The following is a 72089-nucleotide window of genomic DNA, read 5'->3' on the forward strand; positions in this document are numbered from 1 at the left end:
GAACACCACTGTCATCCTAACGAATGTTCACGAAAAGAAATAATCAAAGAATGCCACGAATCGTCAGTCGGCGGTCATCAAGGTGTCACTAAAATATATAACCGCATTAGACAAAAGTATTTTTGGCCCCGTATGAAAGAACAAATCCAAGATTCCATAAGAACTTGCGAGAGTTGCCGAAGAAAAAAATTGATCACAGTAAAAACCGAATTGCCAATGATGATAACGGACACGCCTGCCTATGCATTCGACAAAGTGGCATGAGATATTATTGGACCTCTACCCCTTACTAAATCGAACAACAAATATCTCTTGACGATACAATGCAATTTGACAAAATTCCTGGACGCTATCCCTTTACCTGATGCCACCGCCAAAACGATAGGCGCAGCATTCGCAAAAGAATACATTACACGTTACGGTGCTCCTCGAGCAACACTTACAGACCAAGGACAGAATTTTATGAGCACAGGGATCAAACAACTTTGAAAACTTTCCAAAATTAAGCAAATACGAATCACAGCTTCCCGCCCACAGTCTAACGGATCGCTAGAACGCAGTTACCTTGTTCTCACTGAGCACATCAAACACTACACTGATGCTGGTCAAGACTGGGACGATTAGATCCGCTTTGCAAATTTTTGTTATCACACCGCGAAGCACGAAGGTACTAACTTCACCCCCCACCAACTAATTTTTGGCTCTCAAGCCAGACTCCCAACAGATGCGAACCCTGCCAGCGCGTTTACTCGTTCCTACGATTCCTTTCTTCTAGACTTAATCGCTAATCTATCCAGCATAAGAAAACACGCCGCGTCCAACCTACAACAAGCAAAGCATCGTTCCAAGACGTATTACGACCGTAATGTCAACAGCCAAAATTTCGGAGCAGGTCAAAAGGTCTACCTACTGAATGAAACCCGATCCAAATTCGACGACCACCATAAAGAAGTGTATACGATTAAACGTATAATTGACAATATTAACGCTGAAATTTGGATTACCCCCCGAAAAACTAAAATCGTCCATTTCAATAAATTGAAATTGGCACACTAAACCGACTAATTGACCTGGACCGACGCTTGAACGAATACGAACTTGACCTGACCAGCTTAGTAGACGCTATCCCCTTCGGGCAAAAAGGTATCGTCTATCCTAAAATTCTATCATCAGAACAAATTATTTCCAGCCTTAAACATATCCCTCACCCGCGATATACAAAACCCCAAATTCCTACGCGCCATGCCATCCACCACCCACACCTAGAAATAATACCATTTCCTGATGACCCGCCTGCTCGCTCTTCGTCGCTGTTCCGGACCCAATCGGAAATTGAAACGGCGGAACTAGGCATACCCAAGCCGCGTAAATTGCTCCCCGAGCAAAGCCTCAACGATAGCTCCGAACCACTCGAAGTCTGGCGCTAAGCCCTCCGCTATTAACAATCATATTCTTTCATTGCCTTATTCTGCCCGTAATAATCTGCAGCCATATTATAATCATCAGCATGTTGCATAAGTTTCGTTTATAATATACACAATATCTATCATGTGTACCACTACATTTATAAGACATCATTCAGAGAAACTTTGTTCAAATGTATACTAACCCACTTAAACGCGCACTAACATCTAGGCGCTATATTTTAAGACTGTTCTCTGTAATATTCTGTAAGTGAGTCACTACGTTTCATGGCATTTCACTTGTTTCTGAACATCCTATTCCGTACCCTCACCGAATGTTCTTCCCCAAGGGGGGGGGCATGTCACGTCCTCCAGACTTCTTATTCCTTTTCCACACTCTTAGTTACCTTACACTCTGTGGTCCACTCTTATCGTCCGTGAGTCAGCAGATTCTTCTGTAACTCGCGGCTAGCTTGCCTGCTACATCCCGCAAAACCAGGCAGATCCATCCCAGCGCTCAAGCAAGACGCCTGTCCCTCTAAACCAAGACCATACCTTTTTCTCTTGACCGACTACGTTGCATTGACCACTAATAAACAATCATATACTTTAAATCGTTTACCTTCCCTTAATACCGATTCTTTTCTATTCCATTCCCTTCCTGCATTGGGAGTAGTAGCACGCGAGTGCATAGTCGACGTGTACGGACCCTACAATAGCCAAATAACACCTTGGCTGGGCGTGGAGTAAGCTCCGATTACCGCTCATCGGAGCCTACGCAATCTACATCGTAACAATACCTTGGAATGGCGGGAATGAAGTAAGATTTTTACCGTTGATCAACGGTAGCTGAAGGCGGTAGTGAATTCAAGTTTTCACGATAGATGGACGAAGTTAAATTTTTGCGATAGATGAACGATAGCTAAAAACGGTAGTGAAGTCGAGTTTTTGATATGTTAAACGGTAGCTAAAAACGGTAATAAATTTACATGATGTTAAAGGAATTGAAAGTCGAAATAGAATTTTGAATAAGGTAGGCTAAAATATAGTTTGGAAAATTTTTTCATGACATTAAAGCTTTTAGTTAGTATCTAGTTAGAGCTCAGGTCTGTGGGTCCGTGCGCTTGCGGCGGTGGCATGTACCGGCCGGGAAATTATTGTTCACTTTGCGGGGCCCAACGTGGTGACGCTCGAGAAAATCTAGTGCCCATCCGGCGCGGTACCTGGGGCATTCGGCCTTGGTGTAGCCAGGCTGCTTACACCCGAAGCAAAACTTCCTCCTGAGTGTATCGCATTGCTTCGCGAGATACCTCACTTCGTCGCAATTGCAGCATGCCATGGGGTAGCGTCTAGCTAGTTCCTGCGTTGGCGCCGGTGTTTGCGGTGCAGGTCGTTGCGCGGCGGTCGCCCTTCGGTCTGACGGGCCGGCCTTTGCGACGAACGAGAAGTCCGGTGAAATTGATCGAAGTGGTACCGGCCTTGGGGTACGTTCACTCGTCACCATCGGTTCGTGGAACGTGACCGTGCGCCGTGGTTCCCTTTTGGTCCCTGTGTGTTTGGGGGAGGAAGTCCCCCGCAGGGTCTCGTGTAACAGACTCTCGTCCAGATCGTCAATGACCTTGATCGAGGATATTAAGGAGGATGTCGAGGAGTCCAGGAGCGGGGTAGGTTTGAGAGGAAGGGTAGAATCGGGAGAGGATAAGGCGGTAGCGAAGGTGGAGAGGGGCGAGACCAGTGGGATGGTCACGGTGGACTCTGGGTCGGTAGAAGTGCCTTGGCAGCAACAGCAGCACAGCAGACACTTGGAAGGGGTCTCAGCTAGTGTCTCAACCACCGGAGTTGAAGACGGCGGGATCTGCGGGGCCCGTTCATGTGACTCGGGTATTTCCTTCATCGTCCCGCGCGCCGCCTGGACCGATTAGAAGGCACAATAATCTTCTCCGGCCTCTATGTGAGCGAGACGTATCTCGTTGGCGAGGTCCTGATAGATTGCTGGTAGTAGCTGAATTAATCCAGCGAATCGCTCCAGCCGGCGCCAACCACGTCGGACATAGGCGTGGGGTGGCACTTCCTCTCCCATGATCTAGTATGTTAAATTACAATGCCTGAGATTGATAGAGCTTTGGGTCTTTCACATGCACCTTTCCCACTACGTTGTTCCCGTCTACTTGTTGCAGTTCAACCACCACCGTGGAGAGAAAACGAGAGAACTGGTAGGGTCCACTGAATCTTGGTGCCAATTTAGCAGCAACATGTTGAGTAGCAGATGACAGTGTGTTTGTCGTTTTAACACTAGTTCGTCTGTAGCGAAAGTTTGGTCTCGTAGTCAGAGGTCATAATATCGCGCCTGTCTACTAAAGGCGTCGTCGAGGTTTTCCGTGACCCAGTCCCGAAGTAGTTGAATATGTGTCATTTGTTCTGCCCATAATTTTGGGGGTGTAGATTGGAAAACTTTCGAAAACGAAGAAATAGTTAGTCAATTTTTAATTTTTTCGAAAGCTAAAGATTGCGATTCAGTCCAAGTCCACAATTGAGTTTTTCGCAAAAGTCGCGTCAGTGGTTCGATTATCGAAGCAAGGTTCGGAATAAACTTCCGGTACCAAGAAGCCATTCCTAAAAATTGACGTAATTGTTTTACTGTACGCGGGACTGGATAATTCATAGCGTGAGCTATTTTATATGGATCTATTTGTAATCCATATTCGTTAACCAGAAATCCAAGATATTTAACTTGAGAGCAGCAAAATTCGCATTTCTTGGGGTTGACCGTGAGGTTCGCGTGTCGGATAATTCGTACAACGCGTTGTAGCCACTCGAGGTGTTCGTCAAATATTTTTGCGGCGATGATAATATCATCCAAATAGATGAAAGCGTATGGATCCATATCTGGTCCAATTGAGCGATCTGACAACCTTTGGAATGTAGCCGATGCTCCATTTAATCCGTACGGTATCCGCGTGAAATGAAAAAGACTTTCACCGGGAACAATGAAGGCGGTTTCTTCGCGACTCGCCTGAATTAGAGGAATCTGGAAATACGCCTGACTTAGGTCGATAGTTGAAATATATCGGGCGGATCGGAGTTCATCCAGAATACTGTCCATTCGTGGTAGCGGATGCGCATCCTTTTTGAACGCCTGATTCTTTTGCCGGAAGTCAATACAAACCGGTAGGAGCCATTTGGTTTTTTAACCATTGCAATCGGTCTTGCCGATTTCAGTAGCGAGCATTTTGTCAACTTCCTCATCGATAGCTTCTTGTATTTTTGGCGATACTCGATATACCCGTTGCCTAATCGTGGGATGGTCACCTACGTCCATGCGGTGGGTGTCCAAATTAGTCGTACCTATTTTGTCGGACGCTGAGGCTACCTCTGATTTTAGTAAGTTCCGTAATTTGATGTTTTGCTCGTCGCTCAATGCTACAATTGCGTTACATTGTGCCTCGGGAGTGAATCGGGAGTACGTTTGAAATTCAAAAGTTACAAGAGAATTATCTTCGAATGACCAGTTACGTTCGGTAAAATTTACTATTATATTGTAACGTTCTATGACGTTGCAAAAATAAATGAGGATTCGTGAGCTTATTTAATGCGACAAATCAAAGGCGTAAATGAAATGTTGGGAGAAAGCTTCAATAGAAGGGAACGTGTTTCTAGTTTAAAGTCTGAAAAAAGACTGTTATTACAAATAATGACGCAGCAAGCTTGTTCTTTTTGAAGACATAGGAGGTTTATGAACTTCTTTTATATATGATGACTACTAGTTCATTGAAAGGGGCGAAACGGGTGATCTTACCCTTTGTAACACTACTACACCCCCCCCCCCCCCCCCCCCCCCGAGCAAACGAGTCGTCTCGACTCGGGATAGACAAAACAATTGTAAAAGTAATCTAGTAGTCAATGCTCGAAGGTGAGTTGGAGCTGTGGCTCTAAAAAATTAGAAGACTTCCTTTTTACTATCTGGCATTCACCCACAGTCTCAAGGTGAACCACAAAAAACCTTGAGCAAATAGTTAAGCATTAAATAGAATTTCCAAAATTTCATGTGCCTTGTTTCATAAAGGTAAGTGTTTTTTAGTGTTACGTGTCTTAATGAATTTGAAGACATCAAAATCATCCGGATCGACGTCGAAAAGGAAACCCATTCCTCCTTAAGAAAGATAGACCGGTCGAAACAGACACGGACGAGTACGTCGAGGCGGGAAACCGTAACCGAGAAAACTCTGGGACCAGGCAAGGTGAAGGCTGATTCCTTTTGAGAATTGGCACAGAAGATAGGAAAAGAATGGGTGACTGGATCCAAGATATCGTCCAGAAACAGCACACCCTACAGTTTGGGAGGACAAATGTGAGAGGTGGCAGATCAATCCAAATTTGCTAAGCGAATTTGGGAAAAGCATGAATAAGTTGAATTAAATATTCATTTCAGAAAGGAAAGTAACGATCTTATCTGAATCATTTTCATGTGGTTCTTGAAAACCAAGGCCACCAATCATCCTCAGGAATCGAGAAAGGTCGGAAGGAAAAGGCTGTGTGTCAAATAACCTAAAAAAGTGCTCACAAAAACTGACACTTGGGGTTAGTAAAATGTGTAAATCAAGCAATCGCTCATCGACCTCGACAAATAATCGTGGCTCCATTCACATTATAAAAGAAACCAAAGCCTATCCGACACACAATGGGATTCAAAAAAAGAAAACTTCTAGAAGGAAATAAAGAAGAAAACAAATTTCGAATTGATTAGCAACTCGGGAATAACAAATCATTGTAAGAAAAATTTCATCGAAGAAAGCTATACGTTTGAAAAGATGCCTATTGTAAATACACCTTCAGCTTCCGATTTAATAAACGGGGGTATAATAATCTCCAAATGTTTGTGGGAGAAACCCAAGCAAATGACTAAGCAAGAATTTAAACATCATTTTGAAGAACAATGGAAAAATCTGAAATGTGGCCGTAGTGAGACCATTCGAGAAAAGCATAAAATGGGACAATTATGTATCAATTGTATGGTTACCCGGTAAGTTTTTTATTTGAAAATTGAAAAATTCTTTTTTTTTTTGTAATCGAATTCTATTTGTGAAAATTCTTAACCTCACCATCTCTTTTCTTTTTATTCGAGTTCTTGTATTTAAGATAAATTTAAATTCTCTGTGTCTCATATGTTTTACCGCTGACAAGGATGATTGTTTTAAAAATAAAAAAAACACATTCAACATTCGCGGGAGAAGGTCCAGCATGTCACAAATGCAAGAAACCCTTATTTATAACAAGAACCACCAAAGTATTCAAAGAGTGCGAGAAACTAGAGAAGGCCTTCAAAATTATTACAGAGAAAATTTTTAAAACATAACTTTTATATTATCTTATGTTTCTCTGTTTATGATGTTCCAATGAAGAGAATTAATTTCACTTTTTGTTTTTTTTTCGCTTAATTAAGTTTATTCCTTATGAAACCAAGTATAGGTTATCCTGCGCACGTCGAGGAAGTGCAAAAATCTCGAAAAACTTGATCGGCTGTGGATTCTGCTTTAATAACCAAGACGGGGGCTGATAATGAAGAAAAGGTTTGTTTCATCAACCAATCTTCATGAACATCATGAATAGTTCTGAGTAACTCTAAAGAAATATTTGATTCTTTCTCACGAGAACGGGAACAGACCCGGGCGAAACAAGTCTCTGGCGAAACTCGCAGATAATTAAATCTACTCTGAACTCAGACGAGCGAATGAGAAGAGAGAATTTTTCCAATAATCAATGAGATTCAAAGTCGCGAAAGTTTTCCGATCTTCGGCGAGCTCCTATGGAACAATTGCTACTAAATATTGATCTCTCCATTACCTTTACAGATAACGAAGTTGTCTGAAGATGCCTGTCTAACATAACCATTTGAGCGTAATGCTGAAAATGAAAGCAATACCGGTCAGGCTCCTGATACATTAAATCTAAAAGATTAATACCTGCGACGTCTGGATATTCTTCAAGAGGTTCTAGAAGTGTGAAGATCTGGCGGTCGGCTACAAACCTTTTAGTAAATGTTGATTTTCCGTAACCGATATTCCTTTCAATAATAATTGTAACTGGTCGAGTTTCATTCAATTGAATTCCATAAGAAAAATTCTTCTTCCAGTCAATGACCGACTGTAAAGAAGGTTAAGTCGATCATAGTTGACAAGAGTGTACTTCTGAAGATGTAACCTCGGAAGATGTTCCAGGTCTTGGGGAGTTTGTTTCGGGTTGATCTTCTTCAAATGGAGCAAGACGGTCCAGGTGTACTACTTTTGCCTTGGAGTAAAGGTTTTTTTGGATCCTGCAAACGACATCATTGATCCGGTTAACCACTAAGTAAGGGCCTTCCCAGGTTCTTTGTAGTTTCGGACATCGTCCCTTCAGTCTTCAAGGATGAAAGAGCCGGACAGAATCTCCGGAATTGAATTTCCAATTCCTGGCTCGAATATCATAACGAGTTTTTAATTTATCCTGAACCATAGAAATTCTATTTCTAGCAAAGCTGTGAATATCTTCTAAGCGTTGTTCTGAAAGAGAGGCATAATATGTTTGGTGCTGTTTTTGCACAGGAACAGGGCTTTTTTCTGAATCTGACGGAAGTCGAATATTTCTTCCTGTGAGCATGAGGGCTGGCGTCTGTTTTGTCGTCTCATGAATCGCAGGCCTGTAGGATGAGAGGAAAAACGGGATTCAGGAGTACCGGTCTTCTTGATTCTGCTCTACGATGGACGACAAATATTGTAGTAAGGTTAGATTCAGACGCTTTATCATGCCGTCAGATTGAGGATTCAAAGGAGTCGTACGAGTCTTTCTAACCCCTAAGATCAGGGTAACCTCTTTCATTAAGGTTGACTCAAAATTTCGGCCCTGATCAGTATGCAGTTCTAGAGGAACTCCGTGTCTACAGGTGAACCCTCTAACAAACACTTGAGCTACAGTACAGGCTTCTTGATTGGCAAGTAAAACCACTTCGGGCCACTTGGTAAAATAATCGGCAATAACCAGAGCATATTTATTTCCTGAATAGGTTGTTGGAAAAGGTTCGAGAATGTCCATTGCTATTCTCTCAAAAGGAGCTCCTACGTTGTAAACTTGAAGAGAGCTATGTCCTTTAGCTCGAGGCCCTTTCGTTTCCGTGCCGATTCGACATCTTCGGTACCAATTTTCAACGTCCGTGCGGCAACGCGGCCTAAAGTAGAAGTTGCGTATCCTACCTCGAGTTTTGTTCGAGGCGAAGTGTCCGCCTGTAGGAGAATTATGGTGAAGAGCAAGAATCTCTGAAATTCGAGTCCCAGGAACCAAAAGTTGTCACCTGATTTCCTTCAAGTCTGCAGATTCCCATTGACGGTATAGAATTCCGTCAAATAAAAGGATAGAGTCCCATTGAGCCCAAAAAATTTTCAAGTCTGGCTTAGCCGAAGATATATCTTGCCAGTCCGGGCGGATCTCTGTTTTCTGATAGGACTTAATTCGAGTTAGTATGTTGTCCTCTTGTTGAGATTTTCTTCATTTCTGTAGGTCTTTTACGAGAGAAACCTTCCGTAATGAAGGAGGGGGGTTTCGATTCTTCTCTAGACGTGCACATTGTTTACATTCTGGCATTTCTTTGCAGGTTCTTCGGGAGAGAGCATCAGCGTTTTCGTGTTTTATTCCTGCTCGATGACGAATATCAAAGTCGTACTGTCCGAGCCTCTCTAACCATCTAGCTACCTGAACTTCGGGGGATTTGAACGCAAGTAACCACCTAAGGGAAGCATGATCCGTTCGTATCAAAAATCTCCTGCCGTACAGATAATGATGAAAATAGACCGTCATCTTTACAACAGCTAATAGTTCACTACGAGTGACACAATAATTTCTCTCGGTTTTACTCAGGATCCTATTGAAATAACTAATCACTCTTTCCCGACCTCCCTGAAATTGTGACAGAACCCCACCTATTCCCGAAAGAGAGGCATCTGTATCCAAAATAAATGGAAGTTCGACCTCTGGATAAGCTAAAACCGTCGAAAAAATAAGATTATTCTCTAATTTCTTAAAAACTTCTTCGCATCCCGGGGTACGGTCGAAAGGAATCTTGATTACAGTTAAGTAGTGGAGAGGTTTGGCTATGCTAGCGAAACCTTTCACAAATCTTATGTAATGAGTACATAGACATAAAAGCTTTGTACTTGCTTTTTATTTTTAGGTGTCGGCCAAGAAGAAACCTTCTCGATTTCAGACGGTTCGGTCTTCACACCTTGAGCTGAGACGATGTGTCTAAGGAAGTCCACTTCTCTTTGGAATAAACGGCATTTTTTCAGCCTCATTTTTAGGCCTGCTTGCTTCAGCCTGGTATAAACTTGTTTGAGATTGGGAACTTCTTCCTGAAAGTTCTTGCCAAAGACGATTATATTGTCTAAATAAACTAAGCATATTTTGCCAGTGAGCCCATGAAGAACAGCCTCCATCATTTGTTCAAAGGTAGCCGGGGCATTACTTTAACCAAACGGCATAACCTTGAACTGCCACAATCCTCCTAATCCCGTGACTAAAGCTGTTTTTTCTTTATCTAGAATATCCATTTCGCCCTGCCAGTATCCACTCTGTAGATCTATGGTACTGAACCAAGTGGCTCCAACTATCGGGTCGAGTGTCTCGTCTATTCTGGGTAGAGGGTAAGAATCTTTCTTTGTTATGTCATTCAACTTCCTGTAATCGATACAAAATCGTTTGAATCCGTCTTTCTTGTTAACAAGGACGATTGGTGAGGCCCAGGGGCTAGACCATGGTTCGATTACGTCATTCGCCAGCATGTCTTCCACGAGCTTCTTCACCTCTTCCCGAGCGTTGAGAGCGAGTCGCCGAGAAGCCTGTTTTATTGGTGAATTTTTTCCAACGTCGATCTTTTGCTTGACGGAAGTACATCGGCCTTTATCACCACTATTTTTGGCAAGAGAATCTATGAACTCTAGCAAAAGAGATCTGAACGATTCAATCTGAGCTAGTTTCAACGAAATCGAAGATTTCTCAACAAGGCTCTATAAATGTAAAGGAAAATGGTGTTGAAAATCGCCTTCAGAAAGTTATACTTCTCGAATTCTAGGAGGAGTCCAATAAATTCCATTCCTATTCGCACAAAGAGTGATTTCGCGATTGTTTAAAGTTAGTGAATTTCTTTTGGTCGAGATAACACAGTTATGAGCTGTAAGAAAGTACATTCCCAAAATACCTTCATCCTCTATATCTGCTATGAAAACCTTATGTGGAGAGTCGATACAACCAAAAATGTTAATTTGAACAGTCACCTGTCTCAAAACTGGGAACATCTCTCCAGTGGCTGTTCGCCGGGATAAAGAGGGAACAATCTGGTCATCGGATTCAAAGAGATCCGATCGAACCACGGTCACTTCCGCGCCGGTGTCTATTACCCAGAGACAATCGACGCCATTCACGGTACCGCGAGGGTAAAGACCAGACTGTCTTAGATTTCTAATCGAAGACTGTTTACTCAGTTGGCTTTCACTTTTGACAATTCGCGATGATTTTCGCCCTGGAAAATCATCCGAAACTAATTTTTTGTACCAGTTTCAGCTGAAGAGCTAGATTGAGGATTTCCTTCCCTAATTTCTATTTTTCTCCTCCGCCAATTTTGGGAATTCAAATTCGAGTTCTGTATCATTTCTCTATTATTCTGTTTAGGTAAAAACCATGATTGGCATCATGTCCAATTTTATTACAAAACAAACAAATCCAGACAGTTTGATCTGTCGTAACCGCGCTTTTAATTTCGCGTTCGGTATTTCGATTTTGAAAAGAACCACAATTTTAACGTTCATAGTTATTATTATTATTCTTATTTCTAAAATTCTGAAGCTCAGTCTTTTCCGAGCGCTCATGTTCTCGTCTTTTTGAGGTGTCTTTAGTTACCTTAATCTGACGGAGTTTGCCTGACCGGAAATATTGTTTCGTATGGCCTCCACCTTGAGGGCTTTGGCCGTTGCCTCTCGTAGAGAAGTTAGACCTGATGTTCCAACAGCCATTTAAGTTTCAGGATCACTAATAGCTTTAAGAAAAGCCCGACTCGCTAATAAATTACGGGACGGTTCGTGATCTGGTAAAGCTACTCGAGAAAGTCGTTCAATATCTTGACCAAGTGACGCAAGGTCCTCGACTCGTCCTTGTCTCCTTGTCTGCAATTGAGCTGTATATAATTTTGTCCAATGGTCATTACTGTATCTCAATTTAAGCGCGGAGCTGAGTTTATCATAATCGGAAATTTCTTCCTCTGCCAATGCTGTCAAAACATTTAAAGCAGGAGTCAAAAGACAAGAGGCAAGGCTGTGGGCCTTCTTGGCGGGGTCCCACTGATTATGATTTGCAGTGGTATTAAATTGTCTTCCATACTTATCCCATGAAATTGTCCCATCAAAAACGGGTGGTTTTAGAGAACAAATAGCTTTCTCGAATATTTGAGAAGAAACCCCAGGAATTCTTGAATTATTCAATTGACTCTAAGGAGAATAACGTGGCTGAACGTGAGACGGAGGCTCGGAAAAGCCTACCTCATTTTCTACCCTTGTTCTACAAATTGGGAAATTGTCTATTTATCTAATAAAAGGAACAGATCTTGTGTTGTGAATATCTCGGGAACGTCCTGGATATTGGACTTCCTAAACAGCTGGAGAAGGAACAGGAGAAGGATGCAGAGTAGCAACTTCAGAAACTCGAGGAGTGACGGCCGTTTCTCCAGAGCCGCTCGTCTGTTGAACCGACTGAAGAGCCACAACATTTGTCCGGAACAGTTCATGTAGGCTGGTCCCCGAATGTTCTTGAGCCTCTCTGTCCAGTCTCCGCTGTTCGTGTTGGTCTTTAAGTAGTTGAACCAGTTGTTGTTGGTGACGTTCGGCGGCTTCTTGTTGCTGGTTCATAATTCTTAGTAGGTCAATCTGAGTAAGAGAGACCGCCGAAAGTACTGGAAGAGGGTCCACTGAAGATGCTGATACTGCTTCACGGACTCGCGGATTTTCCGTGATAATAGGGTTATCTCTGCAACTCTTCCTCCGCCGAGAGCGTGTCAAATGACCATTGCTCATGATTAATTCACGCATTGAATTGACTCAAGAAAAACTCAAGATCCCACTTCTGACAGCAGTGCACCGTTCTATTACGTTGCAAAAATAAATAAGGTTTCGCGAGCTTATTTAATGAGACAAATTAACGGCGTAAATAAAATGTTGTGAAAAAGCTTTAATAGCAGGGAACGTGTTCCTAGTTTAAAGTCTGAAATAAGACTGTTTTTACAATAATGTTGGTTGATGCAGCAACCTTATTCTTTTCAAAGACATAAGAGGTTTACAAGCTTCTTTTATCTATGATGACTACTAGATCATTGAAAGGGGCAAGACGGGTGATTTCAATCTTTGTAACAATATCAAATTTGTGAAGGAAATCTGGACCTATTATGCAATCGAAGCTGAGGAAGGGTATAACGCGAGCTTGGATATCGCAGATAGTCCGTTCTAGTTCTATCGGCACGATTATTTTACCAGTGACGTCAGCCTTTCGGCCGGCGGCCGTTACGACTACTCCTAAATGAGATTTGTGAATAAGGAAGCCTCGCGGTTCGATCAATACCGAAGTTTTTGAATTCACAAAGGTTCGGGATGAACCGCAGTCAAATAAAGCCCATACCCTTAAGTCACGTATTTTGAGAGCCAAGAATAATAGTGGTTTCCGTGAAGTGGGTAAACCGGACTACAGAATTCAGTTTGCTCGGTAGGTGAAACGGTAGTAGTATTAATTTCTGTAGTACCAATAAGTTTAGTAGTAGTAATAATTTCGGTAGTATTAATAATTTCGGTAGTATTATTCATTTCGGTAGTATTATTAATTTCGGTGGTATTATCAATTTCAGTAGTATTATTAATTTCGGTATATTATTAATTTCGGTAGTATTATTAATTGCGGTAGTATCATTAATTTCGGTAGTATTATTGGTTTCGATAGTATTAATATTTTAGGTAGCTAAAGAACAAGGTCTGACAATCTGTTCGAGCGAAGTATCGGGCTCTATTGTGGGTGTGTGTTCCGAGGTTGCCCTTGCGCGCGGTTTCCCTGAAAGTTTCCCGCACACCAGGTACATGTAGCTTTGGTGTACCCTGTCAGCACGCACGTGAAGCTATTCTTTGTACGGGGCGCGGTGCACTGTCGGTGATAATGTCCGTAGCCCAGTCGAATTAGGATTTGACATCTGGAAAATTGCCAGTATCAATTTTCCTTCGGAAATCGTTGGGGCGGGAGGGGTCTCTGGCAGTCTACATTTTGGTTTTCGGGGTCCGCAAGGTGTTGCATTTTCCGCCATCTTGAATTTAAGGGTGAATTTTGTTTCTTGAATAACTTGTTTATTTTCACTTTTACACGAAAAATGTTCGTAACCAAAGTTAATTTGAATAAAATTTCCTACAATTTTGGTCCTCATCAACCTTTTCGTAGGGTCGATATTTTGTTATTTAGACCCAAAAAGAAGAGGTGAAACTTTGTTATTCAATTACCACCTTTATTTTCCATTTTACACGAAAAAAGGTTATTACCAAAGTTGTTTGGAATAAGATTTCCTACAATTTTGGTATTCATCAATTTTTTTGTAGGATCGATATTTTTCTATTCATACCCGAAAAGAGGTGCAAGTGAAATTGTATTATGGACTGATTCATCGGTTTTTCCAGTAATAAAACATCTGCGTGCTAAGAGTTAATAAATTCTTTTTCGATTTAGGATTAAAACCTTGAAGCCCCTTTGAAAATACCCCCTTTGAAATTGCAATAATGCAATTTCACCCGCACTTCTTTTCGGGTCTGAATCGAAAAATATCGATCCTACGAAAAAATGGATAGGGACCAAAATTGTAAGAAATATTATTCCGAACAACTTTGTTAATAACCATTTTTCGGGTAAAATTGAAAATAAAGGTGATAATTGAATAACAGAATTTCACCTCCTCTTTTCGGGTCTGAATGAAAAAATATCGATCCTACGAAAAAATTGATAAGGACCAAAATTGTAGGAAATTTTATTCAAATCAACTTTGGAAATTTTATTCAAATCAACTCCAATAAATCTATTGGTATATTTATTATATAGAAATACGTTAGGTTAATATTCGAATATTCGGGACAACACCTGACATTCGTGGCGCTTTGTCTGCGATCTTGTTTTTGACTCAGTGTACAGAAAAAACAACACTCTTGCTTCTCACACACTCACTCGGTATTAGAATACAGACGTGTAGGTCAGATTCGGTTTCCTCAATGTCAGTATACATTACAGAGTGTAGATATATGTGTGTACAATATAAATGTATAGTACATACATCAACACGCCTCCTTACATTTGTATTGTACACTTGATCATTTTCATTTTAACTTATACGATATTCATCATTATTCTAAACCTTTCAAATTTTTTCCTACCTAAAGCCTTTGTGAATATATCCGCTATGTTTTTATTAGAATCGATCTTACATACTTCGATCAGTCCTTCTTTTACGCTCTTTTGTACATAATGGTAATGAATTTCTATGTACTTCGAATTTTTTGTAAAGTTCCCATAATTTGCAATATTTATCGCGCCAGTGTTATCCTCAAAAATCTTTATCGCTTCAGACATTTTAACATTAAAGAAATTTAACAATTCTTTGACAAACTTTATCTCGCTCACCGCCTCTGAAATAGCTATATACTCAGCATATGTTGACGCTTTCGTTACACCTTTTTGCTTTCTCGATTTCCAGTCGATCACATTTCCAAACAGTCTAATAACATACGCGGAAGTGGACTTTCTGTCAATAATATCCCCAGCCAAATCCGCATCTACGAAGCAATCAATTATTTCACTATTCTTATTTCTATTATAGTTCAGTTTTAGGTTTTTAGTCAGGTACAAGTATTTCAGTACACGCATTGCATACTTCCAATGTGTTTCGTTATATTCATTCTGATACCTGCTTAAATAATTTACACTGTAGCATCGGGTCTTGTTTTCGTACTTATGTGAGACAACTCACCTATTAAATTTCTATATTTGATGTGTGGTTCACAATCATTAGCCTTTTCTAATTTCAAATTGGTTTCCATAGGAGTGCTGTATAGTCTGCTGCCTTCTAGCTGATATTTACATGCCAATGACTCAATATACTTTTCCTGACTTAGTTTCATATCACCTCTTTTATAATCGTACACTATGTTTATACCAAGATACTCTTTGACTTCTCCCAAATCCTTCATTTTAAATCTTTCTGACAGCAATACTTTTGTTTTTTTTTTAATTTACTCTCGGTATTACAACAAATCAGTAAATCATCAACATAAACTAACACATACATAATATTTTCACCCACTCCATGACTGTACAAGCAATCATCAATTTCACTCCTTTTAAAGTTTAACTTTGTCAAATACTCATCCAGGCATTCGTACCAAGCTCTTGGACTTTCACGTAGTCCATACAGTGCTTTAATCAGTTTACATATTCTTTTTGTACCATCTTCATAACCTCTAGGTTGACGTACATATATCTCTGAGCTTACCAAGCCGTTAAGGAAAGCAGCAGCTACATCTAATTGTTCAATTATTAATCCATATTGGCAACAAAAGGAAAATAAAATCTTCATAGTTGAGCTTTCGCTACAGGTGCATATATATCGTCAATTACATTTGTTTGTTGATATCCTAATACAACCAATCTTGCTTTATACGAACCATTAGATTTCCTCGTATAAACCCATTTTACATCTAAAATTTTCATATCCTTTTTTTTCGTTTACCAGGACCCATGTTCCATTTTCATCTAGACTTTCTATCTCTTTGTTCATAGCTTCAACCCACGACTCCTTTTCTTCACTATTAACCGCCTCCTCAAATGTGTGAGGTATATCGACTCTACAAGAATTTACTTGAATGCTATGTGCACTATTTAAAGGATATCTTACCGGAATATTTCTTTCACGCGCAGGTCTAAGTGGAAGTTGTAATTCTAGCAAGTTTCCTTTTCTGGGCTTTCCACTATAGTTTTATTCAACTCATTTTCATCCTTCAACATGTCATCATCTGAGTTCTCACCCTCGTTAGTATCATACTTATTATTCAGATCATTATCATCATAGTCAATTCCTATACATTTTACATCCTTTTCAATTACATCGACATTTCTAGCAACTATTATTCTGTTATTGAGTAGGACTCGATAGCCAACATCACTGTAACCTAATAATACACCCATTTCGGCCTTCTTATCAAATTTTGAATCCCTACATTGTTCAGGCCTTTTCACAAAAACTTTACTCCCGTATACCCTCAAGTTCTCTATATTTGGTTTTTTTTTAAAGAATATTTCATACGGTGTTTTTCTTTCGACTGTGTTTGTCAAGGTACGATTTTTTAAGTACGTTGCTGCCATAATGATTTCAGGCCAAAATCTTTTATGTACATTTGCTTCTGTTAACAGACAACGTGCCATATTCATTATTGTCCTGTTAAATCTCTCAGCCGTACCGTTTAGTTCATGCACGTACGGTGGGCAATTATTTAGTGTTATTCCCTTTTCTCTTGCATAGCTATAAAATCTGTTATTTAGGTATTCTTTGCCATTATCGCATCTCAAAATTTTTACTCTCTTTCCTGTTATGTTCTCGACTTCATTAATGTATTGAACTAGACAATCAAACACTTCACTCTTGGTTTTAATGCAATACACTTTAGCTACTTTACTGTAGTCATCAATGAAGGAAACAAAATATTTTTCTCCGTACAAACCCGCTGTTTTGAAACTACCACAAACATCAGTGTGGATAATTTCTAATACGTCTTTAGCCTTAGTTCTATTGTTATTAAAAGGTAAACAGTGCATTTTACTCTCAATACAGGTTTTGCATTTCATGTATTCGGATTCCAACTCACAAGGGATACCTGTTACCAATTGTTCTTTACTTAATGTGTTCAGATACCCAAAATTAACATGGCCTAACCTCCTGTGCCATTTCTCTTTTAAACTCATTTTATATGTATTATTGCATTCGATATTGTTAACATTACCCATTTTATTTTTTAATGTACCTTTTAGTTTCAGAATTTTATTCTCTTTGAACCCTACTGCAATTACTTTATTATTACTATCAATAATCTCCGACGTATTACCCTTTGAGACAATTACGTTTTTTTCCATTATTTTTCCATAGCTAATTAAATTTCCATGCATTTTTTCCGCGAGAAATACATTTTTCATATTCACTTCATTTTTTGTTCCATACGCATTAAAATAACACACTACGTTCCCTATCTTCGTTGCTTTTATTGATCTATTATCCCCCAAGAAGATATCAATCGGTTTCTTTAGTTTTATACTCTTTTCAAAATATTTCTCATCGTTGACAATGTGATCGCTACATCCGCTATCTAGTAGCCACAAAATTTCATTGTTACATAACTTTGCGCCCTGCGCCGCATACGCCGTCGCTACCCATGCGCTTGCGCCCGAATCGTTGCTGTGATGTTGTTGTTGACCTATGTTGGCTCCCTGCCGATGAGAGTTTCCGTGCCCTCTGCCATAGCTTCCTCTTCCTGCTCTGCCTCTGGTCCGACCACGTAGCGAGCCTCTCCAACTGCCGTTGCTTCGTCCAGAGCTGACGCCATATTGTCCCGCATATCAATCGCGTGCGAAATGCCCAAATTTTCCGCACTTGAAACAACCTTCCCTTTTTTCCTTTTTGGCGGCAAATACATTCGATTTTCTTTCTCCTAGATCATTTTTATTCTTCATTTCTGCTATTTGAATTTTTTTCTTCACGTAAGCTGCTGTCTGATCTTCTTCTTTCAGTGCATCGATCAAGTCACCGATGTAACTGTACTGACTTGGTAGCGTATTCAACATGTAATTCAATTTTTCTCTTTCATTTACGTTTGCGCCCGCACTTTTCAATTCGTTCATGCATTTTTCAAATTCACTAAAAAATGTCGCCGAGTCTTCATATTGCTCAAGTTTCATTTTTTCTAGTTTATTTCTATAAGCAATTTGTAGCGCCGTAGATTCTTTCAAGTATATTTCATCAAACTTTTTTATAATTCCGTGAGCCGACGTCTCGTTGCACACGATCTCCAACTGCTTGTTTGAAATTGCACTGTAAATATAGTTGATCGCTTTTAGATCGTTTTCGTCCCATTCTTCTTTATCTGTACTTGTTTTTTTTCTTTTTATCACCTCATAACACTTTTTCATTCTTAGGAACACCATTACTCTTTTCTTCCACATGTTATAGTCTTCCCCGTCAAACACTGGTATGGTGGTCCTTTTTTCCTCCATCTTGGATCTTCTCCAACGTTCTCGAATGTTCCTTCGTGTTCGAATTTTCTGCGTTTCACATACGCGCACTTTCTCGTTTTACTTTACTTCAGGCCAAGAAGGAACCAGGCTCTGCTACCATGTTAGAATGGTTGGGAAAAAACGAGACTCCAATAAATCTATTGGTATATTTATTATATAGAAATACGTTAGGTTAATATTCGATTTCCTCAATGTCAGTATACATTACAGAGTGTAGATATATGTGTGTACAATATAAATGTATAGTACATACATCAACACGCCTCCTTACATTTGTATTGTACACTTGATCATTTTCATTTTAACTTATACGATATTCATCATTATTCTAAACCTTTCAAAGTTACAATCATTTTTCGTGTAAAATTGAAAATAAACAAGTTATTCAAGAAACAAAAATTCACCCTCAAATTCAAGATGGCGGAAAATGCAACACCTTGCGGACCCCGAAAACCAAAATGTAGACTGCCAGTGACCCCCTCCCCGGCCCAACGATTTCCGAAGGAAAATTGCTACCGGCAATTTTCAAGATGTCGACCCCTTATTTGATCCAATTCGACTGGGCTACGGGTTGCTGGCAATTGTAACATACAAATCTAGGAGATGTGCGTGCAGTTGTTCACTCGGGAGTCGGTATAAATGGATTGGAATCGGTAGATGGGGCGGTAGAAGTTACGGGAGAGTTAATGTTACTCGGATTTTCACTCTGACTATAATTATTCCAGTTGCCGGTATTATTCCTAGGCGATATTTGGTTATTACGGAAGTCGGGTCTAGAATCAGAATGCTTTCTATTAGCGTTAGGATTCGAGCAATTTTCTTGGCCAGACGTTTGATACGCAGCATTAACGTTATCTGTTGGCTCATCCTCTAGACATAGATTGGCTAACGCGGGTCGCGGTTGACGGAAGTTAGAGCATCGTCCGCGATATGCTAGTTCCGGTAGCAGTGAGTTTTCGCGACTCTGTGGCGCTTGGTATTTGCTATTTGCCGCAAAACTTATCTCCAATCGTCGGGCGATATCCTCTAAATCGTCAAGATCTTCAAGATCTTCCCGTCTTATCAGCACTTGAAAACGCGGTAGCCGGTTTCGATAGCCATAGTCCATCTCCTCATCATGGGAGAGTCCGGGGCTTAGCCGAATGGAAAAAGCACGCATATACGTGAGGTAATCGGCGCCTGTGTAGAAATTGAAACATGGTACAGGTCGGGTTCTCGATAGCTCGCCAGATTACAAATCGGGCCCAGATCCGGCTGAACTGTGGCAGCCCGTTAGGGTCCTGGCTAAATATTCCCGTTTTAGGTACTGTGCCCGATCGAGGACCAATTAGGCTAGCTACTATCGTACCCTACTTGCGCCACAATTTCTGCCAGGACCATGCCCGAAATGCCTATATTCTGTAAGTCGGGGTGTTTTGGATATACATACACACAATTAAAATATTCCATTTTTAGAAACTGGAGTTATTTATTACTTAACAATATCAATATTATCACAATATATATAGAAAATTAACAAGTATCACTTTTTTTTAATATCAAAATACATTATTTCTAAAATCTTTCATAAACTAAAAATCAAAAGAAATAATAAGGTTCGTAAGTATTAGGCTGGTTCTTATTTGGATCATGTCACGCTCACCTCCAAAAAGTAACCACGTTATATACAAAATAAAATCAAGCTAAATACAAAAAAATTTGCGAAAAGTTTAACACACCCCACCAAGCAATCGAACTTTTGTAAGAAAAAATTTATTAATTTGAAATTTTTCCAGAAAACGGTTTATCACTTTGAAACTATATATTAGAGAAAAAATTTCATCCGGCTATTTTATAGTAAGGCTTTCGTGAATCTAATATTTATTACGTTATCAGCGATCATTTTTTCCGTGATAAATATTCGATTTATTGAAATTCTACACAAGATCTGTTTGAGAGAGGATTCAACTTCTTGAAAAATAGTGACTAGAAATATTTCGATGATATATAGTTTCAAAGTAATAAACAATTAGCTAAAAAAAATTGCAAATGCATGCATAAATTTTACTGCTTGGCGAGGCGTCTTAGAGTCATCTGAAAATTTTTTGGATTGAACCTGACTTTTTTCCATATAAAATGATTACTTTTTGGCGGTGAGCGCGAAGACATTCAAAAATAACCCGAATGAGAATCAAATCCGCCCAAAAATTATTATACGACTAACAGAGATCGAAAACTAATTTGACTCAATATAAAGGACTAGAAAAATATCAACTATTATAATAACTATGTATTTATTATTTGAACAAATATAAACAGATTTATAAGATAGGTATACTTACGGCACGTCACCATGACGTTACTGTATTTTTCGGCAAAATTATTTTATTTTAATTGTAATTATTTTGCTTTTGTTATATGAAAAGTGCTGTATATGTATATTAATTTTGAGTAAGAATTTCTTCTCTGCATGCACGATGTAAGGAGACTGTAGTGTGTAGATGTTTATGTTTACCATTTTCAATCCTTTGCTTCCGATGAGAAGCCCGTAAGACGGCAATGCCGTCTAATAAATGAGATGCGGGTGTGCAAATCATTAATCTACGAGAGAATTTTGTTGAGAATATGTAAATTTGAACAACTGGTAAATTTGAAAAATTAACGACGGAGCCAGGAATCGAACCTGGAATCTAGCGATGCTTTACCGGAGACTTACTCCACTAGACCACCTAGCCGCCCTGACTCTGTTGTCATTAATTTCTCTCATAACCAGTGTTCAGTGCCTGAGCGTCGTTTTGTGCCCGTGTCATTGCGATCTCGAGTGCGAGCCGCGCTCGAGCGATTCGTCTCCGCAGGGATGCCAAATCTCGCGTAGATGAGGAGGCGAGCGCGCATCACGCATTTTTTAAAACAGTCGAGTTACGTCGTCCGTCTAGTGACGATCGTGAGTGACGCCGTGCGTTCTCTCGTACTACGACCAAAAGACGAGAGGCCCAAATATACTCTCGTATACGTTCGCTCTACGGAGTGAGATAGATGAGTACGGCCCGAGTGTCTCTCATTCTACACGGGACCGAGTGCCCATACACGCATACCAAGGGTCTTGCACCCTTTCATCATACAACGAGCCCGAGCGCTCTTGGTGTACTACCAACACCAATCATACTCTCATACACGTTCGCTCCTCGGAGTAAGGCAAACGCAAATCATACGAAATTCGATCGAATCGAATAAAACAAAAATCGCAATACGAAACGCACACGAGATCGCGGTGGCACGAGCCAAACGAGCTGTAATCGGCATATACACATTCATATACACAATCGACACATACTTTTATACGTTTACAAATACACGTTCATACTTCGTGGGTTTTTATGCCGCAAGGCTTTTCCCACAAGAGCCAATAAACATTCATAATTCGATGGCTCAAACGCGAGAGTTTTTTATTCAAGAAAACCTCAACCTCTATCCTTCACCCTAATAAAAAGGGTTCAATTCAAAACTACGAGGCAACTTCGCCTATGAAGAAGCTTCGACTATACAACCAGTGAGTTCAAATTTGTTTTTATGTGCCCGATTTGTATGAGTAAGAATTTCTTCTCTGCATGCACGATGTAAGGAGACTGTAGTATGTAGATGTTTATGTTTACCCTTTTCAATCCTTTGCTTCCGATGAGAAGCCGTAAGAAGAAGAAGTAATAAAATAGTAGTTTTAGAATCTTAGTTCAATAGCTTGTTGTAAGCGCGCGATACTGGTATAGCTACAGTTGGAGCAATAAAAATAATAGCAACTTTGAGGAAAGAAATTCAGCAGTATATCAAAACAGCCTTGCTCCACGTTCATCATTTCTCATGATCTTGTATATCTATATCACTCATGGGCCATTCCTTCTCGGATCTTTTCCTCCCTCCTGGCTGTTTTTTTTTTTCACTCTTTCTATTCGAGCTCCATCCCAGTCGTTAGAATTGGCAATTGCTTGACCCAAGCAATAGAAATAGTACATTACGATACTATTTTTCCTATTAAGTTGCGCAAAGTTCGACCACTACAAATATTTTGAATAATTGAAACGTATAGAACGGTGGCGTTGGGGCGCTGGGATAGGGGGTTCGGGGGGGTGAAGCCCCCCGCCCAAAAAAACAAATAGAACTATTATAAATTTCTTAAATTAAGAAAAATCTGATTCATTTATTATTTTCAATTATTATTAATATTTATCGTAATGTGACAATTTACAAAATGACACGGTATATTTTTTCCTTCGCTGCAGCGAGCATTTCAGCTGGCACATCATTAGACACATGCTCACCCTCGCTATCCGTATCACTTTGTACATTATTCATAGTTATTCAGTCTCACTTTATTTGTTCTTTCTAAAGAGCGGATGCGAAACGACTGATACTTTGACGTTCGTTGTCCGTATTAAAAAAACGGCAAAATACAAAACACAGAACGCACGTTTTGACAGGTCCATTCCAGACGACAAAGATGTAAACAAACCGGCGCGCTCAACTTACATCTTTCAAACGTGCGTTCTGTGTTTTTTATTCTGCCGTTTTCTTAATACGGACAACGAACGTCAAAGTATCGCTTGCAGGTATTCATGCGAAGAGAGTGCCGCAGAGATGGCGCGCGCGTATATGCCTTGGAATCGCTCGTATACTCTTATACATTCCCGCACGCTCACCACAATCCCGCACGCTCGGCTACATCCCGGTTCGCTCAGTTGCATTCCCGCACGCTCTCGTCAACGTGTGGGAAAGTGGTACTGTGCGAACGCAAATGCATGCGCAAAATCGAACTTTGCGCACGATAATAGGAAAAAATATTTTTCCGAAATCTGCTTTCCTTGATTGTCCGTATGATGATCCGCAATAACTTCTGTGAGAATACGATCAAATTTTTCAGATATCTATGTGTTGTATTGTGAATTGTGCTAAAAAGTGGTTCCTTAAGGTATATTTTGTGAACATACCAAACATCACATTAGAAAATTTGGTATCTTTAAAAACCTCTTTCGTCCCTATCTGTTTACAGCTGTAAAATGCATGCAGACGTTTTGATGAGGATGTGGATCAATACAGGTTAAATGATAAGATAATATTTGTGATTAATTATTATATTGTAATAGTAGTCATACATTACATTAGAAAGTATACGCGTCTACACACTGGGCAGTGCCTTACTCGACTGACCCACTCATACAGTACAATGTATAGTTACGCGCTGAGTCCATGTATATTTTGTGGCGCTTGAAGCTTTGCACTTTCTCACTAACTCTTACATATATTCGACACATTTCGACCAATATATTCTTAAAATATTGTTGTTACACTCTTTGTGACGTGATTTTCACGATCAATGTAGAATAGTAACAAAGCAGCCTGGAAAAATAAACGCTTATTGTAAAGCAGTAATATTTTTTTTTTTTTTTTACTTATCAAGAAAATTTACTATTATACAACAACTACTGTGCAAGAGACTTGAAATATATTACAGTATATCTTTTTATCAATGAGAATTTTCAATAGAATTTACACAGTGCTGTCTATACTCAGGATCCTTCAGTTTATTGTCAAAATTTTTGAAATCTTCAAGCGTTTTGAAAGGCAATTCAAAATCAATCCCTGAGAATGCTTTTGGCTTGAAGCTGGTGTCAACAGTAGCTTTACCGTTATTAATTGCTGCACACAAGTTATTGATGGCATTGGTATTTCCATCAAGGTCGGTGCTAAGTCCTCTCAAGGTGGACAATATCAAAAAAGTATCTAAAATTAACAGCCATTGTTTTAGAAGCAGTTGGTGACTGAATTATTTTTGAATACCTTCGGTATAGTTCTTCTTTCCTGTCTTTAGCAGTGTATCAGAAATTTTCGAAAGACTTTGCTCAAAGCTCAAAGACCTGAGTAAGCCATGGACTGCCTTTTCTGGATTTTTGTTTTCAGGAAGCTCTGCAAATTAGGGATACATAGAATTATGGATGGTTTTATCAATCAGTAAAAAATATTTTCCGAACCATGTTCGTTAGCGGAACTGGAAATTTGATTGGTTAATGTGGCTTCAATTGAAAGTAGACTCATACATACTCTGCGTGTTATGAAAGGAACCTGAACCATTCTTCGTCGAGCTTTGCTGTTTATCCAGTTGTAAGTCAATTTCGAGATCTCCTGATTCTTAAAAAATTACCCAAAATCTATTGAATAGGCAATGTGCTCTAATCTGAAGATATAAAAAAAAAAAACTAATCAAAACTCCTTAAATACCTTGTACGATGTAAGCGCCTTCAAGGAATTTTTTTTCGATAGCTGCTGCGTTGTGTACAACAAGATCTGAAGCATCAAATGAGGCTGTGGAAAAACTTGCAAGTTGCATCACAGGTTCTTGTGATTCTTTTGCAGCTGCCATTTATAATGACTTGCATGCTAAAATTGAAAATTATTTATCATTTTAAAGCAATTACCAGAATAATACAAAGAATTGAAACATTGCGATCACAACTGAAATATTTGTATAATCTAAGTCACTTCTGTTTTTGTCAGATTTTAAAGAACCAGAATCTATATCTTTGGATTTGAAAACTTTCTTTTTTTCTTTTTCTTCCTTCTGAAACTGCGTCACAGGTTTTTGTGATTCTTTTGCAGCCGCCATCTTTAATGACTTTGATACTAAAATTTAAAATGATGTATCATTCGAACGCAATTATTAGAATAATACAAAGGATTCAAACAGTGCGATCATAACTGAAATATTTGTATAATCTAAGTTATCTCTGTTTTTGTCGGATCTTGAAGAACCCAAATCCGCACTTTTAGACTTCAAGTTGTTCTTTTGTATAGATGTTCTATTCTTGTTCAAAGTTTTTTTTTTTTTTTCTTGAGTGATCGCCTTGTTCGGCATTCTTCGCTGCTCGAACCACTGTTTTGGTGACTAATTGAATAATCCGCTACAAATATGAAAACAATAGTGTCGAGGTAACACATGAAATAAACATCGCAAACTAAAATACTCACATTCAACTGAATCCTTATACTCAATTTCAAGTACTTCCATTATTTTTCGTAAGCTCTGCTTTTTCAGTTCTTCTGCAATTTTTAAAACTTTTTTCTCTGGTACGGTATCAGATTCTCATGTGTGCGCATAAAGTTGTATTTCCAATGTTTCTAACCTTGTAATAGCATCCTTATATGTATCCCAGACGGGAAAATCGATGTTATTTCCATCCAGTGGTAAAAATTTTTCTAAGGTTTAATTTAACGAATGATCAAGTACATACCGGCATGTCCAACCAATTCTACTGGGTATTCTGGCCAACTTAGCAATGCACTGCTTTCGGTTTTTATTAGTTCTTCCAGTAAAACCTGTTGACGTTTAGACGTATATTGTGGTGTGGAAACTTTGTTAATATTTGGCCCTTGTCAACATCATATCTGACCCAGTGACGTGGAACACGATCAATGTTCAAGAGAGGGGCATCATTTTTTGGGTCTCCAATGAATTTCAGTAATTGATATGTCCGTATTATATTTTTCCGTTCTGACACCTGAATCGTAAATTATAATACACTTTACGTAATCTAGAATACACGCAAAATCCAAACATAGCGGCTAACGAACCTTTTGTTTAGGTTATTTTACAAACATATCTGAATTGCATAAGATTCCAGGTGTTTTTTAAGTGTTGTGACGTGGTATTTCGTACCCCGTCACTTTATTTAATTATCGCATTCCCCTAGGTACAAATATCGCTAAAAATAACGAAAGCACGTCTGAGGCCAATACTCCAAAAATGAACGACTAATTATCTTTAAGTTGATTTCCCTTTACTAAGCTAATTGTATGCTATTTTCTAATTCTGTAATGCTCTTCGAGAACCATCCGCGAGACCTTCACGTCAAGGTACCAGTACACTTCCTGACAGGGGTCAAGTACCAGCTCAACATCAACACCACCGACTACAGACGAACGAATACCGCTGAAACCACTCCCGATGGATGCCTATCTAGTTGTCGAAAAGGGTCGTGCGTGATGCACAACAGCACCTCCAACTATTTGAGACTTATCGGCCAGGAGCCGAACCACGAACGAATGTTTCTACCGCTCGGATGCATCGTCAGGCGGCGTACAGGGCTGTGCGTCAAAAACACAATGAAGCCTCCCGTCGACGATACTTATCAGCCTGGAGCTGAACCGACCCTAATATCTACTAAGTCGTTGACTATACAATAGAAGACGGTTTTCTCTTAACGAACCGTCTTATCGAAGGACTGCGGCGTGGAATAGGCTAATGATATGCTGACCACGTGGATCTGGTGGATCTAGTGTGGGGATCCGGGTTGAGGGCCATCACCACCAGATCGTTCCGGCATGAGGGCTTCCATGAGCGAGGGCCGGGATGCAGCGCCGACGAAATAGCTACAACGGGGAGTACCAGTAAAACAAGGAGTGAGTTACAGTCTGTCGCAAGTCCAGGAGACCGGTGACGTAACATTGCCGCACACATCAATATCGCAATACCTGAGCAGTACGACCCCACCCCCTTCTCACCAACGATACCGCATAGCTGCAGGAAAACATCTCTAACCACCTTCCGACGTCCTGATACCTCGATACCCGTCGTCGAGGGAAAAGAACATCAAACGGCGAGGGATTATCGCCGCCTATCCGTGGACCAGGCCACGGGACCAGCTGGTCCAATTAAGATACCGCAAATTTTGGGAAGAATCACGTGACACCAGCTCGATGAAAATCAGGATCATCGCTCATCTCATTACTCTACGTTCAGTTGTCAATTAAGAAAGACGTGTTCTCGATATCTGTAATAGAGTTTTTTTTTGGCTATCATTGTATTAAGTTTATCGCTAGTGTACCGCATCCTGTAGTATCTACTATATCTTCTTTTACGTAAGTGAGGTTCCTTTTCTATTTTGTGAAGCCACGAGATTACTTGCAATATATCGTACCTTTACCTTTATCTCTTTCTCTCTTTACCTTGCAGTTGGTCTGCTTGAGCCAATTGGGCTCGTATCTTTTCTCTTTACCTTGCAGTTGGTCTGCTTGAGCCACCTGGGCTCGTACCTTATTATCTCTTATCTTGTCCCTTTCTCTGTCTTATTGCAAGTAACTTCGCGACGGGTTGATTATTACTTACGCATTGTAGTGACTATCGCTTTATCTTATTATCTTTCTCTTTTAGAATATTTGAATGTCTAATATCGCTGTCTAGCAGCGCGTTCCGTTAAAGGATCAATTTTTATCTTAGCTACTGAGCATTACTATTTTGTTATATTTTCTCTGATTAGTTTCTATCTGTCTCTTTATCTATTATCGTTGATTATCGCATCTTAGTGAGAGTACCGCGGGAGCGATCTTATATCGCTGCGCGGTCCCGTTCGTCGTTCATTTGACATTGGAGTATTGTGCCATATCGCATAACATCTTTTTCACTATTTTCTTCGCTTATATCGCTGATCGTAGTTGTCCGTAGTCTATTGGGTTTGCCGTACGTGGCATATTAATTACCTTGAATATTGTTTGCCTTATCTTGAATTACCTTTTATCGTACCGATTATTATCTTTCTTTCTCTCGCACTTACCGCAAACCAGAGACTACGTATTATCTTTTATTCTCTATATTTTATAATAATTTTCTATTTGACCTATCGCTTGAATTTACCTTGTAATTCATAATTCCCTGTCTGCCTATTTCTGATCATTCTGGTAATGTGATAACTATTTCAATTGTTGTATTTCGCATGAGTTATAATCGCTTCTCACATTTTATGATTTATTTGCTTACCGCTTAATTTAAGTACAGTGTATCTCTTCTGTTCTGCCTACCTGTCATAAAACCGTGTTAATCATTACCTTTAATATCGCGAGCTTGCTCATATTTCCCGCTTATTCGGAAAACGTTCCGTTAATTGTTAACTCTCTCGCTTAACCTTTCTCTGGCTGTAACTATTGTTAATTATCGCATATATCGTATTTGTATCGCAAACTCTTCCGCTACTTGCTTGTCAGTAAACTTATCGCTTCTTGTTTAATATATTTGATATTATTCCTGCTTCACCTGTTTCTTATTTTATCTATTGGATTCGACTCCACCCCTCTACCATTATCTTGTCTCTCTGAGCGAACTGTGCAAAACCGTCGTAGAACCTGACCTTACCTTTATCTATTACCTTTATCTTTATCGTTGTCTTTTTCTCTAATTATCTATTTTTGACGCATGTGCGTCTGGCGCCCAACAATTGTATCTTTCTCCCTTAGTATCTATCTCTATCTAATTATTTAGGTTAGCGACTGCGCCGTAGGGTAACCAATTATCGTTATATTGTTTATACCCTCAAATATAAAAATATCTGGTTACAGTGTATGTATGTAATATTTATTGCTCCCCTTGGGGTTACAAGGACTTCCCTTTTCCTCTTCCTTTACAATATTTTACATGTTTTCTTAACCTATTCTTACCCTATTCTTACTTCCTACCTTATCCTTACTTAATTTCTAATTGCCTGTGCCTTGTGCCATTGCCTTGCCATTTCCTTACTTTCCCTCCTATCCTTTTCTTATTTTTTATCCTTATCTTTACTTAACCTTATCCTATTTTACCTTATTCTATTCCCTAAATCGTCCTTATCCTAATCGACTTCCATTTCCCATTCATCTCTCAATCTTTCATTCTCTTGTACATCCCTGATCCTTTCTAATTCTCTCATCCAGACTTCTCCCACCCCCTCCTCACCTAACATCTCCCTCACCACCTCCTGCCAGCTTTCCTCCCTTCTATCCCAGCCTACGCACCTTTCCCATACGTGCTCCCATGTTTCCTCCTCCCCCCCGCACACCCTACACCTTCTCTTTTCCTCTTCTTCCCAGTACCTTGCCTCCTTCATCTCGCTTCCTAATCTAAATCTTGCCACCCTTATCCACCTGCTTTCTCCCCATCCCTTTCCCAGATATCCTGGTATCCCTTCTCCTTTCACTAGCCTGTACCATCTGTTGTACCTCGATTCCCTTATTTTCTCCCACCTGTCTTTTCTCTGTTCTTCCCTCTCTCTTTCCTCTATTTCCCTAAACTCCATCTCGCCCCTCTCCCTTCTCGCGACTACCTCTTTACTCTCTGCTCCCCTTTCCGCAAAGAAACTTTCCCTTTCTCTTTCCCACCTCGATCCCTGCCTCCCAGCTTCTGCCTTGTCCCTTATCTCTTCCCAGCATCTCCTAGCTAACTCGCTACCCTCCCCTCTCTCCAGCTTCCTTTCAAAATTCCATGCCCTTCTCCCTGCCCTAATCCTTAGCTTCTCCCTCTGTAGTTCCTCCCTTACTAGATATCCCGGTGTTCTCCCATCCACTACTAATGTCCATCTCAAAAATCTATCCTGTACCGCCTCAACCGCCCTCCACTCCCTCCACCACCATATCTCCGATGCATACTCTATTACCGTCCATACTAGCCTGTCAAATAACCAAATCTTTTTTTCCCAATCCCTCCCAAACCTTCTTTTTCCTATTCCCCATACCTGCCTCATTACTACCCCTGCCTTCCGTACTCTCTCTTTCACCTGTGATTCCTGTCCCCCATTGCACTTTACTCTATACCCTAGATAGCTGAACTCTTTCACCTCCTCTATCCTTTTCCCTTTCCATCTCCAATCTATGTTTTTCCTTCTACCGCCTCCTTTCCTAAATCTCATAATCTTTGATTTCCCTACATTTACCGTCAGCCTTTCCTATCCATATACCTTTCTAACTTCCTAATCATTACCTCCATTTCCTCTTCACTTTCCGCTAGTAATACTATATCATCCGCATAAGCTAACGTGCATACCCTGCCACCGGCTAACTCCACCCCCAACCCTTCTCCCTCTCCCCATTTCCTCTTTTAAGTCCGCCAGCAGCAGGTTGAACACATGCGGACTGAGCGGACATCCCTGCCTTACCCCCCTCGCTGTCCAGAACGCCTCTCCTACCTTTCCCCCGCTCCTCACTCGACTCTTTGTTTCCTTGTAAATTTCCTCTATCCTTACCCTTAGCCCTTCCCTCACCCCTCTCCTTTCCATAGTCTCCCACAGCACCTTCCTGTTCACTGAATCGAAAGCCGCTTTCAGGTCCACAAAGAACGCCACCATCTTTCCCTTATCCTTTCCCACCTGCCTATTGCTTGAATAATTAAGTACATATATATTGTCAATTGTACCCATGCCTTTTCTGAAACCCGTTTGGTTTTGCGATATCAAGCCCTTTTCCTCTACCTCTCTTTCTAACCTCTACGCTAATGCCATCGCATACACTTTATATAGAGTTGGCATCAAAGTCACCCCCCTATACTCTTCTTCCCTTTTCCCCTCCCCCTTCTCAACTATCGGCGCTATCAATCCCTTCCTCCAATCCTCTGGCCAGCCCTCCCCCACCCAAACTCTGTTACATGTTTTCCATATCCACTGCTTCATTTCTTCCCCCCCATACCTCCATACCTTGCTAACTATTCCATCCCCCCCTGGTGCCTTTCCATCCCTCAGCTTTCCTATCACCTTTTTAATCTCTTCCCTCTGCAGCTCCCCTTCCTATTTACCGTCTCCCCGCCTTCTGTTACCTTGCTTTCTACCCCGCCTAATAATCCCATGAAATACTCCCTCCACTCCTGATCTCCTATTTCTTCATTCACCCTCTTCCACTTCTTTCTTTCCCTATTAACTATCTCCCATACCTTGCTTTCTGTCCTTGCTTCCGCTGCTTCTTTTATGAATCCCTCATTTTCTTTCTTTTTCCTCTCCTTGCATAGCCTATTATACTCCCTTCTTTCCTTTCTATACGCGTCCCCTTCCCCCTCCCCCTTTCGCCATTTCCTTAGACTCTGCCTAACTTCCGCTTTTTTCGCCTACATTCCTCATCCCACCATCCCTTTTTCGCTTCCCTCCCCCTCCCTCCTACATCTAAGACTCGTCTAAACTCCCTTATTCTTTTCCCTATCTCTTTACCTACATCCACTTCTCCTATCCCCTCCCATTTGACTTCTGTTCTAAACCTCATCCTACCCTCCTCCGTCCAGTCTCCTCTACTAGTTCCCCCTACTCTTTTTCCCTTCCTTGTCCTAGCCACTGCCCCCCTCAACCACACTATTATCGGGTGATGATCCGAGTCAACCCTATCCCCAATCTCTATCCTTCTGACCCTATCCCTTACCTCGATGTCTCCTATAGCATAGTCTATCACCGTCACCCCCGCCCCTCCTACATACGTGAATTCCCCCTCCTCATCCCCCTCTATGTTCCCGTTCATTATTGCCCATCCTGTCTCATCTAAAAATTGCACCAGCTGCCTACCTTCCGAGTTTATTTTCCTGTCCTTTGATTTCCTACTCCTACTCTCCTCCTCCTCTTCTCCCCAGCATCCTCCCCCCTTCTGCCCTGTCCTGGCATTAAAATCACCCCCCACTAGCACTTTAACCCCTCCCTCTATATCTTCTGCCCGCTCCTTCAATTCCCCTATCTTCTCTTTTAGATCCCCATTTATGTATATTCCTACTACTACCCATTTTTCCCCCCCTACACTTATTTTCCTTGTTACCATGCCCTCTTTTACCTCTTCCCTCCCTCCCTCCCACTTACTATCTCCCTTCTTACCCCTGACAGCATTCCGCCTATTGCTCTTCCCTTCCTATTTTTTCGAACCGCATACTGCACTTCCCATTTATACCCTACTGGCAACTTATATCTAATCCTTTCCCACCCTTTCTTTTCTATCCATGTCTCCATTAGAAATATTACATCCCACTCCCCTAGCCCCCTCCAGAAATCTTCATCCTTTCTCGCGAGCCCCGCCACATTCCAAAACGCTACTTTCCACCCCTCCCTTTCTGTCTCGCCTACTTCCCTCTCTCTCCTCCTTATCCCCCCCCCCCCCCCCGCCTGCCTCTGTCCCCCCCAACTACCCATTCCCCCGACTGCCTTTCCCTACGTACCCTTCCCTGTGCTTCTATACTTCCCTCTTGTCTTTCCTCGCTTGCTGACCTTTCCCTATCGCTTTCCCCTACTTTTCCCCTCCCCTCCCTTTGCCCCTCTTCCCTCGCTCTCCCTGTACCGTCCCCAAGCACCGCTCCTATCTCATCCCACTTCCACATTTTCCCTTCGATTCAGATCTTTGCATACCCTATTCTTACTCTGTTTCCCCTTCTCTCCTCAATAGCTGCTATCTCCCTCAACTTCCATTTCATTCTCCTCTCTGCCCAGGTGAGATCCTCGTCTATTCTCTCCTCCCTTCCTTTGAAGAGGCTTTTTCTTTCCATTACCTGCCTCTTTTGCTCCCTATTTCCTAGTCTTGCTATCCATATCCCCTTTTCTCCCCCTTTTTTCGCGCCTACCTCCCACATATCCTTTACCTCGACCTCTACCCCTATCAGCTGCAAAATCTTTTTCAACCCTTCCTTTTCTCTTCCCTTCTCTAGTCTCGCTCCTCTCACTACTATATTTCCCCTTATTTCTTTCCTCTCTATGGCCCACTCTATCTCTTTCAGCCTATCTATTGATACCTGCGCCACTTCCGCGTTCCCCTGTCCCTGCCTTTTCCCCCCGCCTTCTACACACTTCTTTTCTAATTCTGCCAGCCTTTCCTCTACCCTTTCCCTCTCACTCCCTCTCCTCTCTTATACCTCTTCTAGTCTTTTACCTAGATCCCTTATCATTTCCTCCATCTCCCCCCTCTCTACTTCCCACTGCTCTTCCCTTCTAGTCACTTCGCCTTTCATCTTTTCCATTTCTTCCCTGATCCCCCTTCCCTGCCCTTTGACCTCCTCCAGACCTATCTTTAGCTCTTCCCTAATCAACCTTAGCATATCCTGTATACCCCCTCCCTCTGCCTTCCCTTCCTCCCCTGTCTTACCCTCCGGCGACCAGTGCACTTTCCTGCTTTTCCCAAATACTCTTTCTCTTTCCTGCATCTCGTCTACATCCTCCTTCCCTTTTTCCCCTTTCTTCTCCCGCTTTCTCTTCCATAAGTCTAGCACCGTCGCCGTCGATCCCAGGCTATGCCTCCTATCCCTCCCTAACGCTGCTACTGCCCCCGGCCTACCTTTCTTTTTCTCCTCCTCTTCCCTGTTCGCCCCTTCTTTTTGGCCACCCGTGTTACTCATATTCTTTCTTTCCGTCACCGCTCCCTACCTTATCTATCCGCAGTCTACCTGTCTCTACTCTATCCCCCTTCTTACTCCCTAGATGTCACCGCCTCTTCTTATCTTATCCGAATCGTTGCCGTCCGCCGGCTCTTTCTGCCTCACCTCAAAACTCTCCCCCTTCTTTCTTTTTTAACTGCCCTTTCCTCCTATTCCTGCCTCCCTATTCCCTTCACCCGACCTCCCGTGTATGTCTTCCCCGCTCCTTCTCTGTACTATTTCCTTTTCTCCTCACCTTTGCTATCCTGCTAAATTCTCGCCTTTCCACTCACACTTTTTCGCACACCTACCACTCACATTCAAAACGGAAACGGAAGTCCCGTGTTTTTCAAGTGATTTTGGATTTCCAGCTTGTTTTTATCCGTTAATTTCAAATGAAATTGTTGAAATCCACTTACTTCTACGAAAACCGACTTTTTTTGGTTGGTCTTCTCTCCCAATATTCAACACGTGGCGCGTGGTGTCGAGTCGCCGGTAACAACACGTTTCGCACCTGACCGCGTTTTCCAACAGACTAACTCAACCTCCAAACTGGGTTGCGATCGATGATCGGGCGCGAAATTAAGTGATGATAAATTTATGATTATAAAATACATGACAATTCACTAAAGACAAAATAAACAATAGTTTCTGATTTATGACAACTATTCTTAGTTTCAAGATGTAGTATATCTGAAATTTAGCCGAAAATGGTGAGGTATTAAAAAACAGAAGGAGCAAGGAAACTTACCATCGATGTAGAAGCGACAGCGCATACACTCTTTTTACACCATTTGGTTGAAGGGATAGCGACAATTTCATCATTTTGGCGACTATAGAATTCAGATGATAAGTTCCCATTACTGACGACGTCTTACTGTGCAGCTCCCACGCTCTTATGTGTTTCGAATCGCTAGGATATGTATACAGAGGATTCTTTTTTTCCATTCCTTGCCTTCGATTTGAATCAGGATTTCTTGATACAACAATCATTCTATTGATTTGCACAATCGTTGAATCTTCGAGAAGAATTACATGTCAATTGGAGGATCTATATCCAATAAGAGACCGATTCCATCATGGTGGTTTGCATCATCCAAGTTCCGAAAAGATTCGTTTGTTCTAAGTGGCCTATCAACCTCAGGATAGACTGCACAGAAGCCTCTGGTTTCTCGAACACGCTTTCCATGAACGGTACATTTCTCACATGCACTGTAGCCCCCGTGGCATTTAACATTCTTCAGTAGTACTCGAGCTCGACCATTGCAAATAAAATATTTTATGGTCACTTTGTATGTCTTTCCATTTATGATAATCCCACGTCTCTGGAGTTCATTGATTTCATCAATGAAGTCTTGGAAATAATTTGACATGTCATGAGGCTTAGCATCTCCGCAGTAACATGCTACGACAAATGGTTGGTAGATATCATACTGTGGGCGGTGCACTCTGCAGAGTATGGGCCAGAATTGTTTCGTACTTGATTGAAAAACTGGTATTCCATCGACATTAAATTGTAGAAAAATTTCACTTTCGGAATGCAATACTTCAACTACACAAGCCTGAAGCCCATTTTCTAGGCCAAAATAAACAAATTGAACATTTTGTGTGTCATTTACGATATAGGGGCAAGAATCCGTTTTCGAAAAAGTTTTGGCCGATTTTGGTAAATTAGGTAGTAGTCTTCTGCGTAAGATGGCTAGCAATTTGTCTATGTTTTTTTTGTGCAACATTGGATTCGATAGTCCACTGCCTCAGTTCATCATACTCATTTGCTTCTTTCTCTTCCTCCGCAGACTCACTATCGCCAGATCCTCTCTGCTCTTGCTCCTCTGCAGCCTCCGATTCATTACTTGTGTCCTCTTGTTCATCTGCATTTGATTCAGCTGTTATATCAGCTTCTCTTTCCTCTTCATTTTACTCTGTTAAATCTTCATTCGAATTATCACTGTCTTCTTCCACGTGTGCTTTAAGATCGTTTCTTTCTTGTTGCACGCCTACAACTGGGCATTCTGGAACTGGTGGTTTAGGACCATCTGCCATTATGATAAAATATTTATATTGATTTGATGAAGATTTTCAGTTGATTATAAATTAAGGGGGGACTCCGGTGAAATTTCGATAATAACGAGTTTTTCATCTTTAAAACGACTAAAACAGATGTTCAAAAACTCTCTAACAAAATTAAGGTTACGGTAGTATGTGTACTGAAAAAAAATTTCAACTTTCTGCGATGAAAGTGTATGCGCAAAGAACTTTTGGCAGAAGATATCCAGCGCATTGCTACTAAAAGTTCCTTGCGCATACACTTCTATTGCAGAAAAATGAAATTTTTTTGCAGTACACATATATATATAACCTAAATTTCGTTGAAAAGAATTTTTGATCATATTTGTTTTTTTCATTTGAAAAATAAAAAACTTCATATTACCGAAATTGCACTGGAATCCTTCCTTGACCCATTAAAGCCCAGGAAAAAACTGAACCAGATAGCATCTAACTAACTATTCCATTCGTAGCAAAATAAAAAAATTAATTACACGTATTTTTTGTTATATAACTATTGCAATTATTAATAAAAAAAATTGTTCAAATATTTTAAATACAGTCCGACCTCCAAATAAGAAACCCGGCAATAAGAAACTTTCCCCAGTTCCTTACTCGAGCGCTTCCCCCACTCCGACTTGAACTCCGAGCTCGAGATTTTTGTGCGCGAAACCTCTGGTTAAGAAACTAGCCCGAAAGGGAATATTTTGGCGAAATAGAGTGAACGCTGTGGTGTCAATTGATGTGTGGATGCGTACGTGAGTATGTGTGTATGCGTGTGTGAATGTAACACAAAATTTAAAAGTTTATTTGAAACTTTTTGTATTTGTTTCACAGATATATGTGGGCGTTGACAAGATTTCATGGAACATAAAAACAGAGAGTAGGGCATTTAAAGATTTTCGTATAAAACAGCAAAAGATTCCGAGACGTAATGAAAATCGTTTTCGTCTTGTTGAGTATCATTTTGTTCCACAACGCACTCAGCTGACGGTCGAATATTTTCGAGGCAATCGAACTCTGCCATCGAAGATGAATCCTCAGAAATATCGACTGTTTCTTCTTTTAGATTAATGGGATAAAATAATATGGACATAAAATTAAACGTTTATACTCACAAGACGATGGCATAACGAGCATAGCTCATGGCCAATTTTAAAGAAGAAACAAAAAAAAATAATACGTCACGTTTTTCGGTTTTTTGAATACAATTTAATACCGTTGTTGCGTCTACCTCTTCATATCCGTCGACTTTTTTCATGAGATTCAATAGCTCGGTTACGTCTCGATCGTCTGCAGTTAGTGATTTAAAGGTGACGTCAGTGCCCACAGACATATCGAGATTATCGATAATAAAAGAGTCCTCGTCCGTTTGAGTCGACGCATCTCTGATTTCTTTGGGCCATAAGTTTTTCCAGCATTTCTGGATCGTTGTGTGTTTGATCTTTTTCCATGCATCAGCAATCCAGAAAATCACTTTGTGCACGTCAATTGTCTTCAAAAACTCGATCAGTGTCACGTTTTCATTTTGAGCCTCAACGATTGCATTTACGAGGTTAATCTCGTAATGTAATTTTACGGTTTGGATAATGCCTTGGTCCATAGGTTGAATCAGAGAGGTGACATTTGGCGGAAAAAAATTTACTTCGATGTCGTTAATTTTTACGTATCGATGAGATTGACAATTGTCGACGAGAAGTACTACCGTCTTTGGTAAGTTCTTGGAGTTGAGAAAACTTTCAACTTTTGGAACAAAAACATCTGTGAACCATTCCTCAAAAATCTCTTTATTTATCCACGCGTTTGTCGGACTGCGGTACCAAACTGGCAATTCATCCTTATTCACGTTCCTCAGACAGCGTGGGTGTTTTGATTTTCCAATCAAGATTAGAGGCAACATGAAAGAGCCATCGGCATTAGAACACGTGGCTATAGTAACCCGTTCCAACTGTTTTTTCCCACCAGCAGCTTGTGCCTGATCAGCTGCAACAAATGTCCTCTTGGGGGTACTTTTATACATTAGCCCACTCTCGTCCATATTGAAAACTTGGGACCTTTCAAGTTTTTTTGTAGCCACCATTTCAGCAAATTCTGCTTTATACACATTAGCTGCTTCCACATCGGCTGATAGTTTCTCCCCTTAAAAGTCCATAAGACAAATATCATCATTTATTGGACAATTTTATTTAACTATTTACTAGTTTTTTTAATCATTTATTTAAAAAATAATTCTATTATTGTTTACAATGGAAAGCGGAGCAAAGAGAGTAAAAAAAAGTTCAGAATCAAGTAAAAAGCTAAATTAAGTAAAAAATAGAATAATGAAAATTCCATTTTGAATAACCCGAAAAACAATCATAAAATGAAACATATAAACCTCACAAAGGCCAGGTTTCTAATCTAAATACAAGAGTCGCAATTTTCCGCAATACATTTCGAGTAAAACACAAAGATATTCCTTAATTACGAGGAAAAAGGAGGAAATAAGGTAAAAGAGTGTTTTTACTAACACAAAACTATACATATTTTGTTAGGTGCTCCGATCTTTTTCCTCCCCTATATTTCCAATCCCCTGTGACCTGTGATAATACTTACCGGTGATTTTTAAATTTTTAATGTGGGTTCGTCTCTTCCATTTCTCTAGCCACCCGTGGCTTGCTTTGAAATTTTCTGGTCCGCCGATTCGAGAGTTTATCACGAGAGCTTGTCGGCATAGCATTGGTCCAGAAACTGCAATGCCTTTGCAACGACACTCAGAAAGCCACGTGAATAATTCGGCGTCACGCTCATTTGTTTCTGAAACTTTTTTCAATGTTTTCGAATGGCTCGTTTTGGCGGCATTCTTTACTTTCTCCTGATTGGATCTCCATTTTCTGAGAACACTTTTATTCAAGCCGTATTTCGCACAGAGTTCTCGAGAGTTCGGGGTTTTACACTCTTCCAAAATTTTCTTCTTTTCTTCAAACGTATATCGATTACGTTTGGTCACAGCAACCTCTTTGTTTAAATTAATATCACTTTGTGGCGGAGATTTCGTAACATTCTCTTCGACTTGTACACTGCAGTCTGATCTCTTACGCTTTTTCAACGTTTCGGTCATTTTAAGACAGTTATACGATCGAAATTCAGACGTGAAACAAAGATTCGCTAGATAAATGTCCACGCGTAGTCAAAAAAATTTTTGCACGAGCGATGGGAATAACAAGTAGGAACTTGTTCGAGCGTGTTTCCTATTGAGAGGATCGCATGCGGAAAAGAGTGAGAGAGACGGACAGTGTCACTGAGCGCGGAGCGCGCGCCAGGTGGGGGTATGCGATATATACGAAAAACTCTTCCCCTTGGGGGCTTTTGGTTTCTTATTGGGAGGTTGGACTATAATTTGTTTTAAACAACTGAAAATGTCATAAGAAAAAAAAGGAACATTTTTTTTTTCCATATTACTATGAATGGAAATTGTTAAAGTTTCATGCTATATCTGACCCACTTTTTTCCTGGGGTTTAATGAGCTGACCATTAATATCAACGATTATCACGATTGAAAATGAGTTTTCAAATCCAAAACAATTGTTTTTTTCAGATGCCGCTTACGTGATGATTCTGTGTCTAGAGTAGTACAGCAAGGCCGGTTCTGAGTACAAACACCTTCTTTACCGACCGAGCCGCTCCCCGCAGCCCACAAGCCGCTCCGCGCAGCTCAGACTCAAACCCTTTTCCGCGATGACGTCACAGTCTGCCGTACCGAAGGTCGAAACCGTGCAACCTTATCGACAGTTGTATCCATCAAGGGTCAAAATCGTGCTGTTTTACCTACAATCTTACCGACAGTTGTATCGATCGAGGGTCAAAATCGTGCTGTTTTACCGACAATCTTACCGACCGAAGGTCTGTAGTGCTCGCCTGTTCCACGATAGGACTGCTGATGTGTAACATGAACCACTCCAAATTCCTTTCCCACGGTAGGACTGCTGACGTGTAACGTCAACCACCTCACATTCCTTTCCCACCTTATCAACCATGTGACATTCCAAAATTAATGGTTCCGAGAATTGTTTGTCTCAACGTCGCACCGAAATCCTTTGACCGCATACCGCTCGCCGTCGAAACTTGTCGAACGCATTGTTTTGTCTAACCACCTTATCAACCACGTGACATTCCAAAATTAATGGTTCCGAGAATTTGCTGATGTGTAACATGAACCACTCCGAATTCCTTTCCCACGGTAGGACTGCTGATGTGTAACATCAACCACCTCACATCCCTTTCCCACCTTATCAGCCCCGTGACATTCCAAAATTAATAGTTCCGAGAATTGTTTGTCCCAACGTCGCACCGGAATCCTTTGACCGCGTGCCGCTCACCGTCAAGTCGAAACTTGTCAGGTGCGCGCGCATACGTATTTGATATCAGTCCCGTGACATTCCTTACCCTCCATCAAATTATGTGGTGGGGGAACGTTATATAAACGAAAAGTGAAAACTTCATCGTCAGTCTGAAGCTGTTCTTCTTGCAAATGAGAAGTGCTCTGAAACAACGTGAGTTGAAGAAACGATTAGAACTGCTCCTGAAGAATATCGGAGAAGTAAAACATCTCCTGAAAATCAGATCCGACCTCAATCAACTGACAAGAGATTTCGAGCACCTACAACTGGACCGTAACGACAATGGACTTCTCAAAACTGAACGAAATCGCGCGGCTGGAGACGTTTCTGCCGTTGAAAAAAGTTTCGGATCTTGAAGCCTACTTCGAATACAGAGTCAGCGGTGTTCGTCGAGTCAAAACGAAATTTGGAGACAAAATCGTTCTGGACTTAGATGACGCTTTCACGATTTTTCTGCCCAACCGACTGAACAAAGCCCTCCACGAAAATGAAGATTTGTTCCAGAAGGTGACGGCAGCCAGTAAGGAGATACGGTTGCATATACGCTATGTTGGCGGACCCTACAGTCAACTCGAATTTGTATACGTATAATATTCAAACAATGTTCTGTGTAAGTCTTACGTTTAATAAACAAAAAGATTGAAATTATGAATATTTTTTCATTGTATACCTTTAATCCTACGTACGTTTTGTATCTAGAATTAAGTCTCAAAATCTAAGAAAATGTCCGAACACCACTAAGCAACGACGGAGGGTTTCGAGCTGCGTCATGTGAACTCTACGATGAGTATTTGGACGGGTTCAGACCGGAGTGCAAGGTCGGCCGATAGCCGCGGTCAGAGCCTGCGATGTTGGGTTACTATCGCTCTAGGAATGCAAAACTCGGTTTGAGTACAGCTCGGTCAAGGATGGAGAGCAAGGTCGAATCTTACATAAGCTTCTGAAAAAAATTCTCTCTCTTAAGAGCTAAGGTGAAGGTATAAAATTATTTCGTGAATATTCTTCAAAAGTTTTATTGAGTACAATTTTTAGAGTACGGTTGACAATTACTTCACAAAAAATAGTACAATAATTCTATTCAACAGTGTCATGACCAGGGTGATATATTCGCCAGGAATGCGGGACCGTTCTTGTAGACGCTTCTGCGCAGTAACACAAATCGTACAGCCTCGCCATCCGGACAGTACGATGATTTTGTAGCCAATTCTGGAGTATGCAAACGTTTCGTGCTGCACAGATTGCGTTGGGTATTGTGTGAAGGTCGCATCTCAGAGCTGAAGTTTTTTGCAGGGTTTCAAGCGACGGGCAGTCAAAGTCCAACATATCGATGATTTGAACTTTCGGAACGATTTTGAGCAACCAATCTCGTTTTTCTTCTCCTTTTACGTACACGGTTTGAGCTTTGCACAGCCTGTCTTAAATGGTCCGCTCAACTTCCTCAAAAGGTATGGTTCCACAGCTCCAACGTAAGCCGTGAAAATCGCGTTCTAGCCAAGAATTTTGGCTTTTGTATTTGACGTCCATTAAATTCCATTTGTAAGGTGGTTTGAAGAAAAACACTGATGGAGATGCTTCCGAGTAGATTGAAATTACAGCCAATTCTTTTAACGTGAAGGTGTTGTTGAGAGGTCTACGAAAGCCTTGTATGTCAACGATGAGCTCCATCTTTGAACTGTGCGAGATGGTGGAAACGGGTCAGCTTTTATACCAACTTTTTCACCCCACCACTGAGCGGGTTGTATTCGACAATACGATCGTGAACGATCAAGCAGTACGCCGATGTTTCAGCGGGAAAGTTGGCTTTAGCTTCAAATTCAAGACGGATGTCGACGGGTCCGTACTTCAAAGATTCGTTTTGTTTTGAACAGTCGATAACGAATAAGGGGACGTCTCGAAGGAATTCACTCTTTGTCAGCAACGGCTCGGGGTTCTTGTCGTAGTAGGTAGCTTGGAAGTTTGCGTACATCTCGTACAGGAGCGCGTAGAGATTACGACTCATGTTGAGGTTCAAGTTACCGTACGGATAAGATTGAGAGTTTAAGAATAGCTTGACGTCCGTGATATTGCAATGATCGAAATGACTTGCGTTCTTGCCGGTCTTGTTCTTTCTACTTGTTTGGAAACTCAAAATGACGTACCGAGGTTTTTCAAGCTGAGTGGAAGTTTTCACAGTCCAAACGTGTTTCGATGTTGTGGGAAGTAAGGGATATTCGTACAATTCCCAACTGCGGAAGCTCATCGAAACAGGCGGATCTCTCTGAATGAAATTTAGTAGGTCAACTTTTTTCTGATCCGCGAGTTTCAAATACGGTATTAACCATTTCACTGCATTGATCGTGATTTTGAATTCCTCCTCTTGAGTCTGCATGATTGCGTTGACGTCAGTTTTTGATCTCGTCAAAGTTAACTCATGTTTAGCGTTGACAACGATCTTGCGGTAGTCTTCGGCGAAACCCAATATCATGCTGAGCGGTATCAGTACGTCAAAGTTACCATCGGCATCGGTTAATTTTTTCTTCTCTTCTACATAGAGCCATCCAGCGTTCTCCATCAGCCAAGTCTGACCAGGGTGCAGGGAAGCGTAACCCTTCATGAGACTTGTCAAGCCAACGTTCTTGCTTCTATCAACCTCAACTGCGTTAATTTCGTAGCGAATTTCTTCAAACAGATGACAGATGGCGTTGTTTAGGAGCTGTGTGTTCACAGTAGCTGTACCATCAGGTTTGAGGAGTCGTCCGTGGATATGTACCGAACTTTTGCTGGGTAACATGCATAAATCCTGATGCTGAACGGTGATTCGAATTTCATCGCTGTTGTTGAAAGTTGACGAGGCGTAAGGTTTGTGAGCGTGAATCTCGTAATGCGCAACGGATTCGTCAAAGACGACTGGTGTTTGAATGCTCAAGATTTCCTCCTCCATGGCACGTAGCAGATGATAAAAAAGCAAAATCGGATTTTTATTTGTCGGAAATTCCTCTTCCAAAAGGTGTCAGTTTCAGACCCAGAGCTATCAGGAACTCCACGTTTCGAGGTGTTAGCGGTTCGGGAATCGAACGACGACTGACTTGATCGGGGCATGTCGACTTACTGATATACCTACTCTTTGACAGTCTGTTATATACAATTCCCATCGTTTATTGCGATTTGATGTGTAGTCTCACAGTAATAACTTCTCCACGAAAATTAACCAGGTCTCCGTCTTGATCCACTAACCGGAGCTGAACGTGATCTATGGTCTTGACGGTGATCGGAAGGTAAATGACGTGCGACGGTACTTCCACGATCTTATATCCTGGTAGGACGGTCGGGAAAAACTCGTGAATAGTGTGTACTTTGTGTCCATTGACGTAGGCACCCGTTGTAATGCTACACTCGACTCGCAACGCGTTGACCTTGAGTATAGTTACAGGCACGTCCGATTCGTGAGTTTTGTCAACCTACAATACACGTGGTGTAAATCCCAAAAGTTGAGCAATGGAATCATTCGGCTCAAAGTTAATCGTGTGGTTGCATGTGATTTCGCTGCGTAATGTATTATTGTTGGGTTTGATGGCGAGCCTGATATCTGTATTTCTTAGCACGTTTTGAAGATACTTCTCTATGTCCTCGATCTCGTAGCTGCCGGTAGGTATGGTGATCACTTTGTCAGCTACGTAAATTTTATTGTGACCGACATCAACGTTGGGAATCGAATTAAAGGTTAACAATTCTACCAAGCCAAGAGCATAACTTTTATCACGAGCAAGTTCGATCGGTGGGAAATATTGTGCCTCGAGTATCGAAGAGGTTCCCGAAATCGTTACCGTTAACGAATCATCCATGACTGCGAGTGGTAGACTGACTTTGACGAATCACGCACCATGTTTATATAGCTCGCCACTTAGAAATTTCAGAAACAAGTGTCCGCATTCAAATGTATCGTAATCCTGGTACCTCTCATGATTGTATTTGACGCTACCAACGCCGAGGTATTTTATGAGGTCCGAGGGTGGTTGAAGGTTGCCGAAACTGTCAGAGTAATCGATATTATTGTCGCGTTTCTTGTACGCAACCCAGTGTGTTCCCGGACCGTCTTTGTCGTCAAGGTTGATTATAGCTGACTCGTTTTTTCGTGGACCGTTTTCGGGCATTTCGTTTCGCATGAAAACACCGCGGAAATGCGGAACCCTCAAGATTTTTGCATATTTCAACAAGTCCCAATCAGTCAACGCTCGACGTGGTAGCATCGCATCTAGTTTTTTGAAAGATGGAGACCAAGACCTGTTTTGTACGGTTTCATGTGAAGCCCTTTGCCCAACGCGATAGCTTCCATAGTTTTGTTGTGTCGTTTGCTTTCCTCCAATTCTCGTTTAGCCGCGCTCGCATCGTTCACAGCTTTTGCTATACCTGCCGCACCACCGGCTAACGCACCCGTAGCGCTGAGACCGGCAAAAATAGGAATCAGAAACGGTAGAAAACCACCGACTTTCGAAGGTACCGGTAGGACGCGAGGTGTTCGCACTTTACATTTACCACCCGCTTTTTTAACGGCGTTCTCAGCTCCCTTCAGCGCAGATTCGAAAGCTACTTTTGCATCGTTGCTTGGAACCATAGAACGTTTTGCAGCATTTACAATTTTTCTCAAGGTCACATTTTTTTTTGACTTTCGCATTCCCATTCCGAGTTTTGATTTTACTTTCATTGTATTAGCTACTGCCTAAGCGGCTGCCTTCTCACCCAAATTTGCGTCCTTTGCGAGAACACGTTTCCAAGCTTTCTCAGCCAACACCCTATCAACCTAGTTTCTAACCTCAAGGTTCTCACGATTTTTCGAATACGCTATATCGTGTTCCTTACACGCTGCATCGAGAGGGTTGATACCGGAATCGCCTCTCGCTAGTCTTTTCGTCAACTTCGTACCGGGACCGCAGTATTGGTAACCGGGAACATGCAACTCGATCGGAAGTTTGTTGATGATTCTATTCACCAGACCCTTGCCACGATGTTGCCGCCTGCTGCTGCTTCGTTTACCTCTGTACGCGTTCATGTTCGTGCGTTGACTGAAGAAAAGTGCTTTAAAACGGGGTATTTATAGCACATCCGATCAGTCATGTCCGAGATGCGGTTTGAGAAACAACCTACCAAGCTTCCCGTGATGAATTTTGACAAACTTTCGGAGCAAAATGTCGAAAAGCACAAACGGCACGGTGAATTACTCCCGAACAGTGTACGTGCGATATTCTGTGGACCGTCGAATTGTGGTAAAACTAATGCGTTGCTCACACTTATAACCCATCCCAACGGACTCAGATTTGAAAATATCTACATCTACTCGAAATCTCTCAACCAACCTAAATACCGATTGTTGAAGCAATTGCTGGACCATGTTGAGAATACGGAGTATTTTGCGTTCACTGAGCGTGAGCAAGTGATTCCACCGGAAGAAGCACGGCCCAACTCAATAATCATATTTGACGATGTAGCGTGCGAGAAGCAGGACAATATTAGAGCCTACTTTTGCATGGGTAGACATCACGACGTTGACTGTTTCTATCTCTGTCAGACGTACGCGCGTATTCCCAAACATCTCGTGCGCGACAACGTAAACTTACTCGTGTTATTCAAACAAGACGATATGAACCTGAGACACGTATACAACGATCATGTGAACACCGATATGTCTTACACAGAGTTTAAAAGTGTGTGCTCTGCATGCTGGAACGGTAAGAAGTACGGGTTTCTGGTGATCGACAAAGACAGTGAGCTCAACGAAGGACGATACAGGAGGGGATTCGATTCTTTTGTTAGCCTGGAAAAGGAATAAAATCTAGCGTTCTCGAGCGAGAGACGCAGTAGCGCTGCAGACTCAGTTGCGTCAGCATGCAGAGCTCTGAGATTTCCAAGCAAAAAGATGTCCTACATCAGATCGCTCAAGCAAGTGCCGCGATCCGTCGAAAACACAGATTGCTCAAGTCGGGCCGGGAATCTACGACTCAGAAATTGAGTGACGTTTTCAAACCAGTAGTGACTCCGTTGCAAGAACTGGTGAATGTTACAAAAGACACCAAACCTGTCAAACAAGAGGTGGAAGAAATTAAAGAAGAAATAAAGGAGATGAAAAATGAAACGAAAAATGAAACTGTCTCGGAAATGGACGATTCCTTTGCTTCGGCGGGGGATGAAACAGTCGTAGAAACGCCGGTCGAGGACGAGTATTTTGCACTGATGAGAGATGCGAAGACAAAAGGTGAATTGGACAACGTGTACGGTGTACGCAACCTCTCAAACAGACTAATGATCGGTGATTCGTTGATATCTTTTGAGAGTGACTACGTTCGTATTGGCGACACGCGTTACCCGAAAACGAAGGGTTTGCTGGAACTTTTGTTCAAAAAGAAGCCCGACGGTTCTTCTGTGAGCGCCGGAGATCGGGAAAATTTTAAAAACATAATCCTCGCAACGAACGCGCATAAGAAGTATTACTCATCCGACGGGGCTGTTCGAAACGATAACAGTTACAAATTTAGAAATGTCATTGCCGAATTAATGGATTATTCTCCGTCACCTCGCCGAAAGGGTAAAGGTCTACTTCCGCAAGCTATGATCACTCGACAAGGTGTTGAAACGGAATACGTCTTCTGGGATGATCCAAACGAGTTGGTGGAGCGTCTTCGTTTACTCCTGGCATCTCAGGCAGCGAGAAATCCGAGTCACAATAACGAAATGATCTCCATTATCGAATAGCTACGCGAAGCAGGAATCATTTATTAAGCAGCTCCCATCGTTTTTGCATTCATTACCGAGATGAGCGTCGACGTGTTTGGACGTCAGCTGAATAAAAACACGACCGCGAGCACTCGCGGTCCTCCGGGTGTCGGGTTTCAAATAACAGCGGACGGGCATTACGATATACGGAACAAGAGACTGTGCAACGTCGCAGATCCCGCAGAGCCGTACAATGCTGTAACTTTAAAAACCTTGAGACGAAAATTCAGCGTGCTGCAAAAACGAATCGACAACCTCGATCAAATGATCAAAGCTTTGGAGATCACCACGGAGAAAGCCTTGGATACCTTCTACACAGACTTTAAAACAGGCAGAGACTTGTCGATTCGAAACGCGGAAATCATTTCCAAATTGGACACCAGACTAATAGCGTTGGAATATGAACGAGGAAAAGCAAGCACTGGTGACGGAACTGCATAAGCCTGCACGCCGGCATTACCCGCGTCGACGTGTAGACGTGCGCGGCATCGACGAGACCTGGCAGGCGGATCTTGTTGATATGACGTCGTACGCTGGACAAAACAAAGGCTACAAGTACATGCTCACAGTCATTGATATCTTTTCAAAGTATGCGTGGGCTGTACCGATAAAGAGCAAGTCTGGAGATGATGTTACGAAGGCAATGGAATCTGTGCTTGTCCAAGGACGGGTACCGAAAAATTTACACGTCGACAGAGGAACGGAATTTTACAACTCGAAATTTGAATCGTTCATGACACGTTACCGAATCAAACTTTACTCCACGTACAGTAATTTGAAGGCTTCGATCTGTGAACGTTTCAATCGCACGCTGAAAGGTAAAATGTGGACACGGTTCAGCATGCAAGGAAGCTACAAGTGGCTCGATATCTTATCCGATTTGGTTTCGGCTTACAACAACGTCAAACACCGAACCATAAGAATGAAACCGTCGGATGTCGCCGTTGCAAACGAGAGGCTGTTATTACGTCAGGCGTACGGAGGGCTTCGAGCGATACCTACCGTATCGGCAAAGTTCAAATCCGACGACAAAGTTCGAATCAGCAAATTCAAAAATGTCTTCGAGAAAGGTTACACTCCCAATTGGACGACTGAAATATTCACGATAAGTCGAGTGGAAAATACTCATCCTGTGACGTACAAGCTCAAAGACTACCGAGATCAACCCATCGCTGGTGGTTTCTACGAGCAAGAGCTCCTCAAGGTTAAGCATCCGGATATCTATCTGGTGGAGAAGGTGCTCAAGAAGCGTGGAAGAAAAATATACGTTAAATGGTTAGGTTTTGACAATACACACAACAGTTGGATAAACGAATCGGACATGTAACATTTTAATAAATGAATTTTTTTGTAAAAACGTATGTTCCTCTTTATTTTATATCCGATACACAACAAGTATGCGTCTTTATTTTTTAGACAATCGACAGGCATAGTACAGTTATAAAGCTAAGGTGTAGGCTTGTAGCCCCACGGAAGCGTGTCGGTTGTATTTTGAAACACGGTCCGCTTGTCGTCATTCCAGCTCAGTGCTACTTTCTGCTGTTCTACGGTGTATACCTCGTGCTTTCGAATCATGATCAAATGCTGATTTGTAGACAAATTTTCACGGTTCAGAACACATTCCAAATAATCGTTAAAGGTTATTTTTGTTAACGCTGATCCCTTGACTCCTTTGGCACGTTTACTGTCTTTCTCATCTCCCAAGACTCGGAATGCGTACAATTTAGCTCGTAATCCTACAAATTCCAACATTATTTTCCCGTTATCCTCGCCTTTCATCAAACCGAGAACTTTTTTGTTCGCTCGAGGCATTCCATAAGCGTTGTCAAGAGAATAATCCGACGTGTCAAATTTGTGCAAGTCCTCCTTCATGTGTTCGTATATGTCGGGGACGGTAAAATTGTAAATCAAGCTATCGGTATCTGTGTACATTAATTTTGCTTGGTTGCCGAATTTCTGTTTAATGTAATTGTAATGAAAATCATAGATGTATGTTTCAGCCAGATCCATGATGGAGAAACCTGCATACAATGGTTTATTCAATTTGACTTTCGTCTCATTCATTTCGACGATAACCATCTCTTTGTCGAAAACGGTACAGCTGTGAAAATTAGGCTTGGCTATGGTAGCTCTCGCACCGTACCGTCCATCCCATTCGGTGATCAATCGAACATCTCTGTACTTTCGCACGTTTTCCATAGTTTTGCCAAAAACTGCGTTGTTCATTAGCTTGTAAAAATTTTTCTCAAATTCGTTGTCAGATTTTTTTCGCAAATCGGTATTTAAATCTATATATTTTTTCAGACACGGAGTTTGCTTGAATTTGAGAACTCTGTGAATTTTGAGTAATTTTAAACCTAATTGTAAACATTGTTTCAAAACGCGGTAGTGAACAACGTAGTTTTTCTTGGAAAATAGCGTGGGCGTCAATTTTGGCTGTTTATTGGTCGAAATCGGAGGTACATAGTGCTCCGGACACAATGGTAAATCCTTATGAGTTTCATGCAGTTCCGCAGGATATTCCAAATCTACCTCCAGCACGTAACCAAACTCTGCATCGTGCGAGATGGTAAGAACGTCGCATTGTCTGAAGTCTGATACCCATTCGAAGGAACTGTATGGCAGAGCAAAGCTCATAGCTGCACCGTACAAATTATTAACGTCAAAGTACATGAGATAAGATTCTTCGATCTCAGGATCGAATTTCTCTCCCATGTACCTGTTGTTGGCCTTTGCATATCTGTTCGAACACTGTGATACACCACCACGAATACCTTTTTCGATAAACATAACCATGTCTATGTCGGTGAGAAGCTCGAGTTCGATGCCTGTACATTTTAACATTGCATCAAACGACAGACCGGGCGCTGTGTAGTAATGTAACGGGTCCAGTTTGTACGTCGTCCAACAATTCTGTCGAAAATTTTGAAAAACGTCAGCCAGTAAAAACACGTCCGTCTGTAAATACAAGTCCGAATACTCTCCCAAAGTTTGGATGTTAAAAGTTTGTCATACGTCGCACGCATGCGCGTAATCGTCGTCTGATATATTCCGGTCGTTCAATTTTGAATAAAACTGTTCTTTGGCTGGTAAATGTTTCTCCCCGAGCTTCTCCCAACTGTCTATGTATTCGTACGGGAAGACACCTTTCCTAGTCAATAACCGAAATTTGTTCAAGCTACTCCAGAATTTACGTGTTATTGTTTTTCGGCAACCGTCCAGATACGATGATAATTTATCGAGGCTGCTAGGCATGAAACGGTACGAATCTATGAAACGGAACGTTACATCCGTTCCCTTAACGAATTTAGTGAAGGAAATGTACTTTTCTTTGTTGACAGGTAATAGTTTAACAGTACCTTCGAATGACGTACCCAGGGCTTTGATCAGAAAATGCGAATCGTAACCCGAAAGATTGTGGAATATCACTGGGATGGTGTGCGAATTTTGGTAATTTAGATTACAGCTGCGGTGAGCAGCACCACGGTACTTTCCTGTGAAATGGCAGTGATCCCGATGTTTCACGTCTGTGAGCGTAAACGGTTTTTCACAAATATGACAGACCGCAGACAAATCAAATTCGTTGATCTGATTGAAATTTAGTGGTTCCATCGGTACAACAGTCTTGTAATATCCCTCTAACGAAAGTGCCAATTCCTTTAACTCGTTCACAAACCATTGGATGCAAGTTTCTCCACGATTAATTTTGAATTTTGAAAGCGAATCGTCAAACGCGCAATGCAGATAGTAAGCTATACTATACGGAAGATGCTTCTGATAAATTGTTCTATTTTCCCCAAAACTTTCATGTGTGGGTTGCAGTAAACATTCGAGATCCGCGTAAATGCAGAATGGAACGGTTTCTTTGTGCTTGAAATTTTTGAATTTCAGTATTTTTTCCTCATCTGTAGGTAGAATAACTTTGGTTTTGTTTAAATTCATGCAATCAACTCGGTGCTTCAACAAACATCTTTCGAAATTAAAATGAGACAGACACCTATCGCACAACCACGTCTGATGTGCGCGTTTGGAAATTTGAGAACTCGTTTATCGAGACAGATTTCGAATACAAGTAAAATGGAAGATTCTATTTTTTTCATAATTTTCCATCTCATCATCATCATCGTCAGTGGTTTCAGTTTCTATCGCCAAAAGATGAATTGTAGGTTTATCAGACTCATTCTGACTCAGGTGAATCGGTACTATTTCACTTTTTTTCCGATCACCTTGGTCTATACCATAAACGTTAATTGATAGGTCGTTAAGCTTCTCAAATTTTGAAATGGTGTTTTTGTCTAGAGACATTGGAAAATGCAAACCGTCGTATTGTAGCACTGAGCTGAAATGTGGATACGAAGTAATTTTGCTGGGATTGTTGTTGTCGGCTGGGAACAGAGCTGCGGTGACCGACCAGAGGAAGCAATACGAGTCACTGTTACGGATGTTGACGACAGCCTTCTTATCTTGAATATCTTTGGGTAGTGGTGTGTATGTGAAGACACCGCCTCGTAGTGGCACGTACTTGTTGATATTCACAGTCAAATTGATTATTTCGGTCAGCGACCAGCCCGAATCCTTTTCCTGGAAATCTTCCACCTTTTTCAACAAACGCTCCGTCGCGTTTTCGATGAACCATTCGTTGATATCCGTTGTCTGGAGGATGATTTCATTTCTCGTATTAAAAAATTTGATCTCTTCCACCGTGCGATCAACTTTTCTAAGTTCAAATTTACAAGCCAGGATAACGTTGGCTTTCAAGCTCCTGTCTTTCTTCAGAGCGTTTTTCAGCCTCGTCACAGCTAGTACCTTTGCGTCTTCTAGAAATCTCTCCACGTCTTTATGCTTCAAATTGACGATGGATCCAGTTCGAATTCTCCTCTCGAAAGCTGATTCCAAATCTTCCCACCGTACTCGATCGCTTCTTCGTCGGCTTCGTAATCCGTCACCCACTTTCTGCAATTGTTGAAATTTGACTGTCAACGATTTCAGAATTCCAATTGTAGTCAAAATTCTTGTCTTTTCCCCGATCGTTGAGGCGTTGTTGCGTAAGATTTTATTCAAAAGCCTGATATTTTGGGTTCCGAGTCGAATCCATTTTGCAATTTCTGCCGGCGACGATTTTTCCGATAAAATCTTGAACGCCGATTCCATAATATCGATCAATCTCAAACACTTCGCGGATTCCATCTTGAGCTCTTTCCTCACGTATGCTTGACAGCTTGTGACGTAATGATCGTTTGCAGTGATGAGCGTCCTTTTTATAGGGCAGCTGTACGGATGCGCGCGCACCTTTTGGCATTCCAAAAGCGATAGTAACCCGACACCGCAGGCTCTGACCGCGACTATCGGTCGACCTTGGATATCAAACCGAGTAAGCGAAAAACAATTCAGCAGTCCTACCGTGGGAAAGGAATTCGGAGTGGTTCATGTTACACATCAGCAAATTCTCGGAACCATTAATTTTGGAATGTCACGTGGTTGATAAGGTGGTTAGACAAAACAATGCGTTCGACAAGTTTCGACGGCGAGCGGTATGCGGTCAAAGGATTTCGGTGCGACGTTGAGACAAACAATTCTCGGAACCATTAATTTTGGAATGTCACGTGGTTGATAAGGTGGGAAAGGAATGTGAGGTGGTTGACGTTACACGTCAGCAGTCCTACCGTGGGAAAGGAATTTGGAGTGGTTCATGTTACACATCAGCAGTCCTATCGTGGAACAGGCGAGCACTACAGACCTTCGGTCGGTAAGATTGTCGGTAAAACAGCACGATTTTGACCCTCGATCGATACAACTGTCGGTAAGATTGTAGGTAAAACAGCACGATTTTGACCCTTGATGGATACAACTGTCGATAAGGTTGCACGGTTTCGACCTTCGGTACGGCAGACTGTGACGTCATCGCGGAAAAGGGTTTGAGTCTGAGCTGCGCGGAGCGGAAAAGGGTTTGAGTCTGAGCTGCGCGGAGCGGCTTGTGGGCTGCGGGGAGCGGTTCGGTCGGTAAAGAAGGTGTTTGTACTCAGAACCGGCCTTGCTGTACTACTGTCTAGATCATGAGTCTTAATTTCACGTGCCATTGCCCTCGCAATTTTGCGTTGCCTTCGCCTTCTCTTGTTAATTTTATCCTTCTCCGCTGTTCGTTTATCACCACTAAAGTGTCTATCACACATTTTAAGAAGAATAGGGTACCGCAAGTAATAATTACTGGTCACTGGTATCTTAGAGTACAAACTTTATTGCGTCACGATGAATCACAATTGTTTTTTTCAGATGCCGCTTACGTGATGATTCTGTGTCTAGATTATGGGTCTTAATTTCACGTGCCATTGCCCTCGCAATTTTGCGTTGCCTTCGCCTTCTCTTGTTAATTTTATCCTTCTCCGCTGTTCGTTTATCACCACTAAAGTGTCTATCACACATTTTAAGAAGAATAGGGTACCGCAAGTAATAATTACTGGTCACTGGTATCTTAGAGTACAAACTTTATTGCGTCACGATGAATCACTCGGAAACGACCGACTCAGCACGGGGAGTTCGGACTGACTGACTTTAAATTTTTGAAAAACTTCGGTTATATTCGATGGGTGACAGTTGGACTGGGAGCTAAGGCTTAAAAGTAGGAGAAGGAAGTGATTCCTGACTGGTGCAAGGGTTCCGAATTTTAAGATTAGTGGAAAAATGAAGAAATAGCGTAGTTAGTGGGAAAAGGATCAGGTATGTCTTATAATTAAACAATGCATGACCCTTGGTCACCTACGCGTACCTGCTCTCCAGGCAGTAGAGTGTCCACACCTGGCCGCAAACTAATTGTGAGTACTGTTAATGAGGGAAAATCCGCGCTGAAGTCCTGTACGACCCTCCGATGCTTAAGTAATTGTTTGGTATTATTTTATTGCTTTATAGTTGTAGTTCCTTCAGCGCGGTATTAATCCTGCCAGATGTAGGACTCTTACCTCTTCTGGACAGCTTAACGTGGCTTGGGGTAGTTTTCGTGTCTGGATTAACTGTATGCGTACTTGGAATCTAATGAACTATTGACTATAGGATGTATTGTACAAAGAATAAAAAAAATAATATTGAAAGAATTTTGCTGGTAGCGAATGATCGCCATAGCTAGAAACAATAAAGTTGCTGGTAATGAAGCATCCCATATATCAAGCAAAGTGAAGATACTCGGTAGTTCGGGCAGTAACACCACGGAGCCACTTCAGAGCCCGGACAGCGGTGCAAGTTTGGCAGCCACAACCAATACGAGACAAAGCCATATCAATTTTGATTGTCTTAAATCGAATTCTCAGTAGTTCAAAATTCGAATTCGGTTCTAAAATTATCTTTTGAGAAGATTTTCCATTGATAAAAGTGCATACGTCAATCATAATCGAGTATTTCGCAAATTGTGGCAAGCCACGAATATGCCCGATGTGGTCCATTTCAGTGATGTGGCATGCCTTAACAAATTTCTGCACGGGCGACTGGCTCGTTTTCACCCTGCGTACGTTTATGGATCTCTCCACGCAAAGCGAACTGCAAATTTGGATCACCGAATCTGTAACGCCGAGCGTGTTCGAATTCGGGGAAACTACGCGATTGGGATCTTTTGCTTCGGAACCAGTACAGAGTTACTCCAGAAAAAAAAAAACGGAAGACTGTTCAGAATATCGTTATCGCGCGAATCAAATAAAGTTCTACCCTCTTTTATTCGCGTTAAAAAGGCTTCCGAATCTTCGTTACGTGTTCCTGAAAATTTCAAATTCCACTTCCGGATAACCTCGTATGCGGCAAGTGCATTTGGAGTGTTATTATTGAAACGCAGCGGTTGAGCTGTCAGGAATGAGTCGAAGGTTGTCGCGGCGTGTTATGATGGAACGAGGGGACTTCGCGACGCGAAAAGAAGCTAGACGGTCTCGGGAGGTGTCCGTGCGCAGTTTTTACATTTTGCGTCCGGTTTTCCAGAGGACCTCTGATGTCGATAGCCGGAGCGTTGTTTGGGTTTGATGATAGATCATGCGTATTATCGGGAGGAGTATTATTTAGCGACATATTATTTTCCGCGCTTATTTCGATTTCATGTGTCAATTGCGGGCTTTGTCTTTCGTCCGCCGGTATTTGTAAAGATGACGTGCCGGCTTCGGCAACAAGTGTCGTTTTATCAGGAGTAGCGGGATTAGTCATTTCTCCGCGAGAAATTCGGTAGAATCGTATTAAACGGTCGCGTAAAGACGGTAGATTTCCTTCTGATGATAATGCATGCTATCTTAGCTCGTAACGTAATTCCGCTGCAGTTAATAATGAAACAAAACAGTTTTCTTTTTGCCGAAAAGTTTCACCCGACGCGGTTGGGTCAGAGATATCGGGGCTGATGAGACGAAACTCAATCCTTTTTAATTTTAAAGAATAAATAATTAAACTGGGCGCCAACTGGTTTCTTTAAAACCAGTAAATCATATTTCTTTTGATAATCATTGCCCGGATTGGCGGAATCCGCTCAAGGTCGGGGACGCTGGATGACCCAGTATACTTTTTATAAATTTAACGACAGTATTTAAAGGCAGAGAAAGAAAGATAGAGACACCACTGTATTAAGAAAAGTAATTTATATTAATCTTACTTGGTCGATAGCGGTTAGATATATGTATATATTCCCCTTGACGGGTTCTCACTCGACCGGCCACAACCGAAAGGTTGGCGGGGTATTTCCCACCCTCACACATGTATTGTATTACACCTACTTAACAATTCTACGGACGTTCTAACGTCGATTTTATACAAGAGCGGATACAGATTTTATTCAAAACAGATTCCTGCACGGTAGGGCCGACAGACACAGAGTGTCGTCTCTCACCCCGCGAACCCACATCGCCCTCGTGACGCGGGCCCCATTGGCCATCTTCGTCGATAATCGATAAGACAATCGATTCCCGTATTAATATATATATTTTGATTCCTGGGTGACTTAGCTTACCGTATGCCTCTGTGTCGGTTTACCCGCCTACACTCAATTTTAAGAACATTATGTACAATTTATTTTTTACTACTCGCTCTGTATCTGCATTTGCCTCAAGGATCTATCCAAGGCATAAATAAAGTAATCAGTCAATCACTCAATCTCTTATTCTCTCTCAAGTTTTTAACCAAATTTATAACTGACATTTAATGTAGCTAGCCTTTTGTAGCCCCGCGTTGGACGCAAATTTGTAACGCTAAATTCTGTTACCTTCAGATGAGGACTTACCGTTGACACTTTAGCGCGATTCTCCACTTATTCTGAACATTAAACTATAACAAAATGAATTACGTTCAAACAATAATACGAACCACGAAAAATTATACGAGACCATACGAAAAATAACTAGAGAACCCGTTGTATGGCTGGCTAGGATCAGGTACTCACACGAACTGGTAGAGTGGCTGTATTCAAGACAGCTAACGATCATTACAGAATTAAAGAAAATAATGAAATAAAGAATAGACTCAAGTCAGGGTAAAATGAATAGGTCAATCAGTCATATATTGTGGAGTAGGTTACAGAGTTAAGACAGGCAAATGAAATGGTATCGATAGCGGTAGTTAATAAAATAGGCAATAATTGTTCACAAAACTTTCGGTAGAATAGAATTAAACGGTAGCTTTAAAACGAGAGACGGTAGTTAACAGAGCAAAATGAGCGTAAGTCGGGAGAAGCGATATAATGCAAGAATTTACTTGAAACTACACGTCACTGGGCGACGTGATCTTACCAAAGTTACAAGTGATGATACGAAAATTATTATTCTGTTAATTAAAAATCGAAAGTGAGAAATTTCTTGTAATCGGTAGAAAACAAAGTAACGATAGCTCGGTAGATAATAACGGGAGAATACGACGAATTTACCATAGATTTTAACCAGTACGAAAGATTGACATTTACTAATAATTTACAAAATCGGTAGCGTAAACGATCGACTAGATTTACGGTCAAGTACGATGGATAATTTTCGGGAGAGTTATTCCTAAACGACAGAATCCATAACTTACAATAGTTACGGATCCAAAGAATTATACAATGAATTTTTAAACATAACTTTCGAGAGAATACAAAATTACGAGAGAATACAAAATCATGAGAGAGTGAGAAATTCGGAGAGTTCGCAAAATAAAGAAATACACTAAATACACCGCAGTACAAAAGAATCAAGAATAATATGCAAAACTTAAATTAACACGGAAATGCGATACTGCAGAAAGATACAGAGAAAAGAATAACAAGCAAAAATAATATAGGATTGGCAGCGCCGGATTTACCTATAGTCCCGAGAGGCCCGGGCCTAGAGCAGCATTTTCTAGGGGCGGCAAAAATGGGCGCTGGAAATTCAATTTTTTTGGTAAATCAAAATCATATGCAACTTGTAGAATGGATTTTATGAAGTGAAACTTCTATCGCGGGGTTGGAGAATTTTGGATGAGAGGGAATTCATGAGTCGCCTTTAAACCGCAACATCAGTTTAGGGGGAAGTACCCCAGTACCGGTCACCTAAGGTTATTCGTTAATAAAATCATCATTTAAGTGAAAGAATAATTATTTTTATTCTTGTTATAATCTTTGGAGTATGTTTGACAATATAGGAACTTTTGGAATTAGTATATACCGTTTAACCAAGAATAAAATACTATTTTATTCATTAACGAAAACTAGGGTGTCAGAGAAGTGCGGAATATTTCTTTACTCTCCAGCAACCAATTGTTCCGGCGAACGTTCCTTTTCAACTTTCAAAAGAGTAAAATCTTATTTACGTGCATCCCTTTCTTAAGAGCGACTTAATGCTCTTGCACTTTTGTCCATTGAAAAAAAATCTTCTTAGAGATATGGACTGTGAGGAAATTGTAAATGACTTCGCGGCACAACAAGCAAGGAAAAAATATTTGCATTAAAGAAGTGAGAATATGTTGGGATTATTGTTAGTTAGGTGGTGATTCTAATGAGTGTCAATGAATCTTTTGTTCAGGTGAACATGCTTGAATGCCTTTTTAGTTAACTTTTAGGTCTTTACCCTATCAAGAGCATTGAACGACTGAGAGGACGCCTTCGTCCTCGGTAGAAAAACAAGTTGTTTTTCTACACTGTCGATGTGTGAAGGACTCTCTCACACATATTAACCTATACAAACATATGAAAAGAAATGACTCATAGAAAGCGAAGAAATAATAAACAATAACATAACATAATGTCATAGGAATTGATTCAGGATCAATTTGCATATTCCAACAGAATATTTTTAGACATTGCTAGTCACTCACCGAATGTACTGTACTGTACTATAATTATTGCATAACAGAATTATTATTATTATATGTGTAAGTTTGTGGCCTGTTTACCCAAACTTATCCATGAAAAACAATAAACACGCTGAACGGGTTACGGAAAGGAGAACTAAGAGTAAACACCGCGGAACCATCGCCTCGGGAGAGAGGGGAGTGATTGACAGGCGCTCGAGACATCCACTAGCGTCATAGTGAATGCTCCGCAAAATATATTGTTTATTATAAATTATTCTTTGTCATTACTATTAACTAAACCTGCATTCCCGATCGTGAAAACCGACATTGTTGTTGATTTAGGTGACCATAAGTGTTATAATTATTTTTGTTATTATTTATGTAATTATTTGTGATCGGTGTTAATATAATGTTCTAGTATCGTTTCTACATCAACCCAAGTCGTTGAGACTCAGGAATTATTATTTCCGCAACCCTTTTAAGTTATAAGAGTCACGCTTATAACTTAAATATGTATGCAGCTACATCAAAAAATATTTAATAAAATGACTGCTTATTAGCATGTGTGATACAAATTATCAAATATTGATTGATCCTGATTGAAAGAATCTCATTAGTGAACAGATCACTAGGTAGGGGGGGGGGGCAAATAAGTTCGGGACTACACGTTGCTCCAAGTTCCAAGTTGCTCCGGTAGTATTTGGAGGCTAATTCTATGCTCAGTTATACTCCAAGGAACTCGATATATGATAAAATAGGCAGGAAATAAATAAAAATATAATAAGCAATAACAGAAATGAAATATAAGGCACACTACAATAACAAAAAATTATGAAACGGAAGATAAAGCCGACAGGGCTCAAAATACAATACAAACTACAGAAGCAGACTAATAGAAATTCATAAATAATCAGAAGATTCATAAATGCAAAAGAATTAAATATTCGGCAGTTACGAGGTCGCTCAGACACGAAGATTATTAGTCACTGAAATCATGCAGTCACACGGCGGCTTACCGCAACTCTAAGCCGTGGACCATGATTCACACAAAATCGGGATCACACGATACAATCAAGAAACGATAAGTACAATAAGAAAAAGAACAGAAATTATGAGCAACTTCGTAACGATACAATACGAAGGCAGAATCCTTACCTTAATAGATGTTCTCAGGCACACAACACTGAGTCTAATTTAAATGAAACTCAAAGAAATAGCGAGAGAAAACTAGAGGGACAAGATGTAATTTACGGAAAAAAAGATGAAGCTAACGGTACTGCAACGATAGAGGGTGCGAACAAACGGTCGATAAGGTAACGATAGAACGAGAGGAAAAGGATCGGTAGCTTGAAACGGAAGAATAATCAAAAGAATACGAATAACTCTCAGTTGTCGCTCAGCGGGTCAAGCGTAGAATACACGGGGGTCGGAGTTCGGCTCACCAATCTCGCCGCTGTCGTGAGGTGAATCTTCTTACCTTTGATTAGTTGGTTCACCCCCACCGCAAATAGGCCATCGCCTCTTGGCGAATATTGGTTACGGCGTGGTCATGCGTTGTCAAAAATTACCGCTAGATGTGGCGTAATGTGCTGCTCGTAATTTCGTCGTTGACACCAACTTGTGCGATTTATTATGTATGTATGTGATATTTATTGCTCCCCTTGGGGTTACAAGGACTTCCCTTTTCCTCTTCCTTTACAATATTTTTTACATGTTTTCTTAACCTATTCTTACCGTATTCTTACTTCCTACCTTATCCTTACTTAATTTCTAATTGCCTGTGCCCTGTGCCATTGCCTTGCCATTCCCTTACTTTCCCTCTTATCCTTTTCTTATTTTTTATCCTTATCTTCACTTAACCTTATCCTATTTTACCTTATTCTATTTCCTAAATCGTCCTTATCCTAATCGACTTCCATTTCCCATTCATCTCTCACTCTTTCATTCTCTTGTACATCCCTGATCCTTTCCAGTTCTCTCATCCAGACTTCTCCCACCCCCTCCTCACCTAACATCTCCCTCACGACCTCCTGCCAGCTTTCCTCCCTTCTATCCCAGCCTACGCACCTTTCCCATACGTGCTCCCATGTTTCCTCCTCCCCCCCGCACACCCTACACCTTCTCTTTTCCTCTTCTTCCCAGTACCTTGCCTCCTTCATCTCGCTTCCTAATCTAAATCTTGCCACCCTTATCCACCTGCTTTCTCCCCATCCCTTTCCCATATATTCTGGTATCCCTTCTCCTTTCACTAGCCTGTACCATCTGTTGTACCTCGATTCCCTTATTTTCTCCCACCTCTCTTTTCTCTGTTCTTCCCTCTCTCTCTCCTCTATTTCCCTAAGCTCCATCTCGCCCCTCTCCCTTCTCGCGACTACCTCTCTACTCTCTGCTCCCCTTTCCGCAAAGAAACTTTCCCTTTCTCTTTCCCACCTCGATCCCTGCCTCCCAGCTTCTGCCTTGTCCCTTATCTCTTCCCAGCATCTCCTAGCTAACTCGCTACCCTCCCCTCTCTCCAGCTTCCTTTCAAAATTCCATGCCCTTCTCCCTGCCCTAATCCTTAGCTTCTCCCTCTGTAGTACCTCCTTTACTAGATATCCCGGTGTTCTCCCATCCACTCCTAATGTCCATCTCCAAAATCTATCCTGTATCGCCTCGACCGCCCTCCACTCCCTCCACCCCCATATCTCCGATGCATACTCTATTACCGTCCATACTAGCCTGTCAAATAACCAAATCCTTTTTTCCCAATCCCTCCCAAACCTTCTTTTTCCTATTCCCCCTACCTGCCTCATTACTGCCCCTGCCTTCCGTACTCTCTCTCTCACCTGTGCTTCCTGTCCCCCATTGCACTTTACTCTATACCCTAGATAGCTGAACTCTTTCACCTCCTCTATCTTTTTCCCTTTCCATCTCCAATCTATGTTTTTCCTTCTACCGCCTCCTTTCCTAAATCTCATAATCTTTGATTTCCCTACATTTACCGTCAGCCTTTTCCTATCCATATACCTTTCTAACTTCCTAATCATTACCTCCATTTCCTCTTCACTTTCCGCTAGTAATACTATGTCATCCGCATAAGCTAACGTGCATACCCTGCCGCCGGCTAACTCCACCTCCCCAACCCTTCTCCCTCTCCCCATTTCCTCTTTTAAGTCCGCCAGCAGCAGGTTGAACACATGCGGACTGAACGGACATCCCTGCCTTACCCCCCTCGCTGTCCAGAACACCTCTCCTACCTTTCCTCCGCTCCTCACTCGACCCTTTGTTTCCTTGTAAATTTCCTTTATCCTTACCCTTAGCCCTTCCCTCACCCCTCTCCTTTCCATAGTCTCCCACAGCACCTTCCTGTTCACTGAATCGAAAGCCGCTTTCAGGTCCACAAAGAACGCCACCATCTTTCCCTTATCCTTTCCCACCTGCCTATTGATTAAATAATTAAGTACATATATATTGTCAATTGTACCCATGCCTTTTCTAAAACCCGTTTGGTTTTGCGGTATCAAGCCCTTTTCCTCTACCTCTCTTTCTAACCTCTACGCTAATGCCATCGCAAACACCTTATATAGAGTTGGCATCAAAGTCACCCCCCTATACTCTTCTTCCCTTTTCCCCTCACCCTTCTTAACTATCGGCGCTATCAATCCCTCCCTCCAATCCTTTGGCCAGCCCCCCCCCCACCCAAACTCTGTTACATGTTTTCCATATCCACTGCTTCATTTCTTCCCCCCCATACCTCCATACCTCGCTAACTATTCCATCCCCCCCTGGTGCATTTCCATCCCTCAGCTTTCCTATCACCTTTTTAATCTCTTCCCTCTGCAGCTCCCCTTCCCCGTCCCCCCTCCTATTTACCGTCGCCCCGCCCTCTGTTACCTTGCTTTCTACCCCGCCTAATAATCCCATGAAATACTCCCTCCACTCCTGATCTCCTATTTCTTTATTCACCCTCTTCCACTTCCTTCTTTCCCTATTAACTATCTCCCATCCCTTGCTTTCTGTCCTTGCTTCCGCTGCTTCTTTTATGAATCCCTCATTTTCTTTCTTTTTCCTCCCCACGCATAGCCTATTATACTCCCTTCTTTTCTTTCTATACGCGTCCCCTTCCCCCTCCCCCGTTCTCCATTTCCTTAGGCTCTGCCTAACTTCCGCTTTTTTTCGCCTACATTCCTCATCCCACCATCCCTTTTTCGCTTCCCTCCCCCTCCCTCCTACATCTAAGGCTCGTCTAAACTCCCTTATTCTTTTCTCTATCTCTTTACCTACATCCACTTCTCCTATCCCCTCCCATTTGACTTCTGTTCTGAACCTCGACCTACCCTTCTCCGTCCAGTCTCCTCTACTAGTTCCCCCTACTCTTTTTCCCTTCCTTGTCCTAGCCACTGCCCCCCTCAACCACACTATTACCGGGTGATGATCCGAGTTAACCCTATCCCCAATCTCTATCCTTTTGACCCTATCCCTTACCTCGACGTCTCCTATAGCATAGTCTATCACCGTCACCCCCGCCCCTCCTACATACGTAAATTCCCCCTCCTTATCCCCCTCTATGTTCCCGTTCATTATTGCCCATCCTGTCTCATCTAAAAATTGCACCATCTGCCTACCTTCCGAGTTTATTTTCCTGTCCTTTGATTTCCTACTCCTACTCTCCTCCTCCTCTTCTCCCCAGCATCCTTCCCCTTCTGCCCTGTCCTGGCATTAAAATCATTCCCCACTAGCACTTTTACCCCTCCCTCTATCTCTTCTGCCCGCTCCTTCAATTCCCCTATCTTCTCTTTTAGATCCCCATTTATGTATATTCCTACTACTACCCATTTTTCCCCCCCTACACTTATTTTCCTTGTTATCATGCCCTCTTTTACCTCTTCCCTCCCTCCCTCCCCACTCACTATCACCCTTCTTACCCCTGACAGCATTCCGCCTATTGCTCTTCCCTTCCTATTTTTTCGAACTGCACACTGCACTTCCCATTTATACCCTACTGGCAACTTATTTCTAATCCTTTCCCACCCCTTCTTTTCTATCCATGTCTCCATTACAAATATTCCATCCCACTCCCCTAGCTTCCTCCAGAAATCTTCATCCTTTCTCGCAAGCCCAGCGGGGCACTAGCTGAGGCTATATTTACCGTCCACCAATCGATATCTTGTTCTAATTTCTCCGGAATGACCATGGTCATGTCATAATTATTATTATTTGCTTCGAGCGCTAATATCTGACTTTTTCGAATTGTCTCATATGTATCATGCCATATTTCATTACTGGACAGCACGAGCCGAGAGTACCGATCCAAGATGCGAACTCACGAATCGAGCGCTTTTTTCCTAAATTTCTTCAATAGATCAAGAGATCTTTTGGTTTTTTCCTCTGGCAACTCGATTGTCATTTTTTCCGAGTCGAAAATAAGCCTTAGATATTTGCATCGTTTTTTGGGAATCTTAGAACATTTTTTCTGATTCATTATGAACCCGAGTTCTTCTAAAATAGCCGTCGTAGCTTGAAAGTTTTTCGCACACTCTTTGTATGATTTCCCGATAAGCAAAATATCATCTAAATAGAAAACGGATCCTTGTTTTCTTAAATATGCTGCCACTGGTTTGAGTATTTTCGTAAATACGAAAGGTGCGACGTTTAAACCGAACGGTAAGCAATTAAATTCGTCATATACACCGCTGTATTGGAAACGTAAAAACTTTCGAGAACTCTTGGGGATTGATACGAGGTAATACGCGTTCTTTATATCGATTGATGCCGTAAAACAATTAGGCTCAATTAGCGACTTCGTCACGCGCCAATCTTCTCTCTTAAAATGTTCCGCCTTTATGAATTCATTAAGTTTTTTCAAGTTTAAAATGAATCGTTGCGTACCGTCGGATTTTGGCACCAGAAAAACATTTGATAAAAACTGGTCGGATGACGGAGTAACCGTCTGTATTGCGCCCTTTTCTAATAACTTTTTGATTTCGCTCTCGATTGCCAATTTCTCGTTATTTGAGCAATTTGTTTTTTCCCCGATTCGGCCCTGCACAGGAAACGATGTGAAGGGTATTTTTAACCCTCTAATCCATTCATTAATCTCGCGATCAGCCGATACTTTTGCCCATGCTCGATGAAAAAACCGTAATCGACCTGCAGCTTTACGTACGTTGGGAATTAACGGCGTCTGTCCGGGAACCGCGTCTTTCGAGGATATGTTTTCTTCGGTCTCGAGCCGAACTTGTCGTTCGTCGGTTTGTTTGGCCCGCTCGACGTCCAATTCCTCTTGCGCATTAACTGTCGCTTCGCCGGCGGGTCCCTCTGGTTTTTTGAATCCTTGAATTTTGATGGTTTTTCCCGTTGGATAAGGTCCTTTGATGCACGCTCAATCGTTTTGCAGTCTTTATTTTTTCTTCCAGATTTTTTCCGAACAGGAAAGCGTCGACTGTCGAGCCCGTCAAGATTTCTGTGACGGATGAATTGAGATTCGCGAGGATTAAACTCTTGCGAATTTCTGATTCCTCCCTCTGGAGAAAAGCCAGAAGTCTTCCTATGTCGTTCTCAATTTCGAGCCGTTCGAGTTTATCTGGACTGTCCGATTTTGAAGTAATCGAGATAGCTTTTCCGTTGGCTGCCATGCAGGCAGCGATGCGCTCTTATTTTTCCGTAATACACTTGTCTCTTGTTTTGACATTCTCCTGTATTGCAGCAATAACCTCCGAATTTAGCACTGGGGCAGCTATGAATCCGCAATTTTCGGGAATATTATATTTTTCCACTAGGTTCTTGTTTTCCTCGTTAGAAATCCCTTTTTTAAAGATCTCTTTCCAACGAATGACAATATCCTTGTGCAATGCAGAGGCCTTTTTCTGGTCCGGTTCCAAACGCGGTCCAATAACGTTTAATACGTCCTCTCCAAGGTCAACTTCATGATCAGGCTGGTTTTCATTGTCCGTTGCGGTCACGCTCGCGTGTTGTTCCCTGTCGACCGGGCCTGTTATTTCGGCCCCCAGTGCGCCCGCTGGCAACTGCTCGGTATCGATTTCCACCTCGTCATTTTCCTGAGTCCGTATCGGAAATTCCTCTCACTCTTCCTCCAACTCCTGCGGAAGTTGTTGTGAGCCCTGGCCAATTTCACGCGAGTGACTCCGCTCTGAACGACGGGAATGAGCCGAGCGACTGCGCCGTGAGCGACTCCGCTCTGAGCGACTACGCTCTGAGCGACTACGCTCTGAGCGACGAGAATGACCCGAGCGACGAGAATGACCCGAGCGCCGAGAATGTCCGAGCGACTACGCTCTGAGCGAGGAGAATTACCTGAGCGGCTACGCTCTGAGCGACGAGTGTGACGCGAAGATCTTCTCGAACGTCGTGATCGACTGATGTATCGTGAGCGATTTTCAGGAGATCGGCCGCGACGATCTGACCTTCGTCTGCGTTCACCCTTTCTCCTGTGACGGGTTCGAGAGCGATCCCGACGATGTGGCGAACTCGATCTATAACCTGAAAGGTAAACGGGCAAATTGCCAATACTTGCCTTACATCGTCTTTAAATTGTTCAATTTTTCATTAAAAGGAAAAATTTCACTTCCGAGGGTCAGACCCAGGAAACTGAACAATGCATGTTGCATTCCTTCGTCAGACGAAGGCGTGCGCTCCGGTCAGACCGAAGGCACGCGGCCGAGCAATCAAATCGCTGGCATAGCAACAAGGTGTCGAGACCAACAAATCTTTGTCAGTAATTGATCTTTCAGAAAGAGTCAATTTTCGTGGTGGTCATTTTCGCCCCGTAAGCACAGATTAGGTTCTTCTCCACTCACGTTTTTTATTTTTCCGGTTAATATTTGTCACCATTCCTCTTAGTCTCTCAGCGAAGACCTTCTTTTTCTTTTCCCTTGACGGTGAATGGTCGTGATTCCTCTTCTTTCTCATTTCTTTTTGACTATTTGCGTTTTTATTAATATTTCGCGTGTGACGACGTTGACACAAAGCGAAAGAATGAGAATAAACAACGGAGCAGGATATGGGTTGCATAGCAATTCCAGGAAAAAAGCTTGCTTTGAAACTTGTGGCGACAAATGAGGCAAGTGAGGGGTACTGCAATTTGATCTCTGAAGGAAGAGACGCAAAATACAATTAAAAATCAAACGAACTTACCTGTACGTGAAGTTTGATTGGAATTATATGAGAGTCTCGTTCGAGATGATTACAATGGTAGTACCGCTACTTTCCGCTAGTTTGAGTCACATATTTACAGAATAACCGAAAAAAATGGTAAGCGGCCCTCTCCCGGTGTCCGCCATGTTGCCATCTTTCATAATTTAGAGCTAAGTGATAAAATAAAAATTAACTGGTGAACTGGGTTGGGAATTATGGGTGAGTTGTAATCATCTCGAACGAGACTCTCATATAATTCCAATCGAACAGGTAAGTTTGTTTGATTTTTAATTATATTTCAAATCTCGTTCTTCGAGATTACAATGGTAGATGTTTAACCTGTCTGTTTAATAGAATAATGACCGATTCTCATTTTTTCTGTTAATTTTTTTTTTTTTTATTTCATTATTCATGTTTACACTGGTCTTATATCATAGCAGGTCTCCATTACAGGTTACATAAGACCGTGGCGAGGAAGGTTCCTCTGTCCGGTTCGATCGGACGCTTATAAAATCTTGCGAAAACCTTCGAGTTTTTTGACCACCCTGCCGTGGTCTTGATTACATTTATATGAATACCCTTAATGTCAGCCAGCGATGTTGCAGCCTGTCTTGTGCTATGTGCCAAAAATTTTTTATCTATCCCGGAGTGTACTAAACACGTTTTTATCCATCTTGCGATAGTTTGTGTTGTTGCCCTATGATAGGTCTTTTTCAAAGTGATAAACAAATTCTTTGTTTCGTTTCTAACTGACTCTGTCTTTGATAGGTAAAACAGTAACGTTCTTGCTACGCATACCTCTTTCCTTTCTTGAAAGAACGGGAGAAAGAAGAGAGGTTGGGCAAACCCGACTTTTGACATTTTGATTTCAGCTGTGATATTGATTTGAACGTCATCTGATGAAGGAACGATATCATCGATCATTATAACCGATAAAGTTTGAACTCTATGTGCGGTTCCCAGCGCTAAGAGGATAACTGATTTGTATGTCAATTGTGTTAGATCTAAAGACTCTAGTAGTTACAGTGTAGCTGCCCACTTTAATAGTTTTTCCGTATTCCAGATTGACGTATATTCAGGTTTCATTGGATGTAACTTAAATATTCCCTTGAAGAAACGATGAAGTATCGAATCTTTCGAGAAATCGCTTAGGCTAATCAAAGATATTGCCAATCTTTCCGAATTTAGAGTGCCATATGAAGCGCCTGTTTCGAAGCGATTGGATGGAAACTTCATTATTATATCTGGATTTACTTGGAAAGGGTCGTGATCAAGTTTTTCACAAAAAATACACCAGTTTTTCAAGCCCGAGTTATACTGACGAACAGTGGAATTTGTCAAGGAAGCAATGAGGATTGTGATTGCTGCCTCCGATAGTTCTTTTCTTTGGTAGACTATCTGCAGAGCCTCGCGGCAACCAGGGTAAGTTGTTTTGCGAGCGGGTGAGTCAGTGATCTGCATGGTGATAATAATAGTTTAGACGCGAGGTTGAACATCTCCACCGTACCGATACTCATAGACTTGAATACGGGGAACCACGGTTGTGTGGGCCAGTAAGGAACAACTACGATACCCTTGGCTTTGTTAGCCCTGATTTTTTGTGAAACTCAAAGGATTAAAGCGGAAGGTGGGAACGCGTAGAAAACGAGCTCTTCCCAGTCTATCGTGAATGCATCAATAGCCAAGGCTTCGGGGTCTCTCTTCCATGAACAAAATTCCTTTGTTTTTGTATTGGCTCTTGGCCTATTTTCGGTCTAACAAACTTTCTGATTATTCTTTAGAAGGCGAATCCTGCAAGTTCCTACCCGGTGTCTAGATTAATTTTTCTGGATTCCCGATCCGCGATAAAATTTTCGACGGACGGAATGTAAGCTGCAAATACCCAGATTCTTCTTGATTCGCACCATTGCCACAGATCTCTAGCTAATTTGTTCAGTTTCGGAAATTGTATACCCCCCATCCTATTAACGTACGATATTGCTGTCGTATTATCTATTCTGAGTAAGATTTCGCAATCGCGTTGGTCTGTGGCAAAGCATTTTAAAGCAAAAAAAGGTGCAATCAACTCCAGGTGGTTAATACGTAGTTTTTGTTCAGACTGTCCAGAAACCGTAAGCGTTTTCATGATGACAATGACCGCCCCAACCTGTTAATGAAGCCTCAGAAAAGATTTCTTTCCAAAAATTAAAGCGGGTTATAGGTTTCCTTGCATGAGGGGTGACCTCCCGCCACCATTGTAATTCCATACGAGAAGCGTTACAAATACACATGTCTCTATCATAGTTTGGTCATGTAAGATCAATGCCAGGAATTTATCGCGTTCCAAAAGTTTACAGAACAGAATTTCGTATTGTACACCTGGGAATGTGGTGACTAAGGAGCCAATTAGGTGAGCGAAATCTCTGATTTTGCAATTGATTTTCTGATCATATTTTTGTATTAGTTTCAGGAGGTATATTTTCTTTTTAGGTGTTAATTCGACAGCGATGTTTTGGGAGTCTATTATGAATCCCAAGTATTTACATCCCATATTCAGAATGCACATGCTCTTTTGTTCTTTTATAATGAAGCCTAGCGCGATTAGTATATTTCTGGTCACCTGTACGTTAAGAAAACTCATTTCCTGTGTATTACCCAAGCATAGTACGTCGTCTAAATATATTGTTGACATTAAACCTTGTTCTCTCAATTTGTTTGTAACTGGCTTCATAATTTTGGTAAAAACGAATGGGCTGGTACCCAACCGAAAGGGAGACATGTAAATTCATATGTATTATTCTGAAATGCAAATCGCAAAAGTTTTCGACTTGCAGATTCTACTGGTACCAGAAAATACGCATCCTTTAAATCAATGCTGCACACGAAAGCTTTCTGTGTAATTAGCGGCGTAGCTATTCTCAGATCCTCTAATTTGAAATGTGAAGTTTCAATAAACTCGTTTAGGAGGTTGAGATTTAAAATAAATCGTTGCGTGCCACCTGGTTTGAGTTTTAAAAAATAAGGCGAGAGAAACTGGCCCTCAACCGGTGTACATCGTACAGCAGCCCCAGTATCTAATAACTTTTCAATTGTAAATTCGAGGTCTCTAATTTCTGTTTATGAGAAAACTCTTATTGAACGATTTCTGGGCTCTACAATTGGACTGATTAGGGGTATCTTATAGCCTTGAATGCATTCTAGAACAAATTTATCTGTGGTGATCTTTTTCCACTCCTTTAAGAAATTTTTTAGGCGCCCCGCTGAACAGCTTACCTCTGTACTGGCTAATTCTTTGCTCCCCGGAGTAAATGGCCTCTGTTCTGGTTGTAGAAATTGTTCTGTATTGGATTGTGAGTGTATTTTCCCCTGGGGACAAAAGGCTGTTTGTACTGGCCCCTCTTGTGGCTCTGATACGAGGTGCCCCGCCTCGTAAAAGAGCTTCTCCAGTCTAAAAACCGGGACGCACCCTGGGCAGCGGGCTTTGCTGTGTTTCTGGAGGTTGTGGGAGTTAAATGCTATTGTTTCAACTCTTTCCCCATCTTCCCCATAGATTTTGCTGTTCTTATAATCTTGCCCAAATTGTCGCCATAGAGGAGTGTGGTCGGCCTGGTTTTGGTAAGTAATTCTTTCGTCTGCTTGGACAAAATGGGAGCGATACAGGCTTTTCTGGCTGTCGAGATCTGGAAATGAAGTTGAGCGATCAACTTTCCTGCATCTGCGAGGTTTTGTAACAGACTCAGTCTGTCCACAGGCTCTACGTCATCATTAATGATCATCGTGATCGCTTCGCCTAGAGCCGACATTGCAGACCCAGCCCAGTTTTGTTCCTGAGTGAAGAGCGAATCTCTCTTGGACCCAGCCTCATTCAGAATTACTGCAATTTCTGGGTTTAGTTCTGGAGCTTCAAGATGAAAATTCCCTTTTCTAGGATATTTATCTATGATTTCTTCTTTCATTTCTTTGGGTAGTCCTGAAGAAAACCGATCTGACCATAATGATTTTATATTTCCGTGTAGGGATAATTCGTTCATTTTTGTAGACGCTGGGTCCTCTCCAAGGGCTCTCCGAGTGTCCTCGTCTAATAGTACAGGCGAATAAGGCATGTAATCAACCGACTCCTATTCTTTTCGAGAACAGGTTCGCCAATTTTTTCGTAGGTAGACTTGACCTCAACCAACGAGCCCTTGATTTTGCGGCCATATCAATTCAACAGCTGATTGTTTATAAAAATGTGGGGAAAAAAATCGAATTTTTGTTTTTAATTTTTTTTCTATCGGTGTTACTTCCTCCAGACTTCATATTCCTTTCCCACACTCTTACTTACCTTGCGCTCTGTAGTCTACTCTTATCGTCCGCGAGTCAGCAGATTCTTCTGTAACTCGCGGCTAGCTTGCCTTCTACATCCCGCCAAACTCGGCAGATCCATCCTAGCGCTCAAGCAAGACACCTGTCCCTCTAAACCAAAACCATACCTTTTTCCCTCGGCCGACTGCGTTACATTGACTACTAATAAACAATCATATACTTCAAATCGTTTACCCTCCCTTGATACCGATCTCGTTCTATTCCATTCACTTCCTGCATTGGGAGTAGTAGCACGCGAGTGCATACTCGACGTGAACGGACACTATAATAGCCAAATAACACCTTGGCTGGGTATGGAGTGAGCTCCGATAACCGCTCATCGGAGCCTACGCATTCTACCCAACATCGGCGTGTGGAAAAAATGTTTGAGATAAAAGTAGTAGGTCTCAACCTCGCGTATGAAAAAAACAATTTTTCGATTTTCGAGAAAACTTTGTGTACCAATAGGATCCAACATTTTGGGGTTACAGCGAAAAAAAATTTTTTCCTTCGACAAAGGTAGAAAAAAAATGAAAGAAAATTTTTCTTACTCAACAAATAGGATTATTGCTGAAATTATTGACTAACGAAAAACATTTTTTAATATTGTTATTTCTGTTTTTGAGACAAAAAATTCAAACAAAAAAAAACCTCTTCATCTTTATTAGAACCGGAGTTACAATTGTTTTACTTACTTGCGATTTATCATCAATGTTATTAATATTAAGATTTGGAAAAAATACTATATCTCGTCCATAGCTCAAGGGTCAACCATAAATTTCTTCATTCCGATTTGAGCTCTATTTTTATCAAAATTAATTAGTGAATCGAGGCAAACGCGAGGCGTTGCATCCCAGCAGCGCGGTGACGCGGTCGGGGGCATGCGAGAGCGGGCGGTCAAACGGTAGTTGTTCAATGAATATCTCCGGTAAAAATTATCGTAGAAGATATTTTTTTTTTACTTTTTTTTCTTTTACATCGCAATATCTCCGGTAAAAATTGTCGTAGGTTTTTTAAAAAAAAAAAATAAAAAAAAATACATTCATCAAAATAAGAAACTAATGACATATTCCGATTGCTGTGTTACAGGGTGGAATGCGTAGGCTCCTATGAGCGGTAATCGGAGTTTACTCCACGCCCAGTCAAGGTGTTATTTGGCTATTATAGGGTCCGTTTACGTCGACTATGTACTCGCGGGCTACTACTCCCAATGCAGAACGTGAATGGAATAGAACGCGATCGTTGAAGATATAAATTTGATAAACTGGTAAATTCAAAACATTAACGGCGGAGCCAGAAATCGAACCTGGTATCTAG

The 72089-nt window shown here is 41.5% G+C and overlaps 1 long non-coding RNA gene across 1 annotated transcript; it reads right to left on the bottom strand.

Annotated features, from left to right (window-relative positions):
- Window positions 1-9308: 9308 nt before the first annotated feature.
- LOC124292917 lies at window positions 9309-30564 on the bottom strand. Its single transcript, XR_006902872.1, has 4 exons — window positions 30269-30564; window positions 28748-28754; window positions 19027-19033; window positions 9309-9322 (listed from the first exon to the last, which is right to left on the bottom strand). It is a non-coding gene; the product is annotated as an uncharacterized LOC124292917 (long non-coding RNA).
- Window positions 30565-72089: the final 41525 nt, after the last annotated feature.

The sequence above is a fragment of the Neodiprion lecontei genome, chromosome 2 (assembly GCF_021901455.1).
Source record: "Neodiprion lecontei isolate iyNeoLeco1 chromosome 2, iyNeoLeco1.1, whole genome shotgun sequence".
Classification (NCBI taxonomy): Eukaryota; Metazoa; Arthropoda; class Insecta; order Hymenoptera; family Diprionidae; genus Neodiprion; species Neodiprion lecontei.